A 72,089-nucleotide genomic window follows, 5' to 3' on the forward strand; every position below is an offset into this window, starting at 1 on the left:
GACCCATAATGTTTCACGTATTAGTTCATTGAGCCAGCACCAAGTAATTGTTTCTGATATGAAGCATGCAGGAAGTATATACTATCTATCTTTAGTCTTTTGGCGCAGTGGATTTTCTCCATAGTTTGTATTGGAGCAATAAGTTTTAACATATATAAATTCACATGTGCAACCGATTACATGGTAAAAAATCATCCATATACCACTCACCTCGATGAGGTTGGAAAGTAGCTAGAGGAATGAATATCTTCTCCATAACCTCAAAAATGGCTTCATCATATGAATAATGGTCCAAGCCTAGGGCCACCTAATATATTAGTGGGAAGATCTCTCTCAACTAGATAGCCTCTTCATCACCAATCTCTTGTTGGTCATGGTGCTTATACCAAAATTTAGTGGAAAGAAAGGGTTCAATTCAAATAGGGGTTGCTATTTTATTAATTCATTTTATTTGTCAAATTTTCTATTTCTAAATAATTGCTCTAATACCATGATTGAGACGCACCTCAAAAAGCCAAGAGGAGTTCTCTAATAGTTGATTGAAACTCGAGTCCATGCACAACTCCATCCAGGCTCCCCTCAAGAAATTGTAAACTTCAAAGAGAGTGGGGCTGCCTTTTAAACTCCCATGGCCATTAGGACTAATAGTCAACTACACTCTGGTCCCCTAAATTTGTGTTAAGTTAGTTCTATCCTACCAAATTGGAAAGTTATGATCTAGGAACTCTATCAAATGTTTAAAAAGGTTACTCTACTTATCCAAATCGGGGAACTAAGGCCAACCATGTCAACAGGTTTGTTTTAGTTATCAAATCAAGACACACTATGTATTGTTTGACATACAAAAACAACTGGTGCGCAAATCAAATGCTAGATGCGTACATAGCGAGCGCAGGAAGGTCCCCAAGAACAAAGAACTCTACTTAAGCTCAAAAAGCAAGAAAGAAGATTTGCACGACATGAGGCAAAAAGACAAATTGGGTACAATCTCCCCCCATGCCCTTGTGTGAGCGCTTCACAAGGCATGTATTTATAAATTTATTCATCTCAAAGCTAAAAAATAGCCCAATTTTATAATTAGCATGTTGTAGCTTTTGTGTTTGGCTTTGTCTAAATAAAGAATAAAGTGGTTGGGCGGCCCAAAAGTCGGGCTATGGCCAAATACAATGTCCAATAATGAAATATTTAAACCATGCATCCATGCGCATATAAAATAATAAATATTTGTCAAGCGCTTCAATAAATAAGCGTACCTAAATAAATATTAGTGCCATGCCTTTAATGATAAGACGTGCGCCCATCAAAATGATAATTTCTTTTAGGTAATTTGAATACACATTATCGCCCAATGCTTCCCAACGCCACCACTGCTCTACACATCAACTAAAGCATTCACAATTGTTAGAAAATAATAAAATTAAACCGAAAAAGTGAATACCTAGCAATCTTTAGCTACAAAATAAATAAATAGGTTAGAACTCTGTCCTAACCTTAATTTATTACGAGTGCACTCTAAACTCATAAAATTCCATTAATTTAAATATGTATTTTGTGGAATCACCCGCCATGGAATCACCCACGTGCACATTAAATTAACATGACACCCAAAAAGGACAGGTGTCCCCATCAACTCCTCACACAAGGAATCCACCTTGTGTACGAGCCCTAGCAAATAAATATAGTTTTACGGAATCCACCGCAAAACCTCATAGAATCCACCGTGGAATTTTTTTAAAAAAACTCACGGAATCTACTGTGGTCTCACATAATTCATTGTGGAATATGCCTCTTGGCATCATACCCCCGGTAGAGCAGGCAATGATGGCATTAGAAAGCACCAGGCGATAGTGTATATTCAAATTACCTAGAAGAAATTATCATTTTTGATGGGTGTACGTCTTATCATTAAAGGCATGGCACTAATATTTATTTAGATGTACTTATTTATTAAAGCACTTGATAAATATTTATTATTTTGTATGCGCATGGGTGCACGGTTTAAATATTTCATTATTGGACATTGTATTTGGATACAATCCGACTTTTGGGCTGCCCAACCACTTTATTCTTTATTTAGACAAAATCAAACACAAAAGCTAAAGCATGCTAATTGTGAAATTGGACTATTTTTTAGCTTTGAGATGAATAAATTTATAAACACATGCCTTGTGAAGTGCTCACACAAGGGCATGGAGGGAGATTGTACCCAATTTGTATTTTTGTCTCATGTCATACAAATCTTCTTTCTTGCTTTTTGAGCTTAAGTAGAGTTCTTTATTCTTGGGGACCTTTCGACGCTCCCTACGAATGCATCCAGCATCCAATTTGCGCACCATAAGAATCGCATCCTTCAAAATCATTGGCTTGAACATGTTCACCTCCACATAGAAGTAACCAAGCAAACCAGATATAAACTTGCACTTGTGGATCGTCTCAAGTATGTCTTCAAGCATTCGAAGTTGCAATAAGGCGTTCCAAAAATATTCAGTGTATTGTGAAATAGGCTCACGATCTCTTTATTGCAGAAGATCCCACTGTTTGATTGCTTTTTCATGGAATTGAGGTGAAAGAAAATTCTGCAAATATTTCTTTTGAAAAGCCTCCCAAGTAGTAGGACAATCAATACCTTTGCGGATAATAGTCCACCATAATGATGCTCTGTCCACTAAATGGTTAGTGACACACTTGAGTTTATCTTTTTTGGCATAGTGACACACTTGAGTTTATCTTTTTTGGCATACTGTTCTTTATGGAAGTAATCATCAAACTATCATATAAAAGAGAGATTAGTTTTTCCGTCACGTAGCCCATTAAAAGTACAGAATTTGAAATTTCTTTTACTTATCTTGGCTTCTTTCTTGATAGATTATGCTTCGAGTGTTGCATCCATTGTATGCCATATAACATCTTTGGGTTGCGGTCCATCTTGATCGATAGTAGATCATTGAAGAGTAGCCAGTTGAGCTTGCAAAGTTTGATGTGCTCTTCGTTCCTCTTGGCGCTGCATCATAATTAGGTCCAAATTTTGCTCCACTGTTGGTTCCGATAAATCACCTTCAGCCATAAAATCTTCCATATTTTGATTGGACATCCTGCAAATTTTCAAACAACCTCACACACTTGAAATCTTGTTAGTGGAATGAGCATAGCTCAAGGTTGGGTTTACAATGCTTACTTTTTCTTCTTTTTTATAATGAATTTTTGTGATCTTTCTTCTTTAATGGGTATGGTAATTGATGAATGTCTTCTTCAAGCAGAAAATAGACTGCGTGTGTCAGTTTGCTTGTTGGAAATTGTCTCTGTCAGAGTGCAGATACGAACAGGGACTTGCTGAAGTTGCAAAGCAGGTTCGGAGTTGGTTCAGTGTGAACAACCACTCTGGGAAGATTGAAAATTGAAATTTTAGCCTTAATAAAGCTTATAAGCTTTAAGCTTTGTATTTAAAAGCTTATCAAATCAAAATTTCAACGTGCAAGTCGAGAGGATGTCGACATTTGATTCAATGACGATCAATACGTCCTGCCACCACAATCGCTGAAAGTGGGAGCTTAAGCTTCTTTTTTAAACCTTATTAAGCTTTATAATCCTCAACTCACTAATCTTTCTTCTCTATTCTCTTTTTTTAAAAAAACGTCTTGATACAAGAGCTTGGGAAGTGGTCCTCCGTCGCAAGAGAGTGGTTCTTCACAATCCAATAGCATAGCAGGGGGTTCTTCACTGCTAGAAACACGTTAGTATTGATGGTTTATCGCAAGACTGGCTGTAGAGCCTGTTTGTTCCAGAAGCTTCGCCTTCATGCGAGATGGTAAGCGATTGGAAGGCCTTGATCTCAGCTTCGCTTTGATACCACTGGTGCGCAAATCGGATGCTGGATGCATATGTAGCGAGCATCGGAAGGTCCCCAATAACAAAGAACTCTATTTAAGCTCAAAAAGCAAGAAAGAAGATTTGCATGACATGAGGCAAAAATACAAATTGGGTATAATCTCCTCCCATTCCCTCATGTGAGCGCTTCACAAGGCATGTATTGATAAATTGATTCATCTCAAAGCTCAAAAATAGCCCAATTTTACAATTAGCATGCTTTAGCTTTTGTGTTTGCTTTTGTCTAAATAAAGAATAAAGCGGTTGGGCGGCCCAAAAGTCAGCGAGCTATGTCCAAATACAATGTGCAATAATGAAATATTTAATCGTGTGTCCATGCACATACAAAATAACAAATATTTGTCAAGCGCTTCAATAAATAAGCACACCTAAATAAATATTAGCGCCATGCCTTTAATGATAAGACGCGCGCCCATCAAAAATGATAATTTCTTCTAGGTAATTTGAATATATGCTATCGCCCAATACTTTCCAACGCCACCACTACCTGCTCTACACATCAATTGAAGCATTCACAATTGTTAGAAAATAATAAAATTGAATCGAAAAAAGTGAATACCTAGTAGTCTTTAGCTACAAAATAAATAAATAGGTTGGAACTCTGTCCTAACCTTAATTTAATACGAGTGCACTCTAAACTCATAAATATCCATTAATTTAAATATGTATTTTGTGAAATCACCCGCCATGGAATCACCCACGTGCACATTAAATTAGCATGACGCTCAAAAAGGATTAGCGTCCCCATCAACTTCTCGCACAAGGAATCTACCTTGTGTACGAGCCCCGACAAATAAATATAGTTTTACGGAATCCACTGCAAAACCTTACGGAATCCACCGTGGAATATGCCTCCTAGCATCAAATTCGCTACACAAGGTCTACTAACATTCTTTAAGCACGTAATAGATAGATTGAAAAATAGTAATTCATATTGATTCGTTACGTTTATTCAAAACCATTACTCTCAAAAAAGTGGTCAAAACCATCCCACCTAGGATAGGTCCTTCAAACCTTGCAAGTTCAGGCCATACATGATCACATTCCTTTTACAATCATAGGACATTAATGAGCTTAAAGCCTTGCTAAGCTCCCTTGAGCCTCCAAATCCATCCTACATAACAGGGGCTCTTACTATTTGGCCCTTTGCCTCGTGAAACACTCAATGATCACAAAAAAAAGCATCTAGCTTATGCAAGAGTGTAGAACCCCACAAGATAAGGTTTTTTTACCATCTCGAAAGATGCTAGTATATATTGGTGTGGAGATCCTAATGGTCTAAACCACCATAGTCTCTCTTTTTTCTCGCTATCACAAGCACAAATTTCTGAAATAAGATAACAATCACATTCCAAATACAAAAATAATCTCATTGCAAAGTAGTACATTACTTTTTATCGCTTTATAACATGCCATACATAAAATTACATTTGCTTCATCATGTCTTCTATTCCAAATACAAAAATAATATCGTTGCAAAAGTTACAAATTACTTGTTATCACATTACAACCATGCCATGCATGAAATTATCCTTGTGTTCTGTTCTTAAAAACTAAATATCCAACCAAAGGTGGTTTCAATGTTTCTTAAGCTTTTCTCAAGTCAATTCTCTATCAAAATAATTTTTAGAGCCAAAATATCAACTCTACAAGTCTTTTTAAGCATTCTCAATCTCTGTTTTCATAAGCTTGCTAACATGTGTATGACCACTCACATAATTTAAGAAGAAAAAACAAGGATTTTAAAGTGAAATTGTTCTAATCATAATTTACTCAAACCTATTATCCTTGTTTGGCCACTCATCTTTACGTGAAACTATCGCAACTTTATGTTTACATGTGATCACTGATATTTTAGGTTGTGCAAGTTCCATAGCCTCCTCAGGTTTCGCTTCATGTTCAAGATGTGCTACAACTTTAGTGATGGGCTTGTTGATGGCAAGAGCACAAGCGTTCTCTTTATGTCTCTTTAGGGCCATTGAAAATAATATTCAAGACTTGAAATTCGCATGTGCACTTGAATGACCTCCAGCTTGCTATTGCTAAAGGTTTAGCAACAATCCATCAATATTTTTTGTTTTTTTAAAGTCATTTCGTACTCCTCTTGGAGTTTTTCTAGTAGTTGACTTACTTTTCAGGCCTTGTTGGCAAACATAGGGGCTTAAGTAAGTGGCTAGGAGGATAGATAATGTATAAACAAGCTTAAAGAGAGATGTAATGTGAGATGCTTGTTAATTATGAACAAGAAATCACAAAAAAGAGGGTGACATGTTTTTATGATGCTTGAGACACTACATCCAACACAATCCACCTCATGGTGATCTGTCTATACTATTAGAATCCTCTCATCCTTGAGGTTTAACACCTCTATGGATTGTCCTCTCTCGTAATGTGGACTCAATGTGGAGAATCCTTTTTTTTTAATAAAGGAAAAAATCTATATAGATGTTTGAGAGAGAGGCAAAAGAGAGAGCTTGACATGCTTTTTCCCTTTTGTCTCCTTTTTTAGTGTTCTATTCTGAGTTTAACTTTGTTGAACGTGCCTTCTCCAAAAAAATCCAATTATTTTATACTTCTCTATTTTCACCCAATAGCTAATTCAATTTTATTTTCCTTTCTCCTATTACTTGATTGTATTAAAAGTGCTTTTCTTCAATGTTCCTTGTGGGTTAGGCCTGATGCACTCCCGATGTCAATTAAAATGCCATCAAATTGTAGAGTGACTAATTTTTTGAGACAAACGCATCTACATAGTTAGTTTTTTCCATTACAACATTGATGGCCGATTTCAAAATGTGTATTTTTTAAATTTTCAATCATATGGGTTAATTTCAATTGCTCTTTTAACAATGTACAAATGTACACTTTTCAAAGCATGTTTTTAAATTATATTTGTCTTATATTTCTCTAAATTTTTAAATTATGGGGACTCATAAGTAAATGGCGACTCCTCCTACATTTGGTTAGTGTCATGCTTGTCACATACCTGGACGAGATTGCAAATAGGAGTTTTTATCTCTGGTTCAAGATCCCAAAATGCACTGTCTCTTGCATGCATGGTTGAGCACCTTGAGACTCTACCATTTGTTTGCATGTTTGAAGGCTTACTTATTAAGATTGGTTTTTGAGTGATATATCCAATGTTACTATTTGATTTCCTCTGTCTACGAGCATGTAGTGTCATGCTCACACTCAAGGAGGATTCCTCATCTTTGGTGATGTTGGGAGTGTTGTGATCTATGTTGCTTATTATGCTACATTGACTAAATATGGATATCCATCCACTAGGTTTTCCATATGCGAACCATTAACAATTGAACTGAGGCACTTGTTCATGTTGATTGTGAAAAATGGTTCTATCCTTTGATTTACCCATATAAATATTGTCATGCTATTGTATGCTGTGTTGTTATTACATGTATTATACATGATTGCTCCCCTTTGAAACCCTTGCACATTCTTTTGATTCCCAAGCAACTTCTTGGTCATTTCAAATTTGTTAGATAATTTCCATTCTATGATGCATGCAATGTGTATTGTAACATGTCTTCTTTATAAATTGAATCTTTTTGGTGTGTTTCCTTGTCATGAGATGTGGCCAGGAGTACAAAGTGTTGCAACACTACTATATATTATCAAGGATGCAAAGTTAGTAAGAGAAAGTGATGGTGGGGTGTGGAGTCAATGGAGAGAGAGAGAGAGAGAGAGAGAGAGAGAGAGAGAGAGAGAGAGAGAGAGAGAGAGAGAGAGAGAGAGAGAGAGAGAGGGGGGAGGGAGGGAGGGAGGGAGGAGGACACACTAAGTTTTTGTGGTTATACTGAGATACCTTTATTCTTCATTACATTCACTTTATATTGTGATTTTTACAGTGCATACTAGCACATGTGATACTGGCCCCAACAACCTTCCATTTAAAGTCCAACGTGCCTTTGAGAATAATAAGTGACAATACTATCTAGTAACCATAAGCACTCTATAGTGTGTAAAGCACTTGGAAGATAAACTCTTGATAAGAGGTTTTACATGATTGTTCTCTATGTGAATCTTGACAAAATAAATCCACTAACAGCTCCCTAATGAAGTGATACTTCATATTTATGTGATCTTTCTTTCCATGAAAGATAAGATTATTTGCCAACTAGATGGCACTCTACGTATCACAATGCAAAATGGGAACCTCTCCAACAATGCCTAGCTTTTTCATTAGATGAGTAAGCCATTTGGCTTTGTTACATGCCTTAATGGATGCAACATATTTGGTTGAGTAGCACATAAGGTCATACATGGTTGCAATCGAGAGACCCATGATACTGCACCTCATGTGAACGTGAAGACAAAACTAGGCATAAACTTCTTAGAGTCCACATCCCCTGCAAAGTCAACATCTATATACTCAAGGACATATGCATCCTTCCTTCCAAAGAAAATGCATATAAATCTAGTACCATTCAAGTATCTCATGATACTCTCGAGTGTTTCCTAATGCTTGTTGTTGACATTTTCCATAAACTTGCTAACCTCTCCCATTATATAATCAATAGCTCAACATGTAGCAACCATAGCATACATCAAGCTACCAATTGTGGATGCATAATATATCTTAGGCATTTAGCCTTTTGCTCTTTTGACTTAGCAATATCCTCTTGGCTAAGCTTTAGATATGGAGGCAATGGAATATCACTAGCCTTCCCCCTCTCCATATTAAAGTGCTCAAGTATCTTTCCAATGTACTCTTTTTGAGACAGATAGAGAAGCTTCTTGTCCATGTCCCTCATCATTCATGTGCTAAGAATGTAACCTATATCCCAACGTCTTTCATGTCAAACATAACCTTTCCTTCAATGCATCCACATCCATGAGTGACTTTCCAACAATAATCATGCCATTCACATAAAGGATCAATATTATAAAGCTACCATCCATAGCCTTCTACTATGTGTATAGACGATCATTTGTTTCACTTCTTGTATAGCCTTGGGAGCTCATGAAAGCATAAAACTTGTGATACCGTTCCCTAGGAGCTTGCTTCAAACCATATAAACTCTCATGGGGCTTGCATGCCAACTGCTCGTTGCCTTGCATAACAAAGCCCTCTAGTTGTTGCATATAAATATCATCGTGCAAATTCCCATGCAAGAAAGTTGTCTTGATATCCATCTATAATAAGCTCCATTTTGGCAACAAATGCAAGTAGCATACGATGAGTGGTCATCTTGACTATTGATGAGAAGATCTCACCAAGAGTCAATATCCTTCTCTTGCTTAAAGCCCTTGGCTACCAATCTTATCTTATACTTAGGCAAATAGACCCAATTGCATGGTAATGTATGATTGCCCTTAGGTAAAGGAGCCAACTCCTAAGTAGCATTCTTAATTAAAGATTCCATCTATAACTATATAGCCTTCTTACACTTATGGTTGTCGTGCATAGTCATAACATTAACATAATATGAAGGCTTTCCAGAATCTGTCCTCACTATGACATAATTAAGAGACCAAGTATTCTTATCTAGTGGTTTAGAGACTCCCATAGATAGTGGCAATACTGGCTCAATTTGAGCATCTAGCTATCCTAAAGTATATGAGACTATCCACCTAGCTGCAATACACGTGTCTTGATAGTCCTAGCCATCCAAGCCCTGCATCACATGACATACATTATACACGTTTCTTAGATGGTGGCTATCCATTCTCTTGGGACACTACCTACGTATCTTACCTATCTTGATGGGTTGGTTATGTATCTTCTCCTCATTGAAGATAACATCATAATTGCAAACTATCTAATTAGCCCTAGGATCCCAAAGATGGTTGCCCATCTTGCTTGAATCTCCATATCCAAGAAAAATGCATTTCCTAGTCTTAGGATCAAGCGTGTTTTGCTTGCCCTTTGAGATATGCATATAGGCCTTACAGCCAAACACCCACAAGTGATTACAAAAGGGTTTATTGCCAAACCACACCTCTTTAGAACTCTTTCCATCCAATGGCTCACTAAGTGACTAATTAACCAAGTGAACATTAGTCTCAACTTTAACCCAAAAACCATAAGATTAATTATTGATAACATGCTTTGTACCCTTTCTTGTATGGTCATATTCATGTTTTCAGCCACCCCATTTTGAATTAGGTTTTAAGGAGCAATCGATTCCCTCTTAATACCATGTATCTCATGAATATATTGGAACACATGAGAAGTACACTTTCTACCGATATCATTCCCTAAGGATTTAAGCTTCCTTCTTATTGCTTTTCTACATACACCAATAACAACTTTTGAAATGCATCAAATGTATCGCTCTCCTTGCTAACCCTTTGCATATGTTCTTATCATGATTACCAAATACAACACAGTAACCATAGTCATCTAGCTATCTAGCACTTATCAAGTTTTTCTTTAGGTCCATTACAAACATGGAACCATTGATAAGTGATAAATGTATATATCCCACTCCAATTGAAACACAACTAGTCACAATCTAACATGAATCAACATGATTTTTGATAGAGAGTCACAAAGTAGAGAGAAAAACAGAAATTTGTATTATAATTTGATGGAGACAAAGGAGCGACCAATAGCACAATCAGAATATGCACTCTTATATGGGGCTTGAACCTCCCGACCACCCCCAAGCTTATATCATGCACATGAAAAGGATCCCAATCTCACTCTCATTCATAGTCACAATCACAATAAGGATTTTTGGAAGAAGATGAAGAAGAAGACTTTTCAATCAACTTACTCAAAAATGGCTTCATGTGTCCAAAAGAGGCTTTTCCAAGAAAGATGCATTTTTTGAGAAAAGCACACATCAAAATTGTTGCAACCTTCTCAAATCAACACTCTCATAAAACTTGCCAAAAATAGAAAGAAAACACAAATAGCATGACATGGTTTTTTTGTGTTCAATAAAGAAATAATTTGAGCAAAAATTTGTCATCATCAAAAATTGTCAAAACACTCAAAATGAACTAAAAAACATTTCCAAACGTTATTTACACACATGTTAGAAAAAAGCTCACTATGGTTTTATTAGGGCATATCACACCAACAATGTTGCATCATGGCCCAAATGGACGTCCCTTTCTACCTACATCGTACATAGCAAAGCATGCCATGTGAGGAGTAACATGAAATGATGCCCCTAAATTAACGATCCAATCTTGGGGCATAGTATCATTCTTAGTAATAAGGAATGCATTATTTACACACATGTTAGAAAAAAGTTCACAATGGCTTTATTAGGGCATATCACACCAACCATGCAACTTCATTGCCCAAATGGACACATCCCTTTCTACCTACATCATACATAGCAAAGCACGCCTTGTGAAGAGTAACATGAAATGATGCCCCTAAAGCAATGATTCAATCTTGAGGCATATTATCATTCACAACAATAAGAAATGCATCACCAAAGTAGAGACATATAATATATCACCCTTATCATTATTGCTGCATAAGTGTTTATTTCAATTTTAGCCCTTGACTTTTCCTCTTTCTTGCCATGTTCTTACTCTTCCACTCAAAGTAGTCCTTCTTGATGTGACCCTTCTTATTGTCATAAAAGCATTCCACATCTTTCCTTATGTGAGACTTGCTTCTCGAGTTCCCTCCACCATAGGACTTCCCCCTTGCACGACTTCATTCTAATTGTAAGTGCATGATAGCCCTTCGTATCTCTATTTTTCTTTCTATTTGTCTCCTTTGTAAGCAAGTTGCTTACCACATAAGCACTAGTCAATCCACTAGCATATTGACAGTAGTCTTGAAAGTATTCCAACTTTCAAACAAGGTCACAAGAAAAAATGTAGTCTTGATTGAATCCTCAAAGACAAGATTTTATATAGACAACTAGCTAAATATAGTATTTAACTCCTTTTAAATGATAGGATATGATCATTCCTTCCTCCATATGAAGATTAATGAGTTTCTTTAACCAATAAACCTTGATGTAGCACTTTGCTTCTCATAGAGATTGTATACTGCCTTCCAAACTCCAAATCCACCATCATTTGTATCCTTTACATCAAAGTAAATTGATTTTGAGAGAGTTGACATAACGCAAGCTCATCCCATGGATCCTTGTCCATGACATTGGGCTTTGGCCCTTTACATTTGATAGGCTTAATTTGCCTCTTTTGCACCAAGTCATTGTAGATCTCTTTATTTAAAATGAGAAGTTTGTGCCATCCAACATCTCAATATTAAACAATGCAAAATTTGAAGCAAAAGATAAAGCCATAACCATTACAAGATGTGAAAAACAACAAGTAGTCAAAACAATATCAAATGTATAACCGAGAAGACCAATAAACTACAAAATCGAGTGCCATTATAATGGCCAATGGGTGGAAAATGCAATCCCAAAACAACCTTGACACTTTTAATGCACAACAATCTTTTTGAAAAATTTTATTGCAAAATTTTAGCTATTCAATTCAAGCAAAATAGCCTCCAAAACACATGTATCTTCTTCCTCTGGCGCAAAAGTGATTCTATCTTGGTTAATCTTAATCCAAAGATTGTAGAGGAGGGTTTTTTTATAAAACTAATGTTGTATGGCTTCTATATCATAAAAATACGAGAGAAATGTTGTTAAAAGTTTGACCCCTAAAAATATATTGAGATAGATGTTTTGATAAAGGACATACTCTTGTAGCACTCTAATGAACAATAAATCCCATATGCATCATAATCTTAATAGAATCTCAACATCGTCTCTCTTTTTTCTTGGTTGTTAATAGACACAAGCAGGCCTTGAGCTCCAAAACAACAAGCAACACCCTCTCTTTTTCCACTTAAGCAGATCCATGCTTTTAAGAACAATATGTCCTTATGTTTAAGTTGTCCCCCCCTACTTGCATGCATAAAATACATGACCCCAATACATTGTTGAGTAATCCAAAAACCAAACAAACATCCTTTAATCTAGCCATTATTAGCTATCCAAACACTTCAAAATTGGCTCGGAAGCCCCCAAATTGAGTCTCAATGGTCTCCCTTGATCGAAGCAACCGCTTGACTTAGACAGAGAGCTTGATGATAAGGTTTGTACCTATTTCTAATCTGAACAACAAGCACAAATATTGTAATGAAGCTTGACTCCTCATGCTCCTCGCTTAAACCATGAGCTCCTTGGATGCCACTATGATACCAATAGAGAGAGAGAGAGAGAGAGAGAGAGAGAGAGAGAGAGAGAGAGAGAGAGAGAGAGAGAGAGAGAGAGAGAGAGAGAGAGAGAGAGAGAGAGAGAGAGAGAGAGAGAGAGAGAGAGAGAGAGAGGCCGTGCACTATTATCTAACAAATGCATGATTTCCTAATAGGGTCCACCAAGAGTTAACTATCTCATGGACTCTCCTATTAGTTGCTGGGCTCTTTCGATCTTTGAAGGCAAATTTAGTACTACCATACAGGTGGCTCTCTCAGTCCATCGGTTGCCTTGCAACATACATAAAAATTCACATCACTACTTCCAATAAATGCATGACTTTTTAACAAGTTTTGTCGAGTGTCGATTGTTGCATGGGCTCTCTATTAATATCTTTACTCGTGGTCCCCTTCGCAAGTCTATAAACCTGCCACAAGGGCCAAGGCTCTCATAGTCATGCAAACAAGTCCCTAGATGGCACACACGAATGCTGAAAGCCAATATACTTTTCCTAAGCAAACAAGTCCCTAGATGGCACACACGGATGATGAAAGCCAAGATACTTTTCCTAAGCAAAAGGAAAGAAAAGAACTTCTTTCGCAAGAAGGCTGTGCTTCTTTCTTCAACCCCCCGCGCTCTCTCTCTCTCTCTCTACCCCGCGCCCTTCCCTGGATATTCCATCATGTTTACCATCACGCCTTCTCAGTCACAGTCTTCGTCTTCGTCTGCGTCTGCTTCCTCTTCTCAGCAGCAGTTGTTGCAGCAGCAACAGCAGCAGCTCTTGAAGCAGCAGCAGGCCATCATCCAACAAGCCATGTTGCAGCAGCAAGCAGCCGCGCTCTATCACCCGGCTCTTATCGCTGCCATGTCTCAGGTGCGTTTCACTTCTTCAGTCGGTTAAAGTCTGTTGTTACCTCAGGATGTGACGCGTTTCGGACCAACACTTACACCTTCTATGTGACATCGTTTAGGAAACTCCATAGAGTTTTACGCAGGGCTAGGGTTTTAAGGCCATCGATGTTCGATAGGGAGAAGATGATGTCCTTGTCCATTCACAGACCGCACTCGTTTAGCAGTATTGAATTGTCGCTCTAGAAGCAAGGCCAATGATCGAGTCTTGTATGAGACATGTGAGGTTGTGTCGTACTGTAATTTAATAACTTAATGGACAGCTCCTGACATTTTCAAAACATGCTTAACAAGTGCATTCGTTTGCGCTAGCCCCCCTTGCCTGGAGTTATGGCAGCTTCATATCTTCTTAGACTTTCTTTTGCTTTTTTATCTTCTTTATTTTCCGCATTGTTTATTTTCTTTGCTATTTTCAATTTATTTTTTTGCAGATTGAGCCCATGCCAAATGGGAATCTACCACCAAGATTTGATCCAACTTCATGTCGAAGTGTGTGAGTTCGACATCTAAGTTTTATTTTTTTGTGTTACACGTTTCTTTTTTTTTTCTTCGAGGGTTTCTTGAACAGGTGGTATCCTTTCTGCTGTACAATCTCTTAATTGATAACAGAACCACAACATTTTTTAAAAGAACAAATATATATTTCATTACTTGCATATGCATAGGAGCACTATATCCCTTACTTTAGAACATTTTGTCAATGAAATTGACGCACAAGTGGTGCTGCAGATACGTGGGCAACATTCATCCCAATGTCTCAGAAGGGCTATTAGCAGAAGTTTTTGCAACTGTAGGCCCTCTCGCAGGATGCAAGCTTATAAGAAAAGAGAAGGTACAACTTTCTCTTAAAATTATCTCTTGTCGAATAATTGAACCCCTTTTTGAGTAGTTTATTCTTATTTGTTGCTTTGAGTAGGTGAGATTGCTTTGTTGACATGATGGTCTGAGTCCTGATCCATGTGTCCAAGTCCTGACACATTGATCACGTTCCTTGACAAAATTTTTCGGTTCTTAAAATCCCTAAACATTTAAGTTATGACTACATTTGTTGTGCATCTCAAGTTTGATTTTGAGGATGTTGTCAAGGAGTTAGCAAGGTGTGCATGGAGGTTTCCATGTAGGTAAGGATATGGGTGAAGTACTTAATGTTTAAGAATCTGGCTGCATCATGCTTGCCTGTCAAGTTAGACAAGTTATAAACTTCTCTTGCCTCGAAGAAGCAAGGAAGAGGGGTACCAAGAAGGGATTTTTGCAAATAGTGGAGCTTTTTGGAGTGTTTGCAGGGTTCACGCAACAAAGTGTTGGGCCACCAAAATCAAGGCATGCATTAATCTCAAATTTACATGCACTAATGCCTAATTTAGACCGTCTAAAACAGTCCCAATAAGCAATTAATATCCCCTATAAAACAGTATGCTGCGGGCCTTCCAATCTATCCCCACATTCTTACCTTGTTAGTGGTCAGCCCTATCGTTTTTCTATCCATCTTGCCATGCTATCATCTTGAGCCACTGCCCATTATTTGGAGCTGCCCGCCTTTGCTATTGGAAGTATCTCCAACCTGTTTGCTGCCCACAAGAGCTGTCGCCATCACCCTGGAGGTCATTGGCTGCTGTTTGGAGCCATCGCCAGCCTGCTGAGCTGCTGCCCTGCTGATCTACATAGTTGCCATCAGTCTTACAGTAGTGGAGCTAGCATTCTTCATCCTGCAGCCTGTGCTTTGCTATTTAAAAGGGCTGTCAGTTGATGTCATTGTTATCACACTCTTTTATTGTTCATGGAGCTGCTTTTCAGCCAATGATTGCATTTTGATTGCCTGGAGTCTACATTGACATCTTGCTGCCTGGAGTCTACATCGTCATCTTGCTGCCTGGAGGATTGTGTTTCTCTTTCTTGACTGCTGCCCATGACATCATCATTAGTGGATTTTGCCGTTGTCATTGTTACATTAGATTTGATACTATTCACCTCTATCTTGGTCCTTGAAGCATGAAGGTTAAAGGTCCTTTCATCGTATCATGCATGTTCTCAAAATTCATTCTTATGGAGCATTCTTTTAATTATGTTCATCATGTTGTAGTATATTTTGCGGCTCTTTGTGTTTGCCATATCATTTCTTTACATGGTATGAAAGCCAATGCTTTTATAAAAAGTATTTTGTGACCATCTTGAAAGCTTGGCATTCGAGAGCATGTGAGAACACCTTTTGAGACGTTTCATACATCTTCCTTGAAGAAGTCTCCCTCAGAGCGTGTTCTATTGGCTCTTAGGGATTGGTAGGATAGAAGTGTTAGTAGATATGTCAGCTCATGTGTGAGTTTGAGCTGCAAAGGCTTGGGCACATTATTTAGGTTATTTAGGCATTTTTTAATTGTGTCATTTTATGGTCATATTGGGCATTTATTGCTGGCCGACCAGCATTAAATACTGGCCGCTTGACATATTTTATGGCATTATTTGTGCCTATTTATTCTGGGCTCCTCCTCCTCAGTTGGTTAGTTTACCACTTGGAGGTCCCGTGGAGAGGAGCCGGTGCCAGTGCCCACACAGCCAGTGACTCACTGTTGTATGCAACAGTCTCGTGTCTGATATATGGATTCCATTTCCCGAGCATACATCTGAGTTCTCATTTGAATTGTATTCTTTCTTTCCCTTTCTCTTTTGTCTTGTGTTTCAGCAATTTATTATAGCTTATGTTTATGCTTCCATTGCTGCACCACTTCTCACATAGTATCAGATTCAGGATTTGTGCTCTTTGCTATGTTTTCTTGCTGATTTCAAGACTGTTTTCACCCTTGCTGATCAGGTGATTGCTGTTTTACTCGCATTTTTTGCAGATTTACCATTGCTTGCTGTCTACAGTCCCTCTGTTGCCTCCGTTTTTAGTTTTCCAGCCTGTTTGTGGCAGTATTCAGCTTGTGTTTTGGTGTTCCTAACTTCTTCTTGGTTGGGCAATTATAGCTTCAGGCCGTTTTTGCTGTTTTTAGCAGTTTTCGACTGATTTTTGATCTTTTGCAGCAGCTTTTGTCTTCTTTTGGTCAGATTTAAATTTTTGGGTTCCACTGTATGTGAACTCTTGTTTTTTGCAGTTTGTACTCGTGTTTTGGTTGTGTTCCCTCTCCAAATACATTCTTTTCTCTACTTTTCTACATCCTCTACATATGGCTCCTCCATGCACATCCATTGATGACAAGCTCCATGGACCTAATTATTACACATGGAGTGTGGTGATGAAGGCTTGGTTTATCCAAAAGCGGTTATGGTACATGGTTGGTGGAGCTATGGCACTTTGTCAACAACCTTCTCTAGTTCCATCTGATTTTGATAAAGACAACCATGAGGAGGCAGTGTTTACATGGGATTTGGATGATACCCGTGCTTATTTGGCCTTACTTCGGTGTATTTCCAAAGAAGTCCTATTGGTGGTCACCTTCTGTAGGACAGCTTTAGACATATGGTCTAAGTTGTAGTTGATGTACGAGGCTCCTTTAACCATGAGGGCCGTTGCTCTCTATGACCAGCTCCAGCAACTAAAGTTTGAATCCAAAGATACGATCCAATCATTCCTACTTCGCGTTACCCAACTCTAGGACTAGCTTTGCACTATGCAGTTTGCCCTATCAAAGGCACATCTTGTTGGTATGATACTCTACAAGCTTCCTTGGGAGATATTAAGAGTTGCTATGATCTTCTCTATCTTCAGGAGCTGGTATGATCAACATCGACATTAGGTTCTCTTCTAGGCACCTTGGTGGTGGCTTAATCCCCCATTGCTTGGGTATCTATGGTTCTACTTGGTGGTTCTATGTTGTATGGTTTATGATTCATTCTCATTGTACCGTTGTATTGTATCAGATCATCCATGATTTGAGAGAGGGTGTTAGCAAATATGTTAGCTCATGTGTGAGTTTGTGTAGAGGCTTGGGCATATTATTTAGGCATTTTTTATTGTCATTTTATGGTCATATTGGGCATTTATTGTTGGTCGATCAGCATTAAATGCTGGCTGACTTGACATATTTTATGGCATTATTTGTGCCTATTTATTATGGCCTTCTTCTTAGTTGGTCAGTTCACCACTTGGAGGTCCTGTGGAGAGAGGAGTTGGTGTCGGTGCCCACGCAGCCAGTGACTCGTTGTATGTGACAATCTCGTGTCTGATATATGGGTTCTATTTCCCGAGCATACATCTAAGTTCTCATCTGTATTGTGTTCTTTCTTTCCCTTTTTCTTTTGCCTTGTGTTTCAGTAGTTTATTACAACTTATGTTTACGCTTCCATTGTTGCACCACTTCTGACAAGAAGATGTAGATCTTCCTCAAATTAAAAGTCTCCCACCAATGCAAATGCATTTTCTCTTTGATGTTGGATACACGATAGTCTTGAAGCAAAGATCTGAGAATGCTAGACAAGGACTAAGTCCTTAGGCTCTCGGAGTGGTGGAGGTGCAATGGTGATGGAAGCTCCACTCCTAAATTAAGTACCTTGGGACTTACATGCAAGTGTATTCGATGTGTGCTTATTAAGTTACTCAATCCCTTAGGCGACCACATTGCTTGCTGATATGCCCGTGCCTTATGGGCCATCCTAAACCTGTTTGGTACATGCACCTCACACTGGTTAAACACCTTCTTTAAGATAAACATCTAGAGTCATCATGTCACACACTTTGGTGTTGTATATCACCTAGTCAAACAATAAGCATCTTAAGTCCAACCAATAATCACCAATATGGCGTAAAAATCAACATGAAATTAAAATATGTTTATACTTTTGTAAACAGACATAAACATTGATATCGAAACATATATAGGTATGTACATTGACACAAAGTACGTATTCAATTTCAAAGCATCACTTATACCATTTATATGAAATAGAATGGAAAGAGTAGCCCAAGAATACTCAAAGAATTTCACAAAAAAATTTATATTATAATAAATAGGAGTTTGAGATGACTCAATACACTATATAAGTTGTGTTGGGAATGGCATCATGATGCTGTTTTCCACGAATGCAAGATACACAAGGGTGTTGGCTCACCACTATGTCTCGGCAAACCTCAGACAAGTTATCCCCTAGACACCTTCTGTAGGTAATCATAATTCAAGTGGCCAAATCGAGGATACTAAAGCTTGAATTGTATTTGTGAAATAAGAAGACTAGAGGTCAAGGCAGAAGGAGACCTCAACTCGTACACTCTGTTCTTTGCATAACTTGTAGAAAGCACCTTTCTTGATCCGCAATCAAGAATCTAGAATGAATCTGCATCAAACACAACCAACACTCCAAGAGCACAAATCTTGTGCACTGAAAGCAAATGGTAACCCAAGGCTGACACACAAAGGATCTCTGAAGTATGAGTACTACCTTCTCCATTTGGAACAAGTTGCATGTTACCCCTACCTTTTATGGAAACAGAAGAGCTATCTCCAATGAGAATTTGCCCATGCGAAGGCCGCAAATGGGCAACACTTGTAAAAGGAGTCAGGTGTCGAGAGGCACCAATCTCAACAATCCATTCACGAGGGTGTGGGGTCATCAATGCAACATTAGAAGCCTTTGGGGCTGATGCCTCCACCACCTCCAAATGGAGGAAAGCAACTAATGAGGGAGCAACCACCGCTCCAGAATCCTTTGAAGCCTTCTCCTTCTTGGTGTCCTTTTTATCCTTGTCGGGGCAATCCTTCCAGTGACTTGGCTTGCCACAAACGTGACATGTAGATTCCTTCTCTTTGTCCTTCTTCGGTTTGTTGTCCTTCTTCTTCTTATTGTACTTCCCCTTCTTTTGAGAGAATTGACTTGTCAATGCCTCTGGCTCGGAAGCATTTTGCCCTTTAAATTGTTTCTCTTGGTCCAAGACCGTAGGAACCAACTCCTCCCACCGAAGAGTCGATTCCTGATGTGAAGCAATCAAGGTAGACTAAAAGGTGAAAAATCTAGGCGGTAACTATGATAGAAGAGTTATTGCCATGTCTTCAGATGTGATCACCTTCCTTGCAATTTATACTTGCATTTGTAGTTGCCTTAGCTTGTTTGCATGCTCCTGCATAGAAGATGATTTATTAGGATTCAAGGTCCTCTTTTGCACTTCCAAAGTCACTCAGTCATTCAGTAGTATAATTGATCTAGTTCTAGCCATATGTCCCTAGCCACCGTCAAGTGCTCAATATGGACAAGAGAAAAGAGCAAACATGGGCATTCAATTTGTCCCAATGCACATGAGCTTGTGCCAACAGTGCCTTATCTTCTGTAAATAGTTTAGATTCATCCTGCGGTGATCTCACCATCCAGCTTCTGATTTGTAGGAAGAGTTGGTAGGACGATCCATGATCGCCTGAAATTCTTTTTCGGCCTCAAAAGACATCTTCACCTGCTATGCTTACAAAAACACAAAAGCAATCCCCTTTGATTGTAGAACACAGCTTGCTAGGGCTCTTCTCCGCTCGTCCCGCACATTCTTCCCTTGTCGGAGGCGATGAAAAGGTAAAATTTGCAGTTGAAGACTCAAAATGTAGCTTCTCTCCTCCTTGAACAGCAAAATCTATAGCAAAATCAGCAACTTCGCTCCTTTCCTGCACGCCCACGCTTGCCTCAACCTTGTTCAAATGCACAGCCCTCGAATGCTGAAAACATAGCCTTCTTGCTCGCCCTCAAACGCTGAAAATGCAGCCTTGTGTCGCCTTGAAATCTCCTCTTTAGGTTTGCCCACTATCAATCAACCTTTGCATTGCTCTAATACATGTGTAGCGGTGCGGAAGCGTACGACCAAGATAGAGAGAGAGAGAGTGAACATAGAGAAAAGAGAGAGAGAGAAAGAGACAGAAGAATGCAGAAGATCTACAATATGAAGAATGTTGAATAAAGAATGCAGATATGTGTACGGGTGCAATGCCAATGCCTGCGCATCTCCACCTTGATGATGTCACCCTATTGTACACCTTGAAGTTTGTTGCAATCTGAAGTGATTGAGTGTGTGTGGGTAGGCAAATATAAATATGCACACAATATGGTACATGTTGATTGCATTAAATGTCGCAGATTGTGCAAAAATATGGTTGTGTGTAGGGAAAACTTGTTTGATTGTTGACATGGTAATCTTGCGCTTGTCGAACTGCTCACACATGTGCAAAGTTGCCTTGCGTGCTACGTGGCACTCCAATGATGACTGTACAACCTATATGAATTGCCACGTGACACATAACAACCTTTGACAAATTGCTCTTGAATGCTTGTTTGACAGAAAAATGCTTGAACGTTGCCTAATCTAATACATGCTTGTCTGACAAATACAACACACCACCTTTGACAAATTGCTCTTGAATGCTTGTCTGACAGAAAAATGCTTGAACGTTGCCTAATCTAATACATGCTTGTTGAGGGGATGACCATATCTCTAATAGGTTGAGGGTTTTCTACACGGGATGCGTGTCGAGTGTGTAGATGGGAAAAACAACATCGCAAACCATTTCCACAATGACTCAAAGATTTGAGTGACCTATATAGTTGATTTGTCTCAACTTAAGTGGTAAATCATCTACACCATCACTAAATGGTTCAAAGTATTTTTTCTCATTTCAGGTGATTTCTTTCTATGTGGGTGCATTCTGTAAAGATAAAATTTGAAGCCTTCACCTTCTTACCTACTTGGGTATGGTGGTTCCAAAATAGGATGGGTATTTGCATAAAGACTGCAAGGAGTGGTACAATGGTGAGCTCATATCCCACGAATTTATCGAGCTCTTAGTCGCTTAGCAATCATTGCTAGCTCAAGTCTACCAACTCCTTGTCTCAGGTGGGTGCATTCTGTAAAGATAAAATTTGAAGCCTTCACCTACTTACCTGCTTGGGTATAGTGGTTCCAATATAGGATGGGTATCTGCATAAAGACTACAAGGAGTGATACAATGGTGAGCTCATATTCCACGAATTTATCGAGCTCTTAGTCACTTAGCAATCAATGCTAGCTCAAGTCTACCACCTCCTTGTCTTAGGATGGAGTGATGGAATGTAGGAATTGGACTGTCATGAATATACATGCTCCATGTTGTTTGTAGTTGAGCCATCGAAGTGCATATGGTTAGAAGTTGTTAATATTGTGGTGTGCCTTTTGAACCAATGTCAAACAATAGCCAGTTTCCTAAAAAGACCTTTGATTTTTCTTTTTCGAGTCTTTGGCTTTGTTGTGCTTACATACACACATTGGATGACAACAGGGATAAGCTCATAGCAAAGTAGTGCTAGTGATCTTTGTAGGCTATTTCTTTGAAGTGAAGGTCTATCGTTTGTGTGATTCTTGTATGAGCAATTTGGGTAGGAGGGAGGTGGTTTTCGATGAGAGGAACATCATGCAGACACTCAAATGTACACCTTTTGCTCCTTTTACTTCTTGTTTCACACTTGTACGTCCATATCGTCCAAGCCAAATCTACTTTTGGCACCCGACCTTTTTGTAGAGTTATCTACTTCATAGACACATTGTCACGAGAACGTGAAAATTTGATGCTTTGCTTATGTTTAATTGACATTTGATTAAAGGATTAATCAAATGTGCAATTAAAAGATGCACGTGTTGCACATGTGAGGTGCAAGCTACTTTCTCACAGTTGAAGATCGAAGGACCCTGTGAAAAAGATGGGTGTCAAAGGCAAAAGTTGTAATAAGTTACACTTGTTAGATTCTAGGTGAATTTTGGTATTAGTTTGCCCCTAGGACCATTAATTGGCCATTAAGTGTCAGTGGTGACACTAGGGACTAGGCATTAATTAATGGATTAATGCTTGTCCAAGGGTTATTTAATGCATGGGACCACTTTGGGTTGCAAATGGCCCAGCCAATTAATTTTTGGATGGGCAAGGTCAATTTTTTGGGCATGGATTAAGGGCTGAATTAATTTTTAGAATTAATTAATTTTGAAAATTAATTAAATGGCTTGAAATTGCTGAAAATGGATTAAGAAAGCTGCCACTTGGCAAAACTTTCCCATGCAAGTGGGGGAAAGGTTAAATAGGGCTGAAGGGAGAGGGAAATCTCGTTTTTTCATTTTGGAGCTGTTGGAAAGAGGTGTTACTGTTGCTGCCAGCTTTTGGGGCCAATTCCTAGCCATTGGAGACCATTTTGGTGATGGAGATTGCATATTCTTGACCTTGGGAAGCTGACAATTGCTGCTGATGCACTTTCTCCTGAAGATCACAGTCTCTGATGCTCCTATTGTTGTTGGTGCATCCGTTTGGGGCTGGTACAGCAGGGCAGCAACTGATTTTGATCAGTTCTCCGCGACAAATCTCAAAATTTTCTCTCTCTACAGCATTCTCTCATCTCCTTTAGCGTATGCTCAGCCATTCTTAGCAATTCTCAGCCATTCGGAGGAGATCTCAGCCATTTTTGGTGGGCTGATCTGTAATTTCTGCAGTAGAACCTAATTCATAGCAGAAATTAGGGTTTAGCAGCCACCTTGGGTTCTGTGCCAGAGATTGAAGGCTCAAGGGACTGAAATCAGTAGCTGATAATTGAAGATTATCAAGGGATTTCAGGAGCCAGCCCATCCCGAATTGATTTGGGGCAGCATTTGGCCAGCCAAGGGTCAAATTGGAGAAGAAATCCTGGGTGAAACAAGGGGCAAATGACCCAAAAGGCTTGCTGGACATTTATAACAGCAAGAGCAATTGGTTAGCAGGAGGAGATTGAAGAATCTCAAGTTGTACTCCTTCCAATTGAATGAAAGCTAAAGAAATACCGTAAGGGGCGCCAGCTTTTGGGGCCAACAAGGTGTCTACTGTCCAAGAATGTTATGGTAAAGTGTGTATTTCATTTTATGTGCATTTATTTATTGCTGTAATCAACTCTTAAATCAGGTTATCACCACCCATTCCAAGAAGGATGCTATAGGAGCAAACCATGTGGGGATTCAATGATTATTCTACTTGATTTTATCCTATAGGATTCAGGATGCTTCCTACTGTGTGATTGATGTCCTTTTGTCTTGTCTTGCTGAGGTCTCTCATCATAGATGGCTTGTCCTATAGTCAAGGACTAACCTTGTGGGGATATATTGATTCTAATTGGTTTGGGGATTTGGATACTTGGTGCTCCCATGGCAGCTACAACTTCTCCTTGGGCTCAACTCTAAATGCTTGCCAAGTTGGAAATAAGAGACTACAACTACATTTTCAATTGAGGTTGAACACTAGGACTTATATGATGGTATCTCTGAGGCATCTAAGTGAGGAGTTTGATGGTGGAGCTTTAGTTTACATGTGAGGCTTCTACAATCATACAATGATCTATTGTGATAGCCAAAGTGCCATATCACTTGTTGGTTAAGTCCATCATCAACAAAACAAAGCATGCTAGAGTCCATTGCCATTTAATTAGAGTAGGTGGGGCTAGGCATCATTGGCCTAGAGTTTTTACTGTCTTCCAACAACCACACTAATGTATTGGCTAAACTGGACTTATCCTTCATTGCCTTTCTCCAAGAGTCAACATGGATTCACTTCCCTTTGATATTGGCATGGCAGAGAGAGGGGTTTCCTATAGCTTTCCCTTCTACCCTTAGGTGGTGATAGGGAGTGCCTTCTTCTGTTGGTGCTTATAGGAACACTAGCGATCATATCCAACACAAGGGCCTTTCAGTTCCATAGATCCCTCCAACAGGTCCATAAATCCCTCCAACACCAGGTTCCCCTTCTTCATTTTATTCATAGGTACTTTTATCATTGTGGTTTGGATCTTCATGACCATTCTTGTAAAAGGGCGCTTTGGAAAGTGAATAATCCCCTTGTGAGGACAGTCCCAGGGTGGTGCATTTGCACTTTGCATTCGTTTTGTTTAGCATTTCATTCTAGGTGTAGGATGATGGTTTGCATTGCCCCTTGCATCTCCCATGCATTGGCATTGTCTTAATGTGAAATGGAGCCTTTGGAATGGAGGACAACTTGTGAAAGCAAGTGTTCATCCAAGGGAGAACACCTTGCGTAGTATACACATGTTTCCCCTCTACCTTGTCAAACAGTGTTTAGGTTCAAGTGTTTTGACTTGGACCCACCATATTTGTTGTTGGGAATAAAGGGCCATCGTGCCTTTTATACGTGCTCGGGTGTGAACACACTGTTGCACTTGTACTTTAGTCCTTTACATATAACTATCGAAACCCTAAAGAGTGGTACATCTTTTGTGCCCACACATTGTGCGTCACTTTCTACTACTGTTGCTCTCTCTCTCTCCACAATCGCCATTGCCTAACATTGAATCTCCATTGCTCATCAAACACCATGACAAATTGGTGTTAGAGTTGAAGTTTTCATGTTGCAGTTAGGTTGCAGGTCGTTAGTCCTAGTCAAGCGTGCGGCAGTCGACAAGCCCTCGATAGGGCGGACAGGTCAGCATAGGGCAGACAAGCCAACAAGTTGTTTAGGTGGTAGTGCAGCAAGTCGTTGATGGGCAGGCCATTGCAGGATAGAATGTTGACAGATAGGTCAACTCGAGTGCAAGATTCGATGGTGACAGGCAGTTTGCCGTCGCTTGTCACGCCCTTCTTTTTAAAAAAAGGGAAATCATTTATTTTCATCAAAGGTCTATCCCTTTGTTTGAAATTTGCAGGCCTTTATGCGTGCACAAGCATAGCTCAACAAATATCAAAGATTGGGCATGCTTTTAACCCTGAATTTGGGGATTTTTGGCGTACACGGGAGATTTTACCTGTCAGAGTAAAATTTGTGCATTCTTGAACACTCTCAGGTCTCAAAAAATTGGGGCTTTTCATACATGTGCAGAAATTGCAATGGGACAGGTGCAATTCTTGGATTTTTGACACGTTGGACCCTATACAATTCGAAACTTTTGCAAAATTTGGGTCAACTTTGGTCTTGGTATGCACCTCCAATGTAGTTTCTATTCAAAATGAGCACATAAGACCCTGGAAAAATGTGGGGCTTTTGCAAAATTTGTGAAATTTTGGCAAAATTGGCTTGTACAATCCATTCAAGAGTTATGTTTGATGTCATTTGAGCAGTTTGAGCAGAGAAATTTTGGGGATTTTGACCATGAGAGTCAAATTGGTGTCATGGATGCATTTGGAGCAGAAATTGCAGCTAAATTTGGGGCTTTCTCGTGTAATTGACATATTAGCTTTTGATGTGGCTGGAATTGCTTGTGGTGTACCGTAGCACACATTTTGTACCTTTGAAAATTAAATTGCAGATCTGAAATTTTTGCAATTACTTGAGTTTTCATTGCTGATTGGTATAGGTGAAGCCCATCAAAATAAAAGGAGTAAAACCAGCAACCATGGGTCAAGAGGAGTGGGATGATTTAGATGAGCTTCCATGCTCTACCATAGAGCTTTCAGTGTCAGACACTCCGCTTTTCAACATTGAGAAACTGAAATCTACCTATGATTTGTGGCAAAGACTTGAGGAGTTATATGCTCAGAAAAGTGCAGCTAGCAAGGTTTATTGGTTGAAAAAATTGATGGATCTTTGTATGAAGGAAGATACAGCCATGTTTGTACATTTGAATGAGTTTAGCTTTATTTTCTGTTAGCTGATTGCATACTAGAGGCAGATCCTAGTATAAGGGCAATTCTAACAACAAAGCACATAGCAAGTCTCGTGGGAAAAATGTGGAGTGCCATCATTGTGGCAAAAAGGGCACTTCAAGCAGGATTGCTTTAAGTGAAACAAAGAAAAGGGCAAAGGCAAAAATATTGATGATAATGAAGACGAGAAAAGGATAGCCAGCATGCAAAGAAGAGTAGTGTGGAGATAGGGGAAATCAACGTAGTTAGTTACGAGAGTGACAATGGTAGTGATGTACTCCTTGCTTTTCTTTTAGTGCACAACCATTGATTGTAGATTCTGATGATGACATGCACACTTGGATTCTTGATTCAGATGCCTCATTTCATGTAACACCACACTGTGAGTGGCTATCTGAGTAGAGTGGTTGTAGACATGTTGTTGTCCACTTGGGCAACGATTATGCATGTGACATTGCAAGGATTGGTAGTGTGCAGTTGGCATTTTAGCATGGTTCAGTGTTCACTTTGCATAATGTGAGGCATGTATCTCAGCTTAAGAAGGGCTTGATAAGCACATGGCAGGTAGATGATGAGGATTATCATACCACTTTTGGGGATAGCAAATGGAAAATATTTAAGGACTTTAGAATTGTTGTTAAAGGCTCTAAAAGTGATACTCTGCATCCGTTATATGTATCTAGTGTGTGTGATCATGTTGTTGCTATAATCGAGTAGCCAAGTGTGTCTTTGTGGCATAGCCGATTGGGGCACATGAGTCAAACTGGAATGAAAGCGCTTTCTCGTTTGGGTTATTTGCCCTGTTTGAGGTATACCCATTTTGACCATTGTGATCATTGTATTTATGGCAAGCATGCTAATATATCACATATAAAGTCTCTTTTACTAAAATCTTCACCCTTAAGAGTTGGCACATACGGATGTATGTGAGATGCTAGGGTTGTTTCTAGGGGGAAATAAATGTTTTATCACCTTTGTTGATGATGACACATGCAAAATATGGGTTTATTCGGTTCGTTGTAAAAACGAGGCCTTGGATAAGTTTAAAAAAATTCTAGACACTTGCTAAAAATATAAGTAGTAAGACATTAAAGTGTCTTTGTTTTGACAATGGTGGGGAATATGTGTCTAAAGCCTATCAAGCCTTTTGTGATAGCAAAGGATTAAAAAGGGAGCTCACTGCCCCTTATAATCCATCCCAAAATGGTGTTGTAGAGCATATGAATAGGAGTATTTAGGAGAAGGTCTGTACCATGCTATCTCATGCTGCATACCTCATGGATTTTTGGCAAAGGTTGTTATGACAGTTGTACACGATAAATCGGTCATAAAATAGGTCTTTGGGAGGGAGAGTGCCTCAAGAAGTGTGGTTAGGCAAGCCATCTACATATACACACTTAAGAGTGTTTGGATGCGAGGCATTTGTGCACATATGCAAAGAACAATGTAGTAAATTGGAACCAGAGTCTTGTAAATGCATTTTCTTAGGATATGGTGATGAGAGAGAAATGGGGTATAAGCTATGGGATCCCAAAAAAAGGAAAATTGTACGCAACAATGATGTAATCTTATGAGAAGATCACATGCATAAATAGCCCGAAAAGATAGAAGAAGTGAAAAGGGTTGTGTTTTGAGAAGAAATACTTGTGGAACAGCAAAGAGTGCCCGCTGTACAGCAGTAAATACATGCTGTAAATGACCCTATAAATACAAAGAATGATGCAAGAAGTTGCCCATGATATACCATAGTTTTAGCAAGAAAATGTGCCTTTGGAACAGTTGAAACATGCAGTGCAACATGCCGAACCTTTGGAAGATCAAGCTGTTAATGCAAATTTGCAGGCTGAACAACCATCAAACACTGATCATTGGATCCATAGGTTGACTAGAAATACCAAACAGCTAGATAGGTTTATTCTTGGTGCGAATTATGTTGCTAATTATGTCATATTGATAAATTGTAGTGAACCGTCGTGCTTCAAGGAAGCAATGGACAAAAAAAATGGCATAAAGCTATGTTGTCAGAGATGGAATCTCTAAAGATAAATGGTCATTTGGATTTGGTGCTTTTGCCTAAGAGGTAGAAAATCCTACCATGCAAATGGGTTTACAAAACGAAGGTCACGTGTGGTTCCTTACCAAAGTAGGAAGCATGGATGGTTGCCAAAGGATACAAGCAGGAACATGGGATTGACTTTCACGAGATCTTTTCTCTCGTAGTCAAAATGTCTACTTTATGAACCATATTGGGCTTGGTTGCATGTGAGGATATGGACCTTATACATATGGATGTAAAGATTGCTTTCTTACATGGTGATCTGCATGAGGCCACATATATGCAAGAACTAGAAGGTTTTGTGGCTAAGGGGGAAGAAAAAATAGTATATAAACTCAACAAAAGCTTGTATGGCCTGAAATAGGCACCGCGTGAATGGTATCATAAGCTTGATACATTCATGTAATCTCAAGGTTTTCAAAGAAGTCAAGTGGATCATTGCTTGTATACCAAAAAGGTGGTAGATGGCAGTCTTATTATATTGATTTTGTATATGAATGACATGCTAATTGGTGGTAGGGATGTTCTTGGCACTTGTATTAGACACATTGAAGCAGAACCTACATAGTAGCTTTGATATGAAGGATCTTGGTGAAGCCAATCATATTCTTGGCATGCTTATACTCAAAGACAGATCGAAAGGTCTTCTTTATCTATCATAGCAAGAGTATGTATCCAAGATTTTGTAGTTTTTCAATATGGAGGGGGAAAAAGCAATTGGTGTACCATTATCTCCATATGCGAAACTTAGTGCCGAGGGCATCCTTACATTTGATGATGAAAAGGTTGAAATGGCTAAGATTCCATATGCTTCAGCTGTGGGTAGCTTGATGTATGCTATGGTTGCTACACTTCCTAACATAGCATTTGTAGTGGGAGTGGTTAGTAAGTACATGACACATCCTAGTAGAAAGCATTGGGAAGCAATGAAAGGTATCATGAGATATTTTAAGGGCACAAAGAATGTGTGCATTTGCTTTGGAAAGCAGAAATCATCTGTCATTGGCTTTACAGATGCAGACTATGGTGGTCATGTTGACTCTAGGAAGTTTACCTCAGGGTATGTATTTACTTTCACAAGGGGAGCAATCTCTTGGATCTCAAGACTATAGAAGTGTGTTGCATTGTCTAGTGCAGAGGCAGAGTATGTGGCTGCCACTGAGGCATGCAAGGAGGCTTTATGGCTTTCACGTCTAGTGGGAGAGCTTGGCATTATTAAGACTGCTGTCCTCCACTGTGATACTCAGATTGTAACCCACCTTCCTTCTTGGATAGGGTGGTTTAACTTGATTAAGCACTTAATTACAGCAATTAGCAAATGAACATAAACTGAAATGCTCACTTTACCTTCGTAAACTTGGACAATGGACACGCTGTTGGTCCCAAAATTGGCGGCCCTTTCGGTATTTCTTTAATTTCAATTGCCGATGGATAAATTACAAGCCGAGATTTCACTATATCCTTGGCTGATTCAAAAGCCCCTTGCTGTTCCAATAATCAGCAAAGCATTCGGGCAAATTGCCCCTTGATTTTCACCCAGGACTTGCTCTAATGGAACCCCAACTGGTCAAATGTTGCCCTAAATTCACAATAGATGGGCTGGCATTTGAAATCCTCACAATTCCACGAATTCCCAGTGCTGATTTCAGTGTACAATGCCTTTGAGTGATGGCACAGGTCCCAAGGTGGCTGCTAAACCCTAATTACTGCTGTAATTTAGGGTTTACAATAGTAAACTCTCTGTTCACCAAATTTGGCTGTACTTTTGTCACAAGACTGTGACAACTATTACCTTTTTGTTGATTTCTTTGTTACATATTTTATTTGTTTTTTCTTTTTGGAAGGATCCCTCTTGAAATCTAAACGCCTGAGTTGCATGGCCAGTATGTGAATCGGACAGGAATGTCTAGTGAGTCAAGACTGGACAGTTAAGGTCCAGTATAAGTTTGGAAGAGACTATTGGCACTGTAGATTGACAAGCCTGGAAGAGACTTGTGAAAGTGTATATGGACAAGTGTGTTGAAGAACTAGCCTGGAAGAGACTAGTTCAAAGTGAAGATGGACAAATCTTCAAGAGATTAGTCCATGTGGGGTCATCAGTGGAAATTCACTTTCAGTTGAGCTACATTGTAAATTTGGATGTAGCCATAGTCAGCAAAGATGGTCAGAAGACTAGTGGGAATGCAATGGAAGCAACTCCTAAAATTTAGGGAGTTACTATTTTTGGACCCCAGAATCTGTTCGCGTCATTATCTTCGTTTTTGTACGAGGATTAATCCTCTGGTCTGTGCTGAGGTCAAATTTTGAACCGAGGATGGAGAATTTTAGACCGAAAGGTTTAAACAGGAAAATTGTTACATGTATGCCATGTGTCACAATTTGGGCATAAATTCCCAAAAGAGAGAGAGAGGGCAGCACAAAAAACGAGTTTCAATGCATGGGGGGCTCATTTTGTGAAAGGGAGATGGATTGCTGCAGATGGAGAGCTCTTCAGAGCTGGTCTACCTTGTCTATGGTGCACAGAGGGCTGGGCTTGCTTCCTACTCTCTCTCTCTCTCTCTCCCTGATAGTACGGTTATGCTGCAGAATCAAGGGCTTTTCTTTTGATTCAGGTACAGCTGTGTGGAATATGCTGTTTTTGCATGAGGCAAGAGCCTCTTTTCTCCAGGAACAGGAGCAGTTGTTTGCTGCCCACAAGCAGGAATAGGTGAGGGTGGTAACCTCACCAAGCAAGTGTCTGAAACAACATTAAATCAGTTCTGATTCTGGATTGTTCAGAGGTTATTTCAGAGCCCAATTGATGTAAGAATCAAGGGGCACTTGGCCCAGATGATGCAGGACAGTGCAGGGAACAATATGAGCTGAGAACAAGTGTCATAATAGGTCTGAACCAGTAATTACAGTGGGCTGAACAGTACAGGGAACAGTATGAGTTGTAAACAGGTTTCAGAACAGGTCTGAACCAGTAAATACAGCAGGTTGAAATGGTCAATTCTGCACTCCAACCAGAAGATTCAGACTTGGGCAGAGTTTCCCCTCCTGGTCAACTTGATTTGGGTTAGTAATTGTATTGTTATGCTGTCAAATTTCACCCAGAATAGGTGAAAGATAGCCCATTGTACTTTCTCTTTTTAAAAATAAAGAAATACCGCAAGGGGCGCCTAACTTAGGGGCCAACAGGGTGTATGTGTTGCAATAGGAGCATTCTAGCTTCCTATATGTCTTCTTGATGCTGTGTCTTTAAGTTCAGGTAAAGTGGGTGACTGTTAAATTGGGTGAAAGCATTTATTTATTTTGGTTGTACACTACCGCCCTTCCCAGTGAATAGGCCGGTTATAACTTTGCTACCAATGACTGAGAATTACTGAGAATGCTTGAGCATAGACTGGAGGAGATGAGAGAATGCTGTAGAAAGAGAGAAAATCAGCTGAAATGTATCTTTTGATTTGCAGCTATGATGACAAATCTGATGGCACCAACAGCTTTAAAAGGGGGGTAAAACACCAGCTCAGCTCAGCTGGCGAGCCCTCCTCTCCTACTGCCGCCTCTCTTGAGGCAGAAGAGAAAACCTGTTGCCCCCTGTTGTTCCGGCGCGTGATTAGTCGTCGTCGCCTCTCAGAGCCAAATTTGATCACCTCCTCTCTCCTACCAAGCTTCGAAATGCTGCAATTTCACTTCCACCACCCTCCAACAGCCTTCCCTCTAGTTGCATGGGAAAGTTTTGCCAAGTGGCAGCCTTTCTAATGCATTTTCAGCCATTAAATTAATTTTTCAGAATTAATTAATCCTGAAAATTAATTTCAGCCCTTTTGACCTTGCCCAAAAATTAAACATGCCCATCTGTAATGAAATTGGCCAGGCCATTTGCAACTTGGAGTGGTTCCCAACCTCTGTTGACCCTTAGACTAGCATTAATTAATTAATTAATGCTAGTCCCTAGTGTCACCACTGACACTTAATGGCCAAACAATTGTCCTAGGGCCCAACTTGGCACCAACTGGCCATCAAAACCCAGTTGGCATAACTTAACACAACTTTTGCCTTTAACACCCATTGCGTTCTCGAGAACCTTGGCCCGTTCCCATGAAATAACTGCCATGTGTATCACATGTGCTAAACAACCTTGCACATTTGATTAATAACTTAATCAAATGTTACTAGCAAGATTAAAGCATCTCAAAATTTCATGTCCCCATGACAAACCTCCCCCTTGAAAACCTTGCAATCGTCCTCGATTGCACTGCATTGGGCCAAAGGAAAAGTATATTGCAATGGAATTTCAATTTGGTATGACAATCATCACAATATTGGCCATTGTTGTCGAACCGTTGCATATACGCAAAACTTATTGGAAATTTCCAGCCAGCAAAACATAATAGAAAACTGAAAAACAGTGTAAAACTGTTGCTAGAAACCATTGGATGCATCCATAACTCATGTTTCTCAACCGTTCTAACCTCAAAACCACAGTAAAGCATAGTCTCAGCATAAACCATGGTTGAAACTGTCAATGACATTCGTTTACATGCGGCTGTCCATGGAATCAGCTGTAAACCACTAAAAACTAAGCATGACCTGATCATAAACTGATCATGGATTGATATGAGAACTGATCACAAATGGCTGCAAATGTGACTCCAAACTGATCACCAGCTGATGGTAAAAAAAAAAAAGAAGATAAGATACTGATGCAAAACTGATCCCAAAGTGATCATAAGCAGTTCTCAAACTGATCAAAAAATGAGCTGAAACTAATAAAAAATTGATCTCAAAACTAAGGCAAAAACTCATGCCAAACTCATCCAAAAACTCATGTATAAGTATAGACTCAGAGCCGCGGTGACAACCATACTCATATACATGTATCTCACAGTGACTAGTACATCGAGTAGTGACCTCATGGCAGACATACTGTCAACACAGTACCTTGGATCCATGTTGAATACATTCGAGATCCACTACATACGAGAGCTGTCCAAAACCGGTGGAGTGGAAGTGCTACCTCCCCCTTGAGCATCAGGCAATGCTGCGGACGCCCGCTGTGCTGAACCTGAGTGAGCGCGATCCAAAGTCGGCTCTAACTGAAAGGCATTGAGATAAAGTTGCAACAACTGAGGATAGTTTGCCAAGTCATCCTCTTCCATCCATTTTGCATCCATTGGTGAATAATTTTGAAACTTCACCAAATATCTTCTGGAAACTTTACCTCTGACCTTCCTTTCCTTATGTGCCAAAATCTGCTTGGGTACCAAAGTCTCATCTAGTTCCTCAACCTCTGACTGAATTTCAGCAAATACATCTTCTGGCACATCACCACGAAAAGGTCTCAACAAACTGACATGAAAGCATTGTGTATCCGCCAATGTGGAGGTAATTTCAACCGATATGCAACATCGCTGACCTTTATCAACACTTGAAAGGGCCCATAGTATCTAATGCTTAACTTCGGATACAACCTCTCTTTTCCCTTCATCTTTTTCAGCCTTGCCTTTTCGAAATGCAGCAATACATAATCGCCCACTGCAAACTGCAAAGCACGTCTATGGCGATCAGTTGTTCGCTTTTGCTTGTCCTGTGACCTCTGAAATGCATACTTTATCTTTGCATAGGCTGCATCCACGCTTTCCACAAAGCGATTAGCCTCAAAGATCTTATCCTTAGTGTGCAAAATAGGTGGAACCTTCTTGCTACCCTCAACCACCTTAAATGGAGCCTTGCGAGTAGAACTATGCATCGTATTATTGTATGCAAACTCAACCAATGGCAAATACTGCTCCCACTGTGTCTTGTGGTTTGAAACATAGCACCTCAAAAGATCCAACACTGTGGAATTTGCTTCCTCAGACTGATCATCTGTTTGCGGATGGAAGGATGAGAATTTCAGTGTGGTACCTATATTTTCAAACAATCCCTTCCAGAATAGACGAGGGTCTCGATCATTGATGATCGACTCGGGCATACCATGATACTTGAAAATGTGCTGCATAAATAATCGTGCCATATGATCAGCCTTTATTTTCTTCCTCACCGGAATGAAATGGGCTTGTTTGCTAAACGTGCAAATATTAGTCCATATCCCATCATTCCCTGTAGGTGTCCTAGAAAGCTCAAAGATAAAGTCCATAGCAATGCTCTGCCAAGGTCTATCTGGAATAGGCAAGGGCTGCAACAAGCCCGGCATCTTTTGCCTATCATGCTTTACCTTCTGACATATGATGCATGCCCTAACAAACTGCTCTATATCATGCCTCAAAGTTGGCCAATAAAAGAAATGCTCCACTGCCTTGATTGTGGCATCAATACCTCTGTGTCCCATACGGAGGAGCATGACTTTCAATGATCACTCTAGGCCTCAACTACTTTGTGACACACAGTCGTCCATGCATCAATAGAAATCCATCTCTAAGCATAAAATGCTCATGCCTTTGGCCATTGGAAAGTTGATCATAAACATTAGCAAAGTCCGAATCAACAGCATATTGCTCTTTCATGGCATCCAACTTTGTGATAAACCATAGTGACGGCTGAAATTTGTGGCTTACGTGACAGTGCATCAGCCACAACATTCTTTTTACCATCAATGTGTACAATCTGAAAATGAAACATAGAGAGAAAATTTGCCCATCTCATATGCTTCTCTGACAACTTTGTTTGCATCAGAAAGTACCTCAAAGTTTGATGGTCTGTCTGCACTGTAAAATCAGCCCCCAACAAATAATGTTTCCACGTAGACAGTGCATGAATTACAGCTAAGAGCTCTTTCTCATAAACTTGTAAATTCCTCTCTGCACCGTGGAGAATTGGGCTCTCATAAGCCACAACTCGGCCATCTTGCATAAGGACAGCCCCAATGTTGTTACCACATGCATCACACTGAACCACAAATGACTTCCTTAGATCAGGCCAGACAAACACAGTATCTGAAGTCATCTTTTCCTTAAACTTTTCAAATGCTGAAATTTCCACTTTTGTCCATCTAAATGGCACATCTTTCTTTTGCAAAGCATGCAATGGAGATGCAATTTCAGCAAATCCACGTAGATACTTTCTATAGTAAGAACATAAACCCAAGAAGCTGCGGATCTCAATGCTGAAATTTTCACTTTTGTCCATCTAAATGGCACATCTTTCTTTTGCAAAGCATGCAATGGAGATGCAATTTCAGCAAATCCACGTAGATACTTCCTATAGTAAGAACATAAACCCAAGAAGCTGCGGATCTCATGAACATTCTTCAAAGTTGGCCATGAAGGTATTGCTTCAACCTTAGTAGGGTCCATACGAATATCATCAGCCGATACAGTATGTCCCAAGAAGTGGATTTCATGCAAAAAGAATTCACTCTTCTTGTCATTGATAACTAGCCTATGCTTACGTAGCTCATTGAAAACAATGTCCAAGTGCTTTCTATGCTCCGTCTCATTCTTTAAATAGACAATCATGTCATTAAAGAAAGTACCCACAAATGCTCTATGTGGCCAAAAGATGCGACCCATCATTTGATTAAAAGTGGCAGGAGCATTCGTAAGTCCAAAAGGCATGACAAGAAATTCATATAACCCAAAAGATGTCCTAAAAGTTGTCTTAGGCACATCCTCCAGTCTAATGTGTATCTGATGATACCCACTTTTCAAATCTATACGGCTGAACATTGCTGCCCCCTGTAATCTATCCATAACATCATCGATCCGAGGGATCGGAAAGCGGTTCTTTATCGTGATCTTGTTCACTGCACGATAGACAATGCACATACACCATGAACCATTCTTTTTCTTCAACCAAAGCATTGGAGAACAGAAAGGAGATGAGCTAGGCTGAATCAGTCCTTTTTTTAACAGCTCATTTACTTGACTCATAATCTCCTCCTGTTGGGCTGCACTGACCCTATAGGGTGGTTTATTAGGAGGGCTACTTCCAAGGATAAGGTCTATGCCGTGATCTTCGGGTCTTTCAGGTGGTAGCTGCCCTGGAAGTGACTGAGAGAAGCAATCGAGCATACATTTTCAGAAATGTCATGCGATCCTTTTCTAATTTAGACATATTCCCAACATTCTCACTATCATTTTTATCCTTAGCAAAAACTAGATACATGGAAAGATGATTTTTCATTACTTTAGAAATAGCAGCTACAGATACAACAGGGACAAATTTCCCTTTCAACTTTACATCAAGTGTGAGTGTCTTTCCCTTATGTTGAATAGTGATCTCTTTTGCATATGAATCAATCAGTGCATGTATACGCTGGCACCATGGCATACCAAGCAACACATCACAACCCTCAAGTGGAGCAATGTAACTCTTCGCTGTCCATATATCTCTGTATGTGCAACCGAAGCTTTCCAATGAGTGGTGTGACAGGTTCTGCATGACCCTTACATGGCATTCCAACTTTCCCCATGGCTCCCATCTCATCGTCTTTGATGCCTAGACGGGCTGCCATGTTAGCAGAGATGAAGTTGGCTCGTGCACCATTATCAAAGAAGATCAATGCATGCTGATCCCTAATTTTGCCCCATGCTCTGCACAACTCAGTAGCATCATCATTGGGCTGATCACTAACAACATCGGGCACCAATCCCACTGATGTTTTGGGCCTTTTACCCTTAGGATCTCCCGAATTTTCTGATTTTGCAGCTTGCTGCCTATTGGGACAATTCTTTGCAATATGACCCTCTTGCTCACAAATAAAGCATTTATTTGCAGCCATCAATTCCCTCGTTGTGCCAATGTTTTCGAGCCCTTTCATTGCTGTTTTGGCCTCTTTTCAGGCTGGTTTTCAGATATGCCCCTTTTCTCAGCCTTAAACAACTTTTTATTCGACTTCTCCTTGCTCTCTTGGAAGCTCGAATCCTTTCCACGCAGCAAAGCATCGGCTGTAGCAGCAATCTCTATGAGCTGAGATATGCTAGACACGGTGGATTTTATGCAAAAATCCTTGATTCCTTTGGGCAGCCCACATACATATTTTTCCACTTGCTCATGAAGGGGTACGGCACGATAAGAAGTGACGGGCAGCAATGCATCCCAAAACTTCTTATTGTATTGCTCTAAATTCTTGCATTCCTTAGCATCAAGCTTGTTCCAAGCTGTCATGATGTCTACCTCAAAGGTATTAGTCAACCAATTCGATGCAAACATTTCCTTGAATTGTACCCATGTTGACGGTGCTCTACCTTGCATCAAGAGCGTGGACCACCATTGCAATGCATTCCCCTTCAAGAAAGTGGTTGCCTTTCGAATCTTAGAGGATTCGGTGAAGTTTCCCCCTGAATAGGCTGCATTAAATTGCTGAATGAAGGTCAAAGCTTTCAACCTATCTTGTGCACCACTGAAGGACTCAAACTTCACTGCTTTTCCACCCTCATCATAGTCTTTTGCTTCCCCTTTGGGAGTCAAGTTGTCATCCATTGGCTACTGCAAAAAGGGTGCATTTGCTGTATTTACATCATGACCAAGCCCAAATGAAGCATTTGGATGACCAGCAGTCATTCCTTGAGCCCCATAAGCATTCGGGGGTGTAGATGCATTGCCAAACATTCCACTTTGTGCCCCAGGTATCAAGCCAATGCTACCATACATAGGGTTTTGCACATTTCCAGCCATACCCGAAAACAATGGGCCTTGCACACCATGCATTGGCTGCTGCATACCATAGGGATTTGTGCCATGCATTCCCGTATGCGGCCCTTGGCCAACCATTGCATGAAAAATTGTACTACCACCAAACTATCTTGGTTGCCCCATCATAGCATGCATGCCCGGCTGTCCAAAATCCATTGGATTGGCACTTCCATAATGGCCTTGCATTTTCATTCCTTGCCCCATACGTACCAACTGTTTAGCTTCATTGGCCTCTTTAGGAGCTTCAAGTGAAGGATTTGGCACTACCTTCGGTGCATCTTGCTGTCCCGAAGGTGTAGAAGTTGACTTCTTCTTCTTGCCCTTGCTATCTTTCTTCGGAGCATTCAAAAATCGGGTGAACTGACGATCCTTTGCCAATTGAGCAAAGATTTTTGTTGCTGTCCTCATCCGATTCTTGGACTGGTCATCAAATTCCTCTTCACTTTGCTAGTCATCTACCTCATGATGGCTTGAAGGCCTTACATCTTGCCCGACAGTAACATTTTTAGCTTGTTGTCCATCATGAGAGCCTTGTCCAAGATTAGGCATTGCATTTCCTTCATTCCCATGAGAGTGTCCATACTGAGAGGCATCATTATTGCTTGATTCCATCTCACTGTATGAAGACATGTTGCTGTAATTTCTCAGTTGAGCACAAAAATCAACACTAGCACAAAGCTTTGGCTTGCAATCAGGTGCTTGGGCTCACCAAATCAAGAGATTGAGTGATTATCCCGGCAATGGAACCATGTAACCGGCCTTCCTTCTCGGATAGTGTGGTTTAACCTGATTATGCACTTATTACAGCAATTAGCAAATGAACATAAACTAAAATGCTCACTTTACCTTCATAAACTTGGACAATGGACACGTTGTTGGCCCCAAAACTGGTGCCCCTTTCGGTATTTCTTTAATTTCAATTGCTGATGGACAAATTACAAGCCGAGATTTCACAATCTTCTTGGCTGATTCAAAAGCCCCTTACTGTTCCAATAATTAGCAAAGCATTCGGGCAAATTGCCCCTTGACTTTCACCCAAGACTTGCTCTAATGGAACCCCAATTGGTCAAATGTTGCCCTAAATTCACAATAGATGGGCTAGCATCTGAAATCCTTAGAATTCCACGAATTTCCGGTGCTGATTACAGTGTACAATGCCTTTGATTGATGGCACGGGTCCCAAGGTGGTTGCTAAATCCTAATTACTGCTGTAATTTAGGGTTTACAGCAGTAAACTCTTTGCTGTCCACCAAATTTGGCTGTACTCTGCTTCCAATGATTGAGAATTACTGAGAATGCTTGAGCATAGACTGGAGGAGATGAGAGAATGCTGTAGAAAGAGAGAAAATCAGCTGAAATGTATCTTTTGATTTGTAGCTCTGATGACAAATCTGATGGCACCAACAGCTTCAAAAGGGGGGTAAAACACCAGCTCAGCTCAACTGGTGAGCCCTCCTCTCCTACCGCCTCCTCTCTTGAGGCGGAAGAGAAAACCTGTTGCCCCTTGTCTTGTCCCGGCGCGCGATCAGTCGTCGTCGCCTCTCAGAGCCAAATCTGATCACCTCCTCTCCCCTACCAAGCTCCGAACGGCTGTGGTTGCATGGGAAAGTTTTGCCAAGTGGCAGCCTTCCTAATGCATTTTCAGCCATTAAATTAATTTTTCAGAATTAATTATTTCTGAAAATTAATTTCAGCCCTTTGACCTTGCCCAAAAATTAAACATGCCCATCTGTAATGAAACTAGCTAGGCCATTTGCAACTTGGAGTGGTTCCCAACCTCTGTTGACCCTTAGATTAGCATTAATTTATTAATTAATGCTAGTCCCTAGTGTCACCGCTGACACTTAATGGCCAAACAATTGTCCTAGGGTCCAACCTGGCACCAACTGACTACCAAAACCCACCTGGCATAACTTAACACAACTTTTGCCTTTAACACCCACTACATCCTCGGGGTCCTTGGCTTGTTCCCATGAAATAACTGCCATGTGCATCACATGTGCTAAATAGCCTTGCACATTTAATTAATAACTTAATCAAATGTTACTAGCAAGATTAAAGCATCTCAAAATTTCATGTCCCTGTGACACAGACTGCTATCATGCTAGTGCGAGAATCCTGTCTTTTATGCAAAGACGAAGCACATACAGGTGAAGTATCACTTTATCAATGATGTACTTGACAACAAAAGCATTGAGCTCTGCAAGGTACATATAGATGATAATCTTGCAAATCATCTCATGAAGGGACTTCTAGCAGAGTGGTTCCTCATTGCCGACAAATGATAGGAGTCCGATAGTATGTGTATTTCAGCTTTGTACATACTTAGACTTCTAGCAGAGCAGTTTGCTTATTGCTGACAAATGATGGGAGTCGGATAGTATGTGTATTTCAGCTTTGTACATACTTAGACTTAGTTGATTCTTTTCTCGACCTTCAGGGACTTTGCCTTTAGGTGGGAGGTGGTTGGGAATAACGGGCCACTGTGGTTTTTATAGGTGCTCGGGTGTGTTCACACCTTTGCACTTGTACTTTAGTCCTTTACATGCTTACTTGCTCACTTTCTCACTCTCTCTCTTCGCAATCGCCATTGCCTAACATTGAATCTCCACTGCTTGTCAAACATCACGACATTTGCATCAGTTGTCATTACGAGTCTCACTATGGCAGTTTCCATAGCAACTTACCCTCATTACTTCATCACTCACCTCTTCTATGCCATCATTGGTACCCTTGCCTTGCAACGGCTCTTTTTATGAAGGATAAATGCTAATGTCTTGCTATTCATATATTACCTTCAAAAGAAAAGAAAAGAAAAATCTAAGACTCTTTAAATTGGGCTCCTCAAAAGAAGGTATCTATTGCCTTTGTGATTATGGTAGGCCCTTGGCAACCCATCTCTTGGTTTGATGCCTAGGTTTCTTTGGGGTGGGACCTTTTTGGTACAAAGGAGGGTAGAGAAGTGACTCTCTCTATGTCTTGGGACCCTTTTGGGCCTAATAGGAGGTGCTGAGCAAGTAAAATTAAGGCATGCACTAAGTAAAAATGATTTTGCACTGTTGCCAATTTCATTGTTCTTAAAACTGCCCTAAAGCAATTAATGCTGATTACTATTAATAAAAGGCTTTATGTTTGAACAGAACAAATGCCAAAATATCCTCTATAACTAGAGTCCATTGTGGGCATTCTTCATCTTCTCTTGATCATTCATCCTACACCTTCAACATTTAGCTGCCTATCCTCTCTAGTGCCATACACCTTTGTTGCTGCCATCATCAACTGGCTATTGCCTTGCTAGAGGACATGCCATCCAGTTGAAGAGTGCAGCTGCCCAGCTGGTTGCCATCATTTTGGAGCTGTCATCAGCATGCTGGTCACATCCACGCCCTGGTTGTAGCTGCATGTTTGCTTGGGACTTGGTGATGTCATCATCTGTACTCGCTTGTGTTATTAGATTGATGGACTTGTGTTTTTTGCCCACTAATCTGTGTGTTGCTGATCTACAATACCAAGCTTCATCTCGGAGGCTTGCATTTTGCTCTATTTGTTGCTACCCATAGAAGTTAACCCACTCATACTTTGAAACATGTCACATCTGAAACATTCTGTTTCAGCTTGAAATGTTTCACCCTTCGGTATGTCCTAAGTGAAATACCACATCAAATAATATAATAATACATCTAAATTATATATGTTTAGCAAATCTGTATTAGAAATTGTCGTTTTTTTCTTGGACTGGAATGGATATGTGAAACACTGCATATTGAAACGTTTCACTAGTGAAACATGTTTCATGTTTCAACCCTAGTGAAACATGTTTCAGGGTTACCATGCCCCCTCATCATCATCAGCTTTGGTGGACTGCTGCTATGCTATGGCATTTCAAGATTTGTCATGTGTACAATACTCAGTGTCTCCAACACCACCCTTATAGCTCACCTCATCCCCTATCCTCAAAACATAAAGGTTTGCGGCTCTGTTGTATCATATTCATTCATCATTCATTTGGGCATCTACCAATTGTGTTCTGTTATTGCCGTATGTACTGCGTCTCTCTTTCAGTGCCCTAGCAAATCTGTACATGACCTATATTGGATTGCTGCCACCGAATATATGGAGGTTAGAAATTTGTATTCAAGAAAGTAAATTTTGCATCCTAATTAATTTTGCTGCTGTTGCATTTTGGGATACATCACGAGTAGGACACAATCTCGAATCAGTTCTTGGCATCTTGGACCCCACACATAGCTCAAATCATCCCCCTCCTTGCCTCACGAATTTTTGAGGTACTTGCTTTATCATATTCTCTCATATTCATTCATCATTCATTTGGAGGTTTTATAGATTGTGCTCTATAGATTGTTTTTTCCACACCCTCCTTGAGGCCGAATCATCTCCTTCTCCATATCTTCCTACTTTGTTTTGTTTTGCAAAATGAAGGAGTTTTAAAAGGGTTTCTTTTATTTAAAATGTGAAGGCTGTTTTTTTCTCTTAGTCTGTGTTTTTTCTACACCCTCCTACTTGCACAGTCCTCCTCCTCCTCCTCCTCCACACACTCTTCTTGAGTCCTCCACCTTCTCTTCTACCTTGGGCCTCTAGCTAAAGTGAAAATGCCTCCCCACACGACTTTCACTCATGGATATCAGTTTTTACTTTTACTTTACATTATGTATTATATATGCGTTATTATGTTGTAGCCTAAACGCATTGATTTGTGCTAATATATAGTAATAGTAATTTTAATTACTATGAATGACATTTTTCGAAACCTTGAAACCTCAAGGTAGCTAGCAAAACGAAATGTGAAATGGCACCTCGAAACATGAAAGAGGATGAAACGATTCTGGTGACTATGATTTGCATATGGTCTAGGATTAGCAGTAGCCTTGCTAAAGATTGACAAAATTTAAGTAAGTGATTTGAGTCCACTCCTAAGCAACTATGACTATTGAAATTAGATTCTTAGCCAAGAAAAGACCTTCTTGCTAGGTTTTGCGTTTATGTTTTGTGTGATGGGCTTAATCACCGTGGGCAAAGGGATAATTTGGATTATTCTTCCTTATGTGTGGACCTACTTTACATGTGTGGACAGGCATTTTTATTGTGTTTGTGTATCGCATCTTGCGGATAGTGAGTTCTTATTATAACACATTGTGGTGTTTTGGTTGGGATGCTAAACTTTATCCTACCCTTCTCACAAGGCAAAGAAATCAGGCCTCACACACACAGTGGAAAAGAGTTAGAACAAGATGTTGGACATATGGGCATTCTATTTGAGTTTGTAACTGTAATCAGAATAAAATATTGACAGTGAAGCTGTAAAGGATCAAGAGCAACACTGGTAATGCCAATGTTGGTGACCAAGTCTTGGAGTGCTTGCTTATGTATTACTGGTATTGTCACTGTTGGTGATAAAGTCTTGGAATGCTTGCTTGTGTTGGCTGCAAAAGTCAAACAATTCATTTGTTTACTGAGATGAGGCTGTGTTTCAGCTGATGAACTGGACAGGCTTATATTTTAGCTCTTACAGTTTAGTAATTGAGTTTTACACTAACTACGAAAAATTATTTGGCAGTCTTCCTACGGGTTTGTTGACTATTACGATCACCGGCTTGCTGCAGCTGCTATTTTCACTTTGAACGGAAAACATATGTATGAACTTTGTTGAACTAAACACTTCCATATTTCTCTAAATTGCTTAGGCTTTGGGTGAATGATCTAGTTGTAACTTGTCCGGCTTTGTCTCAGATTTAGCCAAGCTATCAAGGTCAATTGGGCCTATGCTAGTGGGCAGAGGGAAGATACTACAGGTATTATTGAGATTTGGAGGAAATGTGCTGTATGTTCCATTTTGTTCTAGGAAAAACTGCATTGACTGCTAATCTCTAAAATATTTGACTAAGAACAGATCAGCGAATGCTGTGTGTTGTGACAATTAGTCCAGGCTTAGGATTTACACAGTAAAGGGTATGTAATTAACACTTGGTGCTGCTAAACACTTGGCAAATTGGATCTGTTTTCCCAGGTCACTTCAGTATCTTCGTTGGTGATCTTAGTTCAGATGTCACAGATGCAGCTCTTTATGCATTCTTTAGTATTTACCAAAGCTGCTCGTAAGCTATTGTAATTCAAATTGGACTGCATAGTTGAAAACCAGGTCACAAGTTATTCGTAGTGCTTTACAATTGTTATATCTCACAAGATATCTTTCTTGTGCTGAATGGTAGGGATGCTCGAGTAATGTGGGATCAGCGTACTGGTCGCTCAAGAGGTTTTGGTTTTGTATCTTTCAGAAGCCAGCAGGTGTGTAATGATGCTGTCTAAAGGCACTAAATGCCACTTGAACTTTGTGCTGAGTAACTCTTGCCCTAGATGAAACGCACATAAGATTTGTATTGGATCTTTTCTTATGTAGTGTCTGGTTTTTAGATATGGCCTGAAAATATCAAAATTGCAAAGTGGACTCTCTATAATTCAAATTGAAGTGATTGGTTTTGAAGAGTAAGACCTCAATGTTGGTGCTATTAGAATCTTGATCCAAGATCCTTACTTATTAAAACAGGAGTGATAGAGGGTTTGCTTTAATTTTCTTGAGTTTCCTCTAAACACGATGGATGGAAGTTTCACTTAAGCTTTCTCTCCTTATGACACTATCGAAGCTTAGTCAAGTGTCTTTTGTTCAACTCTTGCTCTACTATTCATTGAATGTGGATAGGTTGTTTTTTGAACTTGATTTTGGAAAATTGCACAACCTTGAATTTTTTTAATGTTCAACTAGGTATCCATTCCTTTGTAATAGATCAAAGATAACTTGAAGTTCACAATGCACAAGTGCCAAGAGAACATCAAAGATAACTTGAAGTTCACAATGCACAAGTGCCAAGAGAATATTGCAACATTAGCAAGGGATTGCAAGGTGCGTTTAGTAAGGGTGTTGGTGCTCGATATAGCTACAACCTTATCTCTATGCATTAGGGCCTTTTACACTAATTTCTAATGCTGTCCTTAGCAATATTCTTAAGGTTGAAGCTAGGGAAGCGACACTCGAGTGAGTAAATTAACTCCCATTTTTTTTCCTCAAGGCAATTCTCCCACCTTGATCAAATACTCCAGAGAAATGGTTCAACATGATAACTTAGCCCTTTGGTCAAAAAACAAAATTAGGTTGTAATGGAATTCAACAAGTTGTATTTGCTAAGTATAAGACTTCCTTGACCAGGATTATGAGTTTATCTTGCCTCAAGTATTATTTGAAATGACTTACTTGGGCCATGGATGTCTAGTAAGTTCAACTAATATGATATGTTACTTATCTTCTTGGTGATTTGGTATGGTCTACAATACCTTGTAGAAAACTGGTGGCACTTGTCAGTGCTTTCCGATTTTGACTCTTTTGGTATCTTTAGGGACACCTACATGCATTCTTGGATATCTTGAGGAGTATGATTTTGTTTATTCACAAAACACAACACAAGCTTATGATGTTTTGATGCTCTTTTGTAATTGTGAACATCTTTCGTATATTGTACAAGAAATCAACAAAGAATTGCATTTTACTCCTTGGAGTTCCTTGGTAGTTAGTGGTTTTTACTTGTAAGTCGCTTAGTACTAATGTATATGTTAGCTCAATATGCGGAAGATAGTGCTTCTACTTGGATTGGGAACGGGAGATGCATACATGTAGCATATCCTCCATGATCAAGGGTGAATGGTGTAAAGAGGTTGCGACAACGTTACCATCAAGGTCCAAAGGTGAACAAGTAATCGTGGAAAGATGGTAGTTGGAGGGAGAGAGAGAGAGAGAGAGAGAGAGAGAGAGAGAGAGAGAGAGAGAGAGAGTTCACAATGTTTGCTCTCGTAGCAAATTACATGCTATGTATGCATTTTGCATTCTAATGGTTGGGATGCTTTGTATGCTACAGAGCATAAGAGTTGCAAAGAAAAAATTGCACTGTCATGGTTTCAAGCTCTTTTAAGCCAGTGTTCTCAGAGGAATTCATTTTGGTGTGTTGCTGATTGTCCATGAGAAGTTTCAACCTGTGTTGATTAAGAGGGATGTGTCTAGTAGATTTCTTGTTCTTGATATTACTTGTGATGGGGAAGTAGTGTGGCCAGTTGGTGCATATGTTTCTAGTGATGGCTCTAGTCATTGCGAATTATGGTGGTAGCTACAATCATGCCTTTCCCTTGGAAGGCTTGGCCTTATCATGGGGGATTTTAATATATGTGTGGATCCATCTTACTCTACCTCGAGACATGGATTGATGAACGGGCTTGAATGCCAACATTGGAATACTCTTGTGTTAATGGTGAAACTAGCCTTCCTCTTCGGATAGGGTGGTAAATAACATGATTAAGCACTAATTATAGGAAGCATAAAATTCATGTAAACTAAAAATACACAAATTGCCACTTTAATCTTGGGCATTTGATATCGTTTTGGCCCCAAAATTGTCACTCCTTGTAATATTTCTTTATCTTATATTGGAAATGGAAGGAGTTCAACTAAGATCCTTTGATCTCCTTTGCTAATCCAAGTACCTCTTGTTGTCAAAACTGATTAGTAAGCCTCCAAACTAATTTTTCCCTTGGTTTGCTTGGGGATTGGCCTTTACCTTGCTCCTTGAAAGACAAATTCAGCCCTAAATCTGATATTGGCTAGTTGGTCTATTGAATCTTCATGAAATTCCTCAATTTCAAGTATTGGAATTCAAGTCCTAGGCTCTCAATTTTGAGCATGCATTTGAAGGTGACTGTTAAAACCCTAAACTTTGTTGTAAATTAGGGCTTACAGCAAAGATTTGATTGAAATCTCTTCCTCTAATGGCTCAAACTGTTGAAAAATGTTGAGATAACTTGAGAGATGACTGGGGGATGAGAGAGCATGTAGTAGAGAGAGAAATTTCAGAGTGTCATCACGAGAAATGTTAAAAAGCTATTGCTACCTTGCTCAAATTGCCATGGAAGTTGTCACCTATAGTGTAGGATCACCAAAAAGATTGCTGCTCCCTCTTGTATGCTATTATTTGCACCAAAATGACTTTGGGCTGTTGTCACTTACTCTTGGAGAGCTCTAAACTACTGTCGCATGTTGTAGGACCGATCTCTAGTGGCTACAAATTGCATCAGCAACCTCTCCTTGCTCTTAAGTAGCCTCCTTTTCTCTCACAATGACTGGAATAGACTTCCACAAATCCCTCAAAATATTTTTTCCACTTGCATGAGCAAGTTTTGCCAAGTGGCAACTTTCTAATCCCATTTTTTAGCATTATCTACCTTATTATATTAATTTTTTGGAATATTAATTTAATAATTATTCTAGTGCTCAAAATGCTAATTTCACCAGCCAATAATTAAATTAGCCAAGCCAATTTGTCTTCTAAGTATCCTTGAGCAATTATTAGTCCTTAGATTGGCATTAATTAATTACTTAATGTGTTGTTCCTAATGTCACCCCTTACATTAGCGGCCAAATAATTGATCTAGGCCAAAGTCTAACGCCGGGTATCACCTAGTACTTGTCAGACATAACGTATTACAACTTTTGCCTTAGGCACCAATTGATATCTCAAGGTCCTAGGTCCCACACTGTGAAATAATTAACTTACATCTCATATGTTCTAGTCGCATTAGCACATTTGATTAACTTTTAATCAAATGCTAAGCAAAATAATAAAATTTCATGTCCTCTTCACAAATGGTGTTGAAATAGGATCTACGGTTTTAGTATTTTTTGGTTGACCATGGTTATACCTTTCATTTAGTGTAACACTTGAAAACTTGGAGCCGTTTGTATTGCATGTACGTTATGCATGATGATTTGTTTTTGCCATAGGTTTTAAAAATTTAGGTTTTGCAATGCTACGTGCTCTCTGATCACTTTTTTTAGTGTTTGAGATGTTTATAAGCATTGTGTTCATCCTTTTCGATGTTTTTTGAGTAAGCTACTTGTGTGCTTTAATTCCTCCTTTCTCCTGTATGAAATATTTAATAGCTATGCGAGACAATTATTGCATTGGTTCTCATTAGATCTTCCTTCTAATGGGGCTATCTCTCTTGATTTGTTGATCTATAATGTGGAGATAGATTCTAGGCAATATGAAATATGTCATTCTATGATTGGTAAAAAAAGGTTACATTTTGCGGAGTGCACCTAGCTTGATGTATTTTCTTTTGATGGATTCACCGTAGGACCACCTTGTGCTCTCTGTCTCTGTGAGACAATTAGAACTCATTGATACCTTTCAAAAGCAATCGTATTAATATGCTAAAGATTGGTGCTCCATTAGAGGGCTTGCAAGATAATAATTGCTAGACCCACAAAGTCTATCGTGGTCTACATATGACTTGGAAAAATGGAGATATCGGAGCAATTCCATTGGTGAAATGGTTATTGATCCCCAAGCTATTGTGCATATGTGTAGGGATTACTTTATGAATTTGTTTGGGTCGCAATCAACTCTTTTGGACATAATAATGGGGTCTTTATGGCATATGCAACTTGGCTTGCCATGCATTTGACGATCTATGCTAATAGGTTTGGATGATGGGAAAAATGTTGATCTTTTTTATGGAGGGTATCATAAAATTCATTCCCAAAGTGCATCCCCTTTTGCTTTGAAGCATTAGAGATCGATTTCCTTGATGGGTAGTGTGTATAAGATTCTTATGAAGTCTTGGCTAATAAATTGCACGAGTACCTCCTAGATATTACACATCTTGCACAATATGGATTTATCAAAGAAAGGAATATTTTGCACAACATCTTGAATGTCCAAATGGGGATAGACTATGCACATTGCATTGGTCAGGAATTTGCTGATAATTCAATGGGATTTGGAGATTGCTTTTGAACATTTGGAATGATTCTTATTGTTTCAACTAATGCAGTTGATGGGATTCAGCCCTAGAATGTCTGGATCGATTTATACTATTGGTTTGGATGTTTCTTCTATTGTTTTGCTCAATAGAGGTGTTATTGAACCTTTCACTTTTTGCAGATGCATTAGGCAGGGTTGTCATGCGAGTGCTTTGTTCTTTGCTCTAGCACTCGTCCCACTTTGACGATGTTGTCTTGTCTAGTGGCTAATGGTGAGGTGGTTGGTCTTTCTCTTCCTTTGGCAGAACAATGGGTTGGCCAAGCTTTCGCTGATGATATTATTGATAGAGCAATGGAGACATGGGACTTGTTTGCTTTTGCTTTTAGGGCTTTGCATTAATGCTTCTAATCAGCCCTTATGAGTTGCATTGTGTGTGACCTGAATTCATGTGTCATGAGGACATGTATTTTTGCAAGCCTCGCTTAACATTTGGATCAATTTTTAATCTCATGTTTAAGTGAATGTTGCACATGCGAGGTGCAATTGAGGTTACTGCAAATTAATGAGCTTGAGATCGGAGGAAATCAGTGGATGTCAAAGGAAAAAGTTGTATTCAGTTATGTGGCATAGATACTAGGTGGTATCTGGTGCGAGTTTTCTTTGCTGTAAACCCTAATTTGCAGCAAAAATTAGGGTTTAGTAGCTTCCTCAAGAAGTGTGGCCAACATTGAAGACTCCAAGTCTTGAATTATTCAGGGTTGAAGGCGATTTTCAGCAAAAATCAAGTGTACCAGCCAGCCATCAAGTTTGTTGTATTTCCACTCTTCTCAAAGTGGTTGAAGGCCAATTGATTGCCTGAATCGGGGGCAAAATCAGGTTGAAGACTTGTTCTTGACTTTGGACAGCAAGGGGAGTTTGGATTGCAAAGGGGATTGGAGAGAATCCCATTGTAAATCAACTTCTACTTTAATAAAGCTAAAGAGATACGGAAAGGGGTGCCAATTTTGGGGCCGACTTGATGTCCATTGTCCAAAGATTAGTAGGTAAAGTTTGTATTTTCAGTTTTGCAATAAATGCTTAGTGCTGTAATTAAGTTGTGATTAGGGAATTACCACCTATCCATTGAAGGAAGCTTGGTTACATCATGCCTTAGGTTGGTAAGGTGTGATATCTTAAGATACTAATTGTAGACATTTGGACTATCCTTTGGGGGTAAATGTCTTGGGTAAGAAGTTGCTCCATTGGGGTTTTAGATGCATTAAAGATATGTTTATGTATTGAAAATCGCAAGCCTTACCTTTCCATGTACATTTGAAAGTTAAGTTGCTGAAACTGTCATGTTACCAATGGTTTCACATTATTACTTTTTGTGCTATTGGGGCTGTTGGCACATATGGACTATGCGGTTATCTTTCCGTGTACATTTGAAAGTCACTCAAACTATCATGGTACCAATGGTTTCACATTATTACCTTTGTGCTATTGGGGCTGTTGGCACATATGGACTATGCGGAATGCATTCATTTTTTGTACGACTTCTAGAGTACAGAGTTATATCGCCTGTTTGAGAGGCCTTTTCCATTGGCAGCTTGACACTATTGCGCTAGCAGATATTCTTCCTAGACAAGATTTGCTTCTGTGGCACATTGTAGTTTCTTTGGTCTTCTTGGCGGTTGTATAGACTGTTTGTGCTTCTTATCATATTGTACTTTTGAATTTTGTGTTTTTAATAATTGATACAAAGTTTCCTTCATGAAAAAGAAAACAAAGAGGGAGGGAGGTGTCAAAATAACATGTATGCTCTGATACCATGTCAGAATATGTGACGATGCAGAGAGACAATAGGGTTTGCGGGGAGAAACACAAGTGTGTGTATGGCAAACACTAAGAGAGAACAGAAACTTGGAAACATAGAAGAATGAGATGATGAAGCATTGAATCATGCTATATGAAGAAAAGTTGATATAGTGAAGCCAAAGCTCTAAAGATGATTGCATTGTCTTGTTTGAATTAGGCAGCAGTGCTTGTGGGAATCTGCATAGTGAAGGGAGTGAAACTCAGTTCTCCGGGTAGTGGGCTATCAAAGATGTATACCGATTGTGAAGGACAACTGTGGAGGGAGCGGAATGCAGTCCTTTGATGCCATCGGGGGGGGAAGAAGATCACCAGCTATCAAGGGAGCGAAGAGCAGTCCTTACGTGTTGCGAGATGGGCCAGGCAGCAAAATGCTAGATTGAAGATGACATTAGAAGCCTAGAAGCTGCAAACGCAAGGGGAAGGAGCCTCGAGACCGCAAAACACAAGTGGTAGGGGCTGCAAACCTGATGCTAGGTGCCTAAAGGCTGATGCCAAGGTGGAGAATGTTGACGCCAAGCTAGGGATGATGATACTCGGTAGAGGGATGGTGGTGATACCTAGCTAGGGAAGCTCCAAATGCAAAGGTTGATGGCACTTGAAGCTGAGGGAGAAGATGGTGGAAGACAGCCACGAACCACAAACCACAACGTCCAGTGGAAGGGGTGTGAGGGAGTGGAAGGGTTGGAGAGATAAGGGAAGGGTGTTTGATGACGGAAGAAGAGTGGTGGAGAATGACTGAAGAGATGTGTGGGATGAATGGAGAAGTGGCCTATTTATAGGCCTCAGCTGTCTAGGGTGGCGCACCACTGAGTGGGCGCCCACTGATAAAGTTCCCTGAATGAGGACGCCAACCTTTTTTGGGACTGTCAATGCTAAACCCTAACTAAGTTGGATAAAGTTCACATAATGAGGCCAAACATTTAAGCGTATGAACGATTGGCAATAACCTATATGTGGGGTCTAGCCCATCTAGATATTGTGTGCCTAATCTGAAATGTAGTAGATTGTGTGTCTTGACACAAGGTTGTACCAGTAGTGTAGTCATTGGCATTCTAATGAGTTGCATAAGATTGATCTGGATTGAGGATCTGCAACATTAATGCATCCGTAACAGCCTGTCTTTGAAAACATATAGTACAAAGGGAAGAATGGAGGTATGTAATAGTGCATGTGCGAAACTTGAAAGCAACCATTACTTCAGGTGCTCCAGGGCTGGTTGTTCATCAGGTATATATTCATGCGCTACACAATAAGGATACAAGAGGATACTTCCCAGCTGTCTTGTACCACTAGTCCCCAATCCTTGGCTGTTATGTTTCATCCGTTTAAAAGTAGCACTAGGCTTGAAATTGTACATGACCTAGATGTTTTATTGATTTATATCCAAGTGCTATTACAATGAATTCATATGTGACCTCTTTCTGCTGAAGAGTATGATCCTAAAAACCTTTCCATTGTTGGATTTTGCTTGCGACTTAAGATTTGCTATGTTGAATCAGCCCCCTAGGTATTGGGACTCCTACTTTTAATTTTCCTCATAACCCTCTTTATTCTTTGGGTCCTGCATGTCATCGAGTCAGTCTGCATTGATGTTATTTCAAAAACATGGAGGCAAATTTCTTGTTGTTTTCTGGCAGTTTTGTCAATCGGACTGGATGGGTCTTTGGATTCTTGCATCTATATTTTGAGGAATTGTAGTTTCCATTTAACATTGTTTTGCAATTCATTTCATGTTTTAAAAAAAAAACATGTCAGTCATCAATCTCTACAATAAAACCCTGAATAAGTTCACGAGTCCACGGAGCACTCCTCTCTTCATTTGATGTTCCGATTGGGTTTCTAGAATCAAAGATTGTATGTCATTTACACCTCCACAGGCATAGAACATTCTCTCTTCAATGAAAGCTCTATATCATAATTTTTAAAGTCCTTATGTAATTTGATGCAGGATGCAGAGAGAGCTATTATTGAGATGACAGGTATGAGCATTATGATTCATTCAAGCCAATTGTTGATGCTCCTGATGAATTTTCAATTGTCTTCTGCTTAATGCTCTAGTTTAACATTGTAGTTTGCTGTTAGGAAAATGCCTTGGCAGCAGAGCAATCCGATGCAACTGGGCAACCAAAAGTGGAACTGGGTCGACAAACCAGGCTGAAGAGGCTTCTGCAGCTGCAAACAGTTCTATGAATTTGGATGTTGATGTCCCCTCCTTACTATCAAATACAGTTTCTAGAACTAATGGTATGATTCCTAGGTGTAGCATGTTTGGATACAAAGGGAGTCTTGACATGCGTTCTAGACCAACATGTGAATAGCTAAACTTATGTGTCAGTCACTATGGTGTGGAAAGTGCAGAAATGCAACAGGAGGCAGAACCAGCTTCTAAAGATGCACCTGAAAATAATCCTTTGTGTACTACTGTGTATGTCGGAAATCTCGCTCATGATGTGAGTATCTAAGTTTAAGTACATTGTTCTTGATTAATTGGTTTTGCCCCTTGTCAGGTCACTCAGACTATGTTCCAACTTTTGGTCTTTTTGTTTAGATCACCCAAACTGAGCTTCATCGGCATTTCCATGCACTCGGGGCAGGTGTGATAGAGGAGGTGCGTGTTCAAAGGGAGAAAGGGTTTGGTTTTGTTAGGTATCGGACACATGCAGAAGCTGCGATTGCCATTCAGGCTGCAAATGGGAAAATCATTGGTGGAAAGTCGGTGAAGGTACGCTTGTAGCATGTGCTAAAGCCAATCAGAAACTTGAAAAAATATATGTGATTTCTGTTTGAATGCTTAATATCTTTATGACTGCTGAATATGTTTGCAGTGTTCTTGGGGTACAAAGCCAACTCCACCTGGCACATCATCTGCACCTCTTCCACCACCTGCACCATTGCCATATCAAAGTCTAGTAGCTGGTGGAGGTTTGAGCCAAGGTTACTCGGCAGCTGACCTTTATGCTATCCAAAGGCAATTAGCGCTGGGTGCTGGAGCCCTTTTACCTCTACCAAGTCAGGGCATGAATATGGGTTTGACAGGCATGAGTGTGGGCTCCAGATCGGGCTATGACAGTCTGCAAACAGGTGGGGGGTTAGGGCAGGCTCAGATGCTGTAATATTTATAGATGATTATAGTGAATTTCCTAGCCTGAGCTTGTCTGCAAAAGCAACTGCAAGTATGAGTAGATCCTTATAATCAGTATGCTGAACATCTTGTTTGTAGAGCATAAACAGTTTAGCTTATGTCAAAATAGGTAGTGGTATATTACAGAGGGGAGGCCACTACCACACACGTGGGAGGCCTGGGTTTAACTAATGTGTTTATACTTAACATGTCTCGTGAGCTGATTCATGTTAGGAATTTTTGTATCTTATCTTTAATACAAGGCATATGGCTTCAAAATGTCTTCTCCAGAGTGCTGCCACATTGTAAGATAGAACTTTGGTTCTCAATACATCATTTGATGCAGGCATTGCCATTTTAAAGAGTCTAGTTGTATAGTGGCGTAAAATTTTCGGTTGCAACTGTAAAGTTGATACACAGGCAGAAGAATCTGTAGATCTTCAGTTAGATGTCCAGCTGCTCATCTGCAAAATGTCAACTAGGCCTACAGAGGGTTGCCTCACGCATCAATTATGTGTGGACGAGTATATTTATGTATCTTAATCAGATATGGTGCCTTTCCAGATGTTTCATCAAACAGCTCTGAGAAACATGAAATGAATTTGGGAATGGCGATGATTTAGGAGAGCTATTAACTCATTTATTTTTCCTTTCTGTATTACTATGAAGCTGATACTGTCCACATTGCCAATCAAGATTCTTTAGCTTAATTCTATGATCCGAGTTCTCGCTGCTCACTATTCACTTTTGTGCTTCTCAAAGCCCAACACATGGCATATGTGTGCAATAATGCATTGTCAAAGCACAGTATCATTAGTTTTTAAATAACCAGTGAACAGATCTTACCATCTCCCTCGTCATCTCTCATCTCAAATCTGACCAAAGCAGTCCAGAGCTTCTTCCAAGCCAAGCTAAGCATATCCAATCATAAGCACATTCCAAGGGTCTAGATTGTATATCCTTGCACTTAGGCAGCATACTAGGGATGCATGTTCAGCATTGTTGATGATCATAATTATTAGTAGCATGAACATTCAGTAACCCTATCCATGACATGTACCTTTATGCCCTTCTCATTTGCTCATTTGCTGCCCAAATATGCTAAATTAATGTCCGAGGAAAGGCCACCTAAGCAGCTTGGATCTTTGTTATCATGGAGCACTGCTATTAAGCCTGAACTCCAACTCTGATTAGATTGTCTCCATCCTCCGTCCTTGCAGAGATCATGAGCTCAGCTTTTAATTTTCAGTTCTTTTGGGTTCAGCAGATGCCAATCCCCAATAGTAGTATGACAACAATCAGGGCTGTCCATGCTCTGTGGTGCGAAGCAACCTTAGTGTGATGGCAACAATTGTGACATACAGCAGACCAATCCCATTTCCTCTGGATAATTCCTTGATTGCATGCACGGCAGCAACTATTGGATTACAGTGACAAATTATGCGACACTTCTGAGAGGGTCTATTTTTGACATCCACAGGCTTTTGTAACCTTTTCTTAATGGCCTTTTATAAGGCCTTACATTTTATCTCCCCTTGGTAGAAATTTCCAATTGAGAAAAAAGTTGTATTTCTTTCATGACCATGCTTCTTAGCAGGCTTCCTAAATGCCACAGTTGAGATCATTGGAAAGTGATTTGATAAACTGAAATCAATCTGCATGCGAAGAGAAGAAAATAGGAGGCAATGGAGACTTCTTTTGTGACCTAAAATCTGTTAGTTTGAGTGCATAGACCATCTCATGGTACCTGGCAGTTGTGAGGCTAGATACTCTCAAACCTGAGAAGGAAAGCTAATTGAAGATGGCACCCAAGAGATGTGTGGGTGTGGCAGGACAAGCCAAGGTGGCTATTAGCAAAGCACCACCTCCTCCTCCGCAAGACTTCTAGGTGCCCCTCATATGCTAGGCTTCAGATAACAAGTAACTTTCCATAAAGTGTATAGGAAAAATCTGACCCTTAATTTAATTTCTAAAAATGAGACTCATAATACTCTTCAAATTAATGATACTCTTGGGATTAAAATTCTAGATGTTTGTGAACTTTAGAAAATAACTATTTTTTAGGGGAAGCCAAAACACATGCCAAAACGGGCCGACTATCATTGCATAGGTGATTTGAACACTTCATTTGAGCAAGGAATATTGTAATCATAAATTGTCTTGGATTGTAGTGAATCTCTTAAAACAAATTCTGCTAAGGCTCCTAGAAAGCAAGGAGGGGTCTCTAAACAAGACTTGACATACTTATGTAATGGAGCCCTACACTTCCAATCTAGAGACATTGAAAAAGCAACTCAATTGTACTACATAAACCACAAGCATCAAAAGGGATACCTGTGGTCAATCAAAGAGAGAATCATCCCAAGGATTGGCAATTAAAGTTGGTTATTGGTTGAGTATAAGGGTGCAAGTTGAAGGGAAGCTTAGATAATCATCCCAACGAGAATGTTATCCCTCGTTCCAACTTCTTGCTTGAAAGTAACGGGAGATGATAGGGTATGGTGATGGGATGACAAAGAAGATTTGGCTAGATTAGGAAAATCCTAATCATTCCACAATGTGAGGGCTTGTCCACAGCTTCATAGGCAACCCCTCCCCTCTTGCTTAGCTTGCTCTTCAGGTGATCTAGTTGCCATGAATCTCTTCAAAAATTGTGATGCCTTGCTCATGCCTAATTTAACCCCTTTGTATTAGTTGTGGCTAGCCCTTTAGGTTTTTGTTTGTCATCTCTCCTTTCATGAAAAGTGTTGCTACATTCTTCTTTTCCGATCGTTTGACTAAGTGAAAATTGTTATTGTTACTCTCTCTAATCAATTTGTGGAGCATTCGACTACTTAAATTAGTCATCTTCACACTTTAAACAATTTGTGGAGTAATTGACTTGTTTTGGGTCTTGTCGAAATTGCATTTTCTCTATTTTGATTTGTTTGAGATTGATTGAAATTGTGGTAGCATAATCAGGGGGAAGTAACAATTTATGAAGTAGCAACCTTTTCATGGTATACGACCAACCTTTTGCATGTAAATATAGGTCTATTAAAGGCTTTAGAGGCATTTTTTTGGACTATTTGTTTAATCATTTATATTATCCCCCCTTATGCTAAGGCTATCCTATTTAATGTTTTCCATTTGCATCTTCATTAGATACTAAGGTTTAACCCTTCTCCCTATTACTTATGGTCATATCAAATTGGTTCTCACACAATGAATGTTGGTGTCATTTGGAAGTAGCCAATTGGCAAGTGTAGTCTCCCAAAATTATGACCTTGCATTTCTTATGGTGGACCCTAGTCCTAGCTCAATCTTTGTATGATTATTTTGTTGTGTTGAGAAAACTCGTTTCTTGTTTGCTATTTCTACCAACATCTTCGAGCTTGTTCGATTTCATTGTCTAGTTTACTTGCACGCTTGGATGAAATAAATGAATACATACTATCACAATCAATGAGTACTTTGAAAGGAGAATCTTAATGGGTTGTTAGTGTTTGGATGACTCAAAATTGTTGGTTTGATCCCTTGTTGTTTGGTGGGGCCTCGATAGTACTCATCTATTTCTCCTTCAAGAGAAGGATCCTACCCCTTTCTCTTCTTTAGAATGGACTTACATGGCCGCATTGCATATCCTTTGCCTCATCCATATGTGGCTTTGTTGGATGAAGCATTTTTAGAGATGAGTTGTTTCTATCTTCCCTTCTTTTGTAACTTTGGTCATTGGACTTTAAAATGTCCCAATTCATTGCAATTGAAGCACGCTCTCTCATCATTATTCTTGTTATTCTAGTTAGGGGCAGTGGTGAAATCACTTCATCCTTTCTTTGTTTGAATTGACTTTTTGTCAAAATGGATTCTTTTGAGGAAAGATTTTGGGCCATTACATTGATGGATTGGTGCCAATAGTTTTGTCTTGTGGATTTTTTTGGCATGGACCTTAAGTAGTGTCTTTGCTTGAATGAGACCATTTTGTAGATCACTAGGATGCATTGCTACCACTTGGGCATTCAAAGGAGGATTTTGTAAGTGCGTGTAACAAAAAGAGGAAAGTGAACACAAAAAAGAGGCAAAGAGAACGCACGAGAGAGAAGGAACAATGTGATAGCAATGGCTAAAGGTACAAGGCTACAACAATCATCCTCGACATGCAACTCTACATGTCAATGTGGATACCAGATGGTAATAGGGGGATGAGAGAATGAGGAGGACTCGTTGATCACGAAGGATCAATGATGGATAATGGATAATCGAAGTGGAAGGGTAGGCTAGTCGCCTATATATAGGCAAAAAAGAGGAAAAACCCTAAACGTGGTCTAACATTGAAAAAATAGTCAAAAGTGCACAAAAAGGATTGCACTAATGTGCCCTCCATTTAAAGTGTCTAAAACACAAAATGACAGACAAATACAATGTTAGAGCTCCTAATACTCTTATCCGACTCAAATTGAGGTAGGAGATGACCACAAAAGACACACGATTGCTAACACTCCCTCTCAGATAATAGATGTGGCAAAAGGCCAAAGGAGATGCAGATCTGAGGGTGGTAGGAATAGTGCCAAAGCTAATGTAGTCCATCGATGAAGAAAGCGAGTCAAGGAGTAAGACTCCCTCTTCATATAAACATCTGATCAAATGGAAGGCCACCAAAGGAAGGGCAATGGATGCTATGGGGGATCGTGTGGTTTGATATCTTTCAGACTAACCACCATCTTATTACTCTTTCTTATTATATTTTTCAAGGGCTTCTAGTCCCCGATTGGCATTAATGGCATCTCTTGAGTAGGTGCCAGTCCTACCCTCTCTCTTCGCATCCAACAAGCTAGATGGGACAAACTGTCGTTTATGCTCGTGTTGCATGAAGTGTCTCCTCGATGATTGTGACCTTTTGGATTTTGTTTTAGTCCCTATAACCCAACCTACTGTGGATCCTCATAATGGTGTGACCGCAAATTCGGCAACTCTATGGAATCAACAAAGCTTGCTCCTCTCTCTTTTTGAGTTGTACAAATTCTGTGCTCGTGCATGTTAGACATCTCCGCACTGCTACAGAGATTTGGAGGAGATTGGCATCTCTCTTTCGAATCCAAACATTTGGGCATTGCTTATCTCTTAAGTTGAAGCTATGACAACTTTCTATTGCAAATTCCCCTATGATGAGGGATCATGTCCACAAGATGGAGGAGATTCGAGATAAGCTTTCATTTCTTGGTATGGACATTTCTTCGAAGGACCTAGCTGTGACACTTCTCTCACATCTTCCGTCACCAACCTATGATGTGTCCTACAACAATCTTCTCACTTCTCATAGTCGGAAAGACTCTCACTTGGGTGAAGCTCGTCCCTTTCACTCTTGAGTAAGATGCGTGTCAGAGTAAGCTAATTTCTTATGGAGCTCATGCACATGACCATACTATTGCGGCACTATCTACAAGTACAGGACATGCCAAGCATAAGAAAGGAAAAAGAAAGAAGTCGGAGTCATCTTTCAACTGCGATACAGCTTTTGTGGAGAAGTGTAGAGGATATCCCACATGCCCTCAGTGTGGGAAGACCTCGTACCTCAAAAAGAAGTTGTGGAGGATATACCCTCATCTTTGTCCAAGAGCAAAGGGTGGATCTACATCAGAGTCGTCGTCTACCTCTACTTTATCACTCGCTATTTCCATTGAGTTAGTGTTTCTACACATTTATCTCGTGGAGGAGCCTTCTTTGCTTGTCTCGACTTCTGAGCAGCCTTAGCTCTATAACAATGGTGCATTGGGTCCTATGACTCCCTAAGGTGATTTGTTACAAGATCGTCACTACTTGTGACACTTCTTTGGTACCTATTAGTGGTGTTGGCACCTTGCCTCTATTGTTTGATAGTCCATCAAGCTTCATTTTCGAGGGCCTATATGTTCCTAACTTGGGCTTCTCTCCCCTCTCAGCTCATGGCCTTCTTATACTCCAGACCCCTGAGCCGACTGTCTTTGTTGAGGATTCTTCTACATGCGCCACTTTTATGATAGGTCGGTAGGAGAGGGGGCTATCTATCCTCCATTTCCCTTCCTTTGTGTAGGGCCCTTCAAGGCAATTGTCTATTGTTGCACCCATTCCTAATTATGCACCATCTATTCCAAAGGTCTCATTGCATCCCCCACCATCTCCTCTAGTGGTTTCCTCATACCTCCTAACCATTTCAAAGGGGGATGATATTGGTGATGCGACTGTGGATTTCTTGGCTCTTTGTGTTTTAGAGGGGGCTTTGAAAGTTCGTGAGGAGTTGCTTCAAGGTTTCCACTCTACTTTGGGCCTTTCTTGTATGCGACTACCCCTTTTCTTCGTTATCCAACTACCATTCTCTATCGATTGGCCCTTGGTCCTTGGTGTTTCTATGTGGCTTATGGTGCCTTCAATAGTTTCTCACTACCCTCTCATAGTTGGGTTAGAGGCTTGGCTCACCCATTCCCAAATGGAGTTTTTTGGAGCGACTCCAACTCCCATACGTGGCTCGGATACCATGTGAGAGTATGTAATGGAAAGAGGAAAGTGAATACAGAGAGAAGAAGGAGACAAAGAGAATAGAAGAGATAGAAGGAACAATGTGACTGCAATGTGGCTGAAGGTACAAGGTTGCAACAATCAACCCCACCACACAACTCTATGCATCAATGTGGGTGCTAGATGGTAGGAGGGAGATGAAAGAATGAGGAGGGTTGGTTGATCATGAAGCATCAATGATGGATAATGGGTAATGAATGTGGGAGGGTAGGCTACCTATATATAGGTAAAAAAGAGGGAAAACTCTAAAGGTGGTCAAACCCCTAACAAATAGTCAAAAGTGCATGAAAAGAAATGCACTAATGTGCTCTCCATCTAAATTGTCTAAAACACATAAAATGACATACAAATATAGTGCCAAAGTCCCTAATGTCCTCATCTGACTTAGACTAAGGCTCACATGTAGGAGATGACCATAGAAGACACACATGATTGCTAAAAAATTTAGGCCTTGGTAAAACCTACCACTTGATCATCAATATGCATGATGGATGGTACATTTTAGGTGTGATAAAGCATGAATAGTTTGCTTCAAGGGTAAGCATCTATGCATCATATTGAAAAATTCATTTATATTGAGAGATTTGTATAATGGAGACAAAGATCTCCCTCATACTGGCTTCTTGATCTCTTCTCAAGTGATAGAAAGTTCAGAGGTTCCATTGTCCTTATTACCATTTCTTCCACCATGATCAAGCTTTCCCTATTGAATTTACCTTAGCTATCATTTCTTGGTTGGTAACAATGTTGCGAATTGCTATGAAATAACCTTCCTAGACTTTTGCATTGGTCTCCACATTCTTTTCTTTTCCATTAAGCTCACGAGGCTTGACTTGCAAGAGAAGAATTTTCTCTCTTGCACTTTGACTAGGTTGGGAGACTACTAAGGTGCTTGGATAAGGGTTTAGCTATATTAAGACTTTGCAATTGAATAAGCACTCTTGGTTTTAGTATCAATTTGCACAAGAGGAGAATTTTATTAAGAAAAATCAATAATAATATATAAATTGTTCAATATTGAACTACAAAGGAGATTCAAGGGATTGGTTTATGTAGGTTATTACAAATTTTTGGTTTCTTAATTGTGTAATTTGCTAATATTTATCAGGTTATAAGTAGGGAGGTTTTAGGAAGATGTCAAGAATCCAATATTGGATAGGCTATTCTAGAATCCTTCTTTCAGATAGATATTTCTCCAAGACCTTGAGATCACAACTTTATGAGGAGTTCCCACTCATATCACTCACTGATAGATATCTTCTTCAACTTGAACTTCTCCATCTAATGGATTTGCTTGAGGATGGTTTCAAGATAGACCAATGGACTCGTATCAATCAAAGGAGACTCTTGTCCACATGCAATGGTCATCTGTGTAGAGGGGTGACAGACTTAGGGGATTCGCTATATGTAGACCCTCTATATCATGTGCATTCAAGGACTATTTGAAAATACCCTTATCTATGAATTTTAATAAATCACACATTTTCTATTCAATTTATGGATAACCCATTTATATGGTACCCTTCTATATGTAAAAATTGTGTAAACCAAGTGTTTAAAAACTACATTATTTTGAATCCACATTAGACACTCATATATTTATGATTGATCCTCCCCTTGGAGGTGAGGGATTGTAGATCCTTTCAAGGATTATCATAGATTGCTTCCTCTAGTCATATTTTATAAAGAGTGTTGCCAAGGAATACAACTTTAATTCTCTCCATCCTACTTGTTGTCTTATCCATCATCATAAGTAGCCAAATTGAGAGGTGAATGGAGAGTTCTCAAGCTTGACAAAGAATGCTAGATATGGCATCCAAGAGATGCACGACTAGAGTGGAACAAGTCATGCTAATGACTACAAGTGTCACTCCATATTCTTCTCCTCATGCCTTCCAAGTGCTCTTCATATGCTAGGTTTTGTATAAGAAATAACTCAATTTAATGCAAACTAGTGCATGCATAGGTAAATGGGAAAAATCAGTAACCTTGATCCTTGATTTAATTGCTAAGATTTTGACTTACAATACTCTTCAAGCTAACAAAAAACCTAGGTAGATGCTAATGTAATTTAGAAAATAACTCTCATTAATGATGTTATCATTGAGGCTCTTGATCCCCTCCCACTTGTGGTGATTTTAAGAAAGTGACTTAAATGAGTGGCCAAATCAGCCCCAGCTCCTCCCCTCAAGTCTCCATTCCTGTTTAGTCTAGCAGTCAACTGCGGTTAGCTTTCCTCACAATGCTGAATCTTTTCAAAGCACATTGGGATGGTACTGTGAAAATTTCCATTCCCTTTGTACAACACTTGTTGGTGACATGAGACCCAATTCCTTTCTTATGCAAAGATATCCAAAGTTCTATTGAACTCTCGGTTACTGTTTGTATCGAGCAGCTTTATTCTTCTTATTATGAAGAAGTTTATCAATCCAAAGAAGAATTGAATAAAGCGAATAATGAGATAGCTTTTGCTCAAGAAAGGTTTTTTGATCTTTGTATCCAGATGGTGCAGCAGACTAAGATTATTGATGCCCAAAAAGTGGAGATTTCTAGTTTGCAAACTCACTTAACTGACACTAAATCCCAAGTGGTTACTGAGTGAGGAGCAGGATAGATTGTTCCAAGAGTCTCAAGAGCTTAAAGCTTTGATAGCCGCCTAGACAAAATAGCTTAAATAAGCTAATACCACCCTAGAACAGAGCAGCACTAAGATTCAACAACTTAAGGAACAATTGGCTTAGTCCTGTTCTACTTTGCAGAGTCCTACTGTATAGCCGATTCCTTCCTTATCCCCTGTGGATTTCATGATCCTTCAAACAAATGCTACCTTATGCCCCTTATTCTAAGCTAAGGTGGAAAGACTTCAGTCTAGAATGGATTTATTGTGGTCTTCATTTGAGCATTTTCAAGAGTTTGTGAAAGGGAAGTGGAACCCAGGAGGAAGAAGCTTGGTGGTGAGAGCTATGGCAGATGGAGAGCAAGAGTAAGAGAGAGAGTGAAACTCAAAGTGGGAACTCCAACAACCACAATGTGTGACTGGGCCTTTCTTTATTCAAATTGTCACTAAAAGAATAAAGAATAAGTGACTGTGATGGGCATGGCCACTGCAGTGTGTAGTGGCAGGTACTATCAGTGCAGTAATACACGGGCGGCTAGGTGGAGTCACCTTTACCTCCAACAACCTCCCACTTAAAGGAAAATATGCCCCAGTGAGAGAGAAAAAACAAAAGATAGTACAATGTGTACACATGTACAATAGGATGAGGAAAAAGACGTCATCTCATCCAATGCCCATTAATCTCCTGAGGAAGGCAAAGTGCTATGTAGTGAGGCTCTTCGTGAGCAAGTCTGCAGGATTTTGCTCAGTCGGAATCTTGACAAGGTCAACAGACCTATCCTCAACGACCTCGCAAATGAAGTGATACCTCACCTCAATATGTTTCGTCTTCGCATGGAAGATCGGATTCTTGGCCAACTGAATGGCACTCATAGAATTCGAATGCAGTGTAGGCATATCATCTATGATACCAAGGTCTGCAATCAAATGGCCTAACCAGATAGCCTCTTTCCAAGCCTCTGTGGCTGTAATATACTCGGCCTCTGTAGTAGAAAGGGCCGTACACTTCTGCGCCATGGACATCTAAGAGATAGCCCCTCCAGCATAAGTGAACACATAGCCAGAAGTGGACTTTCTACTATTTGCATGTCATGCATAATCAGAGTCAGTGTACCCCACGACTCCTGTATCCTGGCTGCCATAGCAAAGACACATATTTGTTGTGCCCTTCAGGTACCTCATGATACCCTCCACGGCATCCCAATGTTTCCTGCCAGGTGTAGCCATATAACATGCCACAACCCCAACTGCAAAAGCTATATCTGGACGGGTGGCTATCATGGCATACATAAGACTACCCACGGCTGATGCATAGGGAATCTTGGCCATGTCGGCCCTTTGTTCATCTGTCTGCGGACAATCGGCCTATGAAACCTTCACATGAGAAGGTAATGGACTACCAATAGGCTTAACATCCTACATATGGAAGCGCTCAAGGACTTTATGGATGTACTCCTTCTGTGACAGATAGAGTAGTCCGTGAGATCTATTACGCGTAATACGCATACCAAGGATATGAGAGGCATGTCCCAGATCTTTCATCTCAAAGCTCTTCTTGAGCTGAGCCTTAAGAGCATCTAGCTCCTCATGAGCTGTCCCTGCTAAAAGGTTGTCATCCACATAGAGTACCAAAATCAGTAAAGAACCGTCACGAGCTTTCTTCATGTACAAGCATGGATCCATAGCACTGTGGCTGTAGCCCTATGACTGCATGTATGTATCAAACTTATGGTACCATTCCCTAGGTGCTTGCTTCAAGCCATATAGACTCTTCTTTAGCTTGCACACTAGGTATTCCGTGCCAGGGTCTGCAAAGCCCTTAGGCTGCTCCATGTAAATTTCATCATGCAAATCCCCATGTAAAAAAGCCGTCTTGACATCCATCTGGAACAAGTCCAAGTCAAGCTGTGCAACCAAGACCAAGACTAAGCATAGGGTGGTCATCTTGACCATAGGAGAAAAGACTTCATCAAAGTCAACACCATGCTCTTGCTTAAAACCCTTAGCAACCAATCGAGCCTTGTATGCCGACTTGGGGTGTCCAGGGGTACTTTTCAGCTTGTACACCCACTCGTATGGCAAAGCCTTCTTACCCTGAGGCAAGGAAACCAAATCCCAAGTCTGATTCTTATGCAATGAGTCAAGCTCAGATTGCATAGCCCTCTCCCAAGAGTGACAATCACCCCTGTGTATAGCCTCATCATAAGTGAGAGGCTCTCCTACATTTGTAACCAGTACATTATCCATAAAGGGTGGAAAACGGTGTCTATCTCTAGTAGAATGCCTCAACCTAGGCTCTGCTGCCTGATTGCCATCCTGTCTAACATCAGCATGTCTAACATTTGGGCCAAGAGCATCAGGTGATGTTGCACGCTGTCTAGCTGGCCGTGGAGCGAGCTGAACGGAAGCAGGAGGCTCCTCTTGAAAGATAACTATACGTACCTCAACCACTTTCTCAAGCTGCATATGCATTTTATCCTCATGAAAGATGACATCATGGCTGCGGATCACTTTCCGTGCTTGCGGATCCCATCGATGGTAACCCATCTCTCCTGCATCTCCATAGCCAATGAAAATGCATTTGACACTTTTAGGATCAAGCTTATTGCGTTTGTCTTTGGGCACATGATAGAATGCCTCACATCCAAAGACACGCAAATGATCATAAGAGGAGGGCTTGCCCACCCATATTTCCTCTGCAACCTGAAAGTCAATGCCATTGCTAGGTGACCTGTTAATGAGATGCACTGCAGTAGTAATTGCCTCAGCCCAGAAGTGCTGCAGTAAGCCAGCCTGGCTAAGCATGCTACGAACCCTTTCCTGAATGGTCCTATTCATGCATTCAGCCATATCATTCTGGGGAGGGGTGTAAGGGATGGTCAACTGACGCTTAATACCTCGCTCATCTCAAAACTGCTTAAAAGCACGTGATACATACTCACCCCCATTATTTGACCTTAGGTATTTGAGCCTTTTCCCAGACTGGTTCTCTACCAATGCAAGCCAACACTGAAATGTGTCTAAGACATCGGATTTTTGCTTTATGGGATAAGCCCAAACCTTATGTGAGTAATCATCTATGAACGTAACAAAGTACTTTGCTCCACCAAGTGACTGACAGGGCATGGGTCCACATACATCTGAGTGCACAAGAGCCAAGGGCTCACCCATGCGTTTCTTACCAGACTTTTTATGCGTATTTCTAGTCTGCCTACCATACAAACAATGATCACAAGAATCAAAATGCGAAGAGTCAAAAGGCGAAAGATACTGCAAAGCAAGGAGCATTTTCATTCCTTTAAGAGACATATGCCCCAAACGAGCATGCCAAAGGGATACATGGGGAATAGAACCCACAGACAAAACATGATCCAATGTAACTCTAGATACAAGTAAGGGATAGAGGCTGCCAGACTTGGCCCCTCTTGCAAGCACAAGCCTGCCACGAGTAATCTTTCATGTAGAGTCTCCAAAAGACACAAAATACCCTGCATCATCAAGTTGTCTAGCTGACATAAGGCTACAAGTCAACATAGGTACATGGCGTACATCATGCAAAACAAAAGAACTGCCGGAAGGAAATTGCAGCCTAACATCTCCAATGCCCACAATGTCAAGTGACCTATCATTACCAAGACGCATAGAACGAGACATGGTACGATAGGTATGAAACTAATCTCTACAGGGTGTCACATAAAAGGACGCATCCGAATCCAAGAGCCAGCATTGTTCATACATAGAATGTATCTCAGAAGCCTGTCAGGCATCACATGAAGAAGCTACAAGTATGTAATCATCATCTGAATCAGTGGTATGCATGACATTAACCTCTTCTATCTTCACACTGGACTTTGCAGATACAATACTGCACTTAGAAGACTTTTCCTGCACTTTCTCTTTTCCCTTTTCCTTGCGATTGTCATTGTGCATCTTATGGCACTGCAACCTAATATGTCCTGCTTTCCCACAATAATGACAGGTAAGATCAAACTTCCGTCCACGAGACTTACTGTGATCACGTGACTTGGACTTGGACTTCTGAGAGTCCCTGCCCTTATGATCATTATCATGCCTGCCATGTCTGCTACCTCTAACGGTCAATGCATGTGAAGAGCGGGAAGCATCATTGTTTCTCTTGTTGATTTCCTCAGTCAATAAAGTACTCTCATCATCTTTGATTTTCAGCCCATCAAGCTTGTTCATGTATATGGCAGTACGGAAGACATCCCATGATTCATGCAAGGTGCCAAGCAGAAACAACGGGTACAAGTTGTCTTTGAACTTAATACCCTGTGACAACAGATTCTTCATGACAACATAAAACTGACTGGAATGAGATGATAGGGAGGTCCCCTCCTTCATGCGAAGGTCCATTAATTGCTTCAGCAAATACATGTGTGACGTAGGACTCTGGTGCGCATAGAGCTCTTGAATCTTCTCCCATAAATCCCATGCACTCTGATTCTCATCTTCAACAACATTATGATGGACCTCTTCTGAGAGTGACAAGACAATGGTAGACTTGCATAGCTCACCAACTTCCATCTAAATATCATCATCCATATCCTCCGGTTTAACACCCTTGAAACACAAGGGTTTGATCTGCAACTTTTGCACCAAAAATTGCCATATTTGGGACTTCCAATACCCATAATTGGTACCATCCAACTTGGCAATGTTAAAGAGAGCAGTGTCTTTCAAATGACTAGCCATACTGTCCCAAATCAATGCAAAAAGGCAAATTTGCAAGTTGTTGTAATTAGTAGAAAATGCACTAAAACCACTGCTAAAATTGGCTGAAAGAGTGGATACCACCAAGAAAAGCACCTTCCACCAAATATGACCAAGATAACATCAAATAGTAAGCATCACCCTCATAGAAGTGCTCAAAATTCACAGATTTCAGCTTGCTGTAATAAATGACAGCAGTATGTAAAACTATTCCAAAATGAAGCAATCATTGATACATATGTCACCGCAATTGCCAGGTAGCAAGATACATACAACAGTGAGTGTCAAGGGGCAAGAAGGTACCAAGAACTGTCAAACCAATAACCTGTCAGGCAAGAGACATCTCATTGGTCTAAAAGTCATGCATGTAATGGGTCTCGGATAAAAGAAGAGACCAAGCACAAGCACAACTGATAGAGCAAGAAGCTAAATGCATAACCATCCAAGATGCATATAAAACTGACAAACCTGTGACAGAGATACGTGCTTGCCCCAATAGGTGTATCAAATCAGCCCACTATACACTAAACTGCACAGATTAAGCTCTCAAGAGAGCAAATGCATGTAACTGTCCCACAAGCTCAAGCTCAAGTATAAATAATACTCTGTGTACATCTGAATATACTAAGAGGCTCCCACTGGAAGTAAAGTCAGATGCAAAGAGAGCAAGTAACGCTCTAATACATCGAATACATAGCATCAAACATGCCAAATCCCAATAGGGTACATTGAGAGCATAAATCCCAAGCTATCTCAGACCCGTAAAGCATAAGCCTAAAAGCATTCAAAGAATATGTAACTGACAACCAAATGTAATACGCAGTAGGTCCAAAATGCTCAAATACATTTGAAGATGAAGCGTCAAGTAACTGTCAAGCATGGGCAAACCAAGTGGCATCCATATTTGACCAAAGCATAAATGGAAGAAGCCTAAATGTCAAGCAGTGACAATAGGCATAAATCAGTCCAAATCATGCCAACTGAAGCCAAATGTTAGTGAAAAACGACCAAGTCGGAGCCTAATCCAAGGTCAAAAGCATTCGGAACCAAAAGGAAGCATTTGACAATCTCCAAATACATCGGTATGATCATTCAAACCTCCAGTAAGCACCCCGTATCCAAGAACCAATGCATATACCAAGTAAATGAGCTTCAACCCATTGTATTACAGCAACATATTTATTGTTAAATGAAGCTCAAACAATACCCAAATTTGCTCCAAATCAGTCCCAAAGCATAGACATAGCATCCCATAACATCTGTGGGCATCAATAGGTATCAAATGGGCAATGCCAAGAAGTATCAAACAGTAAATGTCAAGTACTGCCCTATTTTGACAGTCTTGACTGTGTATATAGCAAGGGCTTAAGGGGAAAGCACTCGAATTGATCATCGGGAGCCAAGCATAAATGTCAGGGAGTCCAGGAAAGGTTGCCAAGAGTGTCGAAAAACCTTGGAAGAGACGGGAAATGCCAGGAGCACGTCATCCTACCCCCTTAACAATGCGCCGCATTTTGCGTTGGCTGTTCTTGGGGGCTGGGGGGTCTTCAATAGTGCTCGGGATCACTTGGCTATGTCGAGGGGGCTCTAATACAGCCTTGGAAGATGCCAATGAAGGTCCGAAAGCTCGGGGAGGAGGTGGGAGATCAAAACATACTTGCAAATGAAGATGCCATGGTAGCCATTGAAGCTCGGGTTGAAGCTCGGGTTGAAGCTCTTCAAATCCGGATTGAAGAGAATGCTGGGCAAGCTCCAATACTTTTGCTCTGATACTAGTTGAAAGGGAAGTGGAACCCAGGAGGAAGAAGCTTAGCGATGAGAGCAAGAGCAAGAGAGAGAGTGAAACTCAAAGTGGGAACTCCAACAACCACAATGTGTGGCCGGGCCTTCCTTTATTCAAATTGTCAAAGAATAAAGAATAAGTGACTGTGACGGGCACCTGCCACTTGCAGTGTGCAATGGCGGGTACTGTCAGTGTAGTAATACACGGGTGGCTAGGCGGAGGCACCTTTACCCCCAACAGTTTGTTTCTCCAAACCACTCTTTCTTTGTTCATTATCAACAACACAAGCTAGTCTTCTATATCAAGCTTTCAATGATGGTTTTGTCTCTTCTAGAGGATGGTTGGAGTGGATCTTAGTATACTGAATTATTGATTGAAGTGGCTAGAATGGCTTTTGAAGACTCTGTGATTATAGACACTATGTTGATGTCTTATATGTACTTGAGAGGTGTGATGAAGATTTGGCTTGGTATGTGGGGGATGTGGTATTACAAGCTACATTGTATGTTAGATATTTGGAGTTACAGATCGATCAAATGTTCAAAGCCTATTTTTCTAAAGTGCCTGATTGCCTTGAAACCTCTTGGCATACAATAATTGATTCTATGATCCTGAATCAATGACAAATCAAAGCCTCTAGTCATGTGCATAACACTAACCAACTGAGGGTTGACCTCTTAGCCCACCTTTCAAAACAACCTCCTTTCGATTCGTCTTGCTTTGATGCCTACCATTGTCGATCCGCGTCTTAGGTCCATCAGTTCCTGGTTTATCTTATTATCAGACAGATGGCCCATAGATATGATGCTTATCATTCCCTTTATAAATCTAACTAACTAGTTATTTTACCTCTTCTTTTTCAACCTCAAGGTGCTCCTCAAATTCTTATTTTCACTCAGTATTCTTTTATTGAGGATTGAGTATTTTTCTCTCCTTTGTCTTGTCCTTCCCCCATCTATAAATATTTCTTCCACTTTTCCAGCCTATTTATTAACATCCTTTTTAAAAGATTCTCCTAAGTTCTCAGCTAATTCCTCTTTAGCTCATTCTTCCTTTTATGATTTTGCTTACCCATCCCTTCATCCTCTTTCACTGGTTCCTCTTCCCTCTCCTACTACTTTTATCCCTTAGCCCCCTCAATAGGTTAGTGGGTATGCAGGCTTTGGTCAAAAGATTTCTAAAAGATACGGATGGAGTGCATGAGATTCACTTACAAGACCTTAGATCAGTTAGCCATTGATTCTAGGAGAATGGACAAAAGCTTTTCAGAACTATCTTTATTTTGCTCAGCAACATTTATAGTCTTTAGATTCTTTAGTCAGACCGACTGTTCACTTAGCTTGGTACCTCACATATATGCATAGGCATTCACATAATGATCAGAAGTCGATCCCAAAGCTATACACGAATGTGAATGTGACTATTGATTCTCAACAGTTGGATATCTTGTACTTTCATGCTCTTTGTTTGCCAAGTAGATATCTTGTATTGGTGGAGAGGATGTGTTGTTTGCACTTTTTCCAAAATCCTCCCAAGACTTTTGTAGACGAATCTTTATATATGGATCGCTTCCGTAATCACCAAGCCTTCAAGAAGCATCATCTTCATTGATACCTTTGAATGTAATTTTTGATGATTCATAATGATATTCTTTTGGAGGTGCCATTGAGATGGTTGTTTTGTATTGTGTGTGTGTGTGTTGGTTATTTTGTTCTCTAACGGGGTCATGGTGATTGGAGATTCAACACTGTTCAAGAAGTTATCTTTTTGAAGATTTGTGGTACTGATGATGATGAATGGATTGTAGAACCTCTTATATCATTTAACAGTTTGTTATGCTTTTCTATTTCAAAGTTGTGATAATGGATAAAGGTGTTTTCCTTTCGTTGCAATTCTTTATTGGATACTAGAGCCCCAAGAGGAACACCAAGGAAAAGGGGATTCTACTGCAAGAAAATTATCTTGTAACATCAACAAGATTTTATTTCATTTTTTTGATGACCAAAACAAGGAAAACAACAAATCTTCACGCAACATCATAGTAGATATCTCCCACAGATTTGATAGAATCAATCATAATCTTCAACATCTTCACAGAATCCATCAATAAAATAAGGAACATAAAAGAATACACCATTTTTGAATGACAATAAATCACATAGTATTGATCTTCATAGTTTTCTCTCTCAATCTCTCATAGATAGACACATTGTTTTGATAGAATTGACTATCTCTGACTCTCTCTCTATCTCTCTATCAATAGCACATCATCTTCATATTACAATGCTCAAGAATGGTACTTAATAATCCTTCTTAGGTCATGGATGCACCTCCCAAGAGATATGGGAGGTATGAAAGGGCACCAGAGCCACTACAGTGTCTCTTCATAGCTCACTACTGCCACCGTTACTTCAGTCTGCTCTTCAGTCTTTAGCAGCCGCTTCTTCCATTTTTTTTAGCTCTTTTGA

The 72,089-nt window shown here is 40.0% G+C and overlaps 1 protein-coding gene across 1 annotated transcript; it reads left to right on the forward strand.

Annotated features, from left to right (window-relative positions):
- Positions 1–13,613: 13,613 nt before the first annotated feature.
- LOC148038019 (oligouridylate-binding protein 1-like) lies at positions 13,614–54,238 on the forward strand. The gene is made up of 12 exons (XM_087668001.1): positions 13,614–13,911; positions 14,378–14,439; positions 14,676–14,778; positions 43,737–43,813; positions 43,910–43,971; positions 44,187–44,274; positions 44,389–44,464; positions 52,787–52,817; positions 52,921–53,082; positions 53,197–53,288; positions 53,387–53,560; positions 53,664–54,238. Exons 1-12 carry the CDS (start codon positions 13,720–13,722, stop codon positions 53,949–53,951), a joined length of 1,407 nt encoding a protein of 468 aa, XP_087524127.1. The 5' UTR covers positions 13,614–13,719; the 3' UTR covers positions 53,952–54,238.
- Positions 54,239–72,089: the final 17,851 nt, after the last annotated feature.

This window comes from Lygodium microphyllum, chromosome 3 (genome assembly GCF_053477565.2).
Source record: "Lygodium microphyllum isolate KBCC chromosome 3, Lygodium_microphyllum_v1.1.10, whole genome shotgun sequence".
Taxonomy (NCBI): Eukaryota; Viridiplantae; Streptophyta; class Polypodiopsida; order Schizaeales; family Lygodiaceae; genus Lygodium; species Lygodium microphyllum.

Coding starts and splice junctions, on each gene's coding strand:
- LOC148038019 (XM_087668001.1), top strand. CDS start 13,720: ATGTTTACCATCACGCCTTCTCAGTCACAGTCTTCGTCTTCGTCTGCG. Junction 43,972..44,186: donor GCAGAGGGAAGATACTACAG/GTATTATTGAGA, acceptor CTGTTTTCCCAG/GTCACTTCAGTATCTTCGTT. Junction 53,289..53,386: donor TCGGAAATCTCGCTCATGAT/GTGAGTATCTAA, acceptor CTTTTTGTTTAG/ATCACCCAAACTGAGCTTCA.